The following is a 69,409-nucleotide window of genomic DNA, read 5'->3' on the forward strand; positions in this document are numbered from 1 at the left end:
CCCGCTGTGACTTGTGATAGTGAAGTGTTGTTGTTTACCGTTAAGGCCACCGAATTCAACCGGTTTCATATCTAACGAGCCAACCAGACTAAAGTGGACTTGTCTTTGACTTAAATGTCTTTAACTGTTTCCTGCTGGGAACTTCTCTGTGTCTCAGAAGTCACGCAAAGTTATTTCCTTCCATCTTTACACCTTCTTTGTGTTTGGTTGTGCTAAGCATGCAAACCCATTTCGGTCATCGGCACTTAAAAACCAGCAGATCTCCCCTTTCAGCCAAAACCAGTTCTGCAACCATAACTTCACTGCCCGTGCACAGACAACATCTGAACTTTGCCTCCGAGCGTCTCTCCGCCAATTTTATGGGGAAACCTCAACTGAAATTCTTGCTTAATCCAGCTGCTAAACAAACCAACAAACAGTCCGGGGCCAAATGAAACCCTCACTCCAGGGACACCTCCGAATGTAACACGGGTTCTTCTTTTCTTTATTGTGTGTCTTGGAAATTTGAGTTTCAGGGAAGGAGCGAAAAGGGAGCAACCATTGTTTAGCCAACAGCTACTGTATTATCCCCTCATACGTGGAATAGTTTCAGGCATTCTCCAACACGCACTCAAACAGCCCTGCTATGCATGTGAATGGCTCCAGGGGATGAAAATGCAAATACGTCAGACTTTAAATCAACCGCAGATGAGTTGATAACCAGCAGCAGAGGCTCTTTGTCACCTCCTGGTTTACATCCTTGTTGCATAAGTTAAATCATTCTCGCACTAAACCAAGCTCCAGCGTGTTAGAGAGTTATCTCAGATGCAGAGCAAACAAGAGAGTCATCTGAATTTAGTTGGGTGAGGTTGTAAAAAACATCTCAACATCTTGTTCTCTTGTGCAGGCAGAGTTATAACATAGTTGGATACTTAATTAATCCGCTTGGGTAAATTCCAGTTATCCAGGAGCTCACCCACAAACCAACCATACTCCAACAATAAACATTATTACGCTAAAAACCTTGAACTTGCCTCAGTTTTACTTTTAGAAACCAACAACATAGAATACTATCATGCAGAGTACTTGTGTAAATACTTTCTGATTCTGAAACGGTCTGTAGTTGGTCAGGTCCATGTATTTGGAGGTACTTCAGTATTCAGGTATAGTTTCTGATGTTGGGATCCTCCCTCTTCAGCCTGAACATCTCGTCTGCACAGATTCTCTCCTCCACCGGTCTCACGTTGCCTCCGTCTCATGTGCACATGTTTGAAGCTGAGCTGTGTGTAATCACCACCTTGGTTTTGATTTATTTATTTCTGTCTGACAGTTGAAGGTCATGTGAGGCTTTAGGTATTGCTGCAGTATTCAGGTGTAGCGTGTGATGTCTTGGTGACGAGGTGACACGTTCATGCTCCAGTCCCGACCTGTCAGCTGGTCTGAACATGTGTGGCTCGTCAAATCCGGACTCATGTGAAGGATTTGTTTGAAATGCATCTGATGTTTTAACACAACACTGTAACTTTGTCTGCGTGTAATAATACCTCATAAGTTAAAAAAGCTAATTTACCTTTTTTTTAAATGTTTTTCAGGAGACGAATATTTAAGTTGACCTGAGTGCAAAGATGTCGAAGGCTCCAGACGCTCGCGCTCAGTCCCGCTCCAGATCCAAGTCCAGATCCAGATCCTACTCCAGGTCTCGCTCCAGGAGCCACTCCCGCTCAAGATCCAGGAAACGTCGCTACAGGTAAATCCAGTGATCAGTTTTTACAGCAGAGCAATTCGGTTTAGTGGAATTTTCTTTGAATACGTTCAGCAGGTCCTGACAGATCTTTAATTATATGGTTTATGATTATAGAGCAGCTACTCTAACTCTGCAGAGCAGCTAGAACCCATTGAACCGTTTAATAAATATTAAGCAAATATTTAGTTTGGCGTTTTTCTTTGTTCGATACACGAGAGCTGGTACCCGTGTGAGTCATATTACATTAAACAAATGAATGTTAGCACGAGTCTTGCATTTGTTTGCCATTGACCACAAGTCAATTCATTTAGAGTCTTTATTCTAGAGCCTGACTCAAAGGGATTTCTGCTGTTGGTATAAGGGGTGAAACCAACAATCATTCAGATCAAATGTTTTCCTGACATTGTTTTTTCTCTTGTGACTTTCCCCTTCTCTCTCTCTCTCTCTCGTGTAGCTCCAGGTCTCGGTCCCGCTCTCGTTCTCACACTCCCTCCTACAGAAACTATCCTAGCAGGGACTATCAGAACAACAGAGGCGGCTTCAGAGGCTACAACCGCGGCTACAGGCGGCCGTTCCACTACAGACCCAGAAACCGCGGCTACTACAATCGTGGTCACTACCAGAACCGAGGAGGCGGTGGCTACAACCATAAATCCAACTGGCAGGGTGGTGGTGGTGGTGGTGGAGGCGGCGGCGGAGGCTGGCACGAGCGCCACCACGACCAGGACCACCACTCGCACAGTCCCAGGAGGGGGCGCTCCCGCTCCCGCACACCCAAGAAGCGCTCTGGCAGCCGGAGCCGCTCTCACTACTCCGAGCGCTCGTCGTCGGGGAAATCTCAGCGCTCCAGGCACTCTAGTGAATCCTCTCGGTCCAGGTCCTCCAGCCCGCGCCATCGCAGCGGCAAGAGCAAGCGTGGCCCCAAGGAAGCCAAAGACAAGCCCGCAGAAAGTCCTCCAGAGAAACCAGGTCACGCCGCGGATGGCAGCGCTATCGAGAAGGCATCCGGGGGGAAATGGATCGACTATGACACCAGCCCCAAACGTGCTAACCTGAAGAAGGAGGACGCTCTCAGTGGCTCTGAGACGAAGGGACCCAGCAGCAGTGGTCCTCTGTGGAAAACCATCGGGGGCGAGACCCCTCCCCCCAAGAGCCCCAGCAAGTCCGAACAAACCGCCTCCTTCGGCGGCTTCGGGTTCTTCTCGAATGAAGAAGTCAAATCTGGAGATAAGACTGTGATCTCTGCTGCCTTCAAAAAGTACGTCTAGTATTTGTTTCTTTACGGGGTTTTTTCTCTCAATCTTATCACATTGTTTTATTTTTTAATCTTCCTCAAAAACTATGAATGTTGTTTTTCTTTCAAACACGTTTAGCCTTTGACAAAGATCCTTGGACGATTACAGGTTAAAATGGAATGAAACGTAGGACTCTGGATTTTAAGTCCATTCAAAATGTAGCCGGCTATTTTCTGTGCACTCAGAGGAAGTTATATGAAAATTCCACGTTCTTAAGACGATGACGGTTAAAGTGAGTATAAATATTGCAATGTGAGTCCTGGTCAGTACTGTTTACATGAGGTTTGGGCATTTTTCATACAGGATAAAGACCAGGGTTAGATGAGAACATTGATTCCTCTCTTATCTGTTTAACAATAAGTTCCTGAGTAGTTAGCTTAGCATAAAAACAGGCCACAGGGATTCTGATACACTGGCTCTGTCCAAAGGTAACACATCGCCCCTACCACAAGGAGGCGCTATCTGCTCAGTTTTATTTTCTCCTGAACAGATGCATCTCTGCCAGTGATGCAGTGATTCTTGGTTAATGACTGAAGATGAAGTGTTGACTGGTGTGAGGCCAATGTTCTTGTGATAGATACCAAGAAAACAATGAGTCAATGAAATTTTCTTCTCTCTTTCAGGTTCTTGAATGAGAATAAAAACAAACAGGCCGCTGAAAAGGAGAACGGTCGTGAGAAGGAGCAGAGCAGTGAAGACAGAGACCTGGAGAAAGGAAACAAGCCCGGAGACCTCTTCAGCATGTCCTCCTCTTTCGCCAAGGAGGAAAAGACACGTCCCTTCTTTGATGCTGGAGAAGAGGAGTTCCTCAAGTCTCACGGCCTGAAGGACCACGACATTGACGAGGACGGCGACAACAAACCATCCCTGACGGCTCGCGACATTTTCGGGAAGTGGGGGGACGAGCCGGTCTACACGACGTCCTACCCGTCCGTCAAGGAGAAAACCCGCAGGGACGAAGAAGAGCTTGAGCCCGTCGATCACATGGAGGAGGATATGTACCGGAGCCGCAAGCACAGCTCGAAGAAGGAGGAGAAGTCCAAGAAGAAGGAGAAGAAGGAGAAGCCCCGGAGGAGTCCGTCCCCTGCCACGTCGATGTCTCGAGAGAAAGAGCGCCCCCTCTTTCCTGGAGCGTTCCCTCCTCGTGAGGACTCTCCTGTACGTCTGTCATGTTCCAGGGAGGAGTTTGAGCTCAAATTCGGTTCTTCAGATGAGCTGCCCAGGTACGTGTGGTAACTCACACCTGTAAAGAACTGTCCCTGTATTGACCCAAATATATGACAGCTCATTTTTTTTTATATATAAGCCATAGAACATGTGATATGTCAAGTATGAAAAAGTAAGACAATGCAGATAGAAGCAAGAGGCTGGATACAGTGAAGGAACCTTTGGCCCCGTCAGTTCATGTTAACTCAGTTCAGTCAGAAGATCTAATGAGGTGCTCACGTTGTCCTCTTCTCCACGTATCTCATAAAACCTCCTCGTCCTGCATGAGGGTCAACTCTGTCCATGTTTGTCACATTAAACCTTGGCTCATGTTTCTCTCAACAGTGTTCCTCACTCCTTCTGTTCTCTCAGCTCCTCCTCGTCTAAAGATCGTCTCGTGCCCCGGGATCTGCTGAATGTCTCCAAGAAGGATCCGGAGTTTCGTTCCACCTTCCAGCACATTCAGGCCGCCCAGCTCCGCCGCAGCCCCTCAGAGCTGTTTGCTCAGCACATAGTCTCAATCGTGCACTATATCAAAGGTACAGTATACGTGCCGGTTTGGGTAAAAAGACCAGACAGCAGGTGTTTGGGCCGTTGTCGATATTGTTTCCTCCTTCATGTTCGTGGTACTCGTCTCTCCTGTGTTTTGTGGAATGATGGATTTCTCTGTTGTGAACTTGCAGCTCAACACTTCCACTCGTCAGACATGACTTTGAGTGAGCGGTTTGCCATGTACCAAAGAAAAGCTGCAGAGGTAGAAATGATGAAGCCAAGAAAGAGCCCAGAAATCCACAGGTATCGAAACAACATTCAGCAGATTTATTAAAACAAAGCATTTCCATTGTGCAGTATTCTGTGTCTGATGATCTCTGACTGACATGAAGCGGTTTCCCCCCTCCCCCCTCCCTCCCTCCATCAGGAGAATCGATGTTTCCCCCAGTGCCTTTAAGAGGCACTCTCACCTGTTTGAGGATATGGAGGAGGCGAGCTACAAGGTGACGCGCCCTTTTGAAATGTGACGTATTTGGAACAAGCAAACTTGAGACGACAGTGTTCAGCTTTGTGCTTTTCTTTCAAAGGATGCATATTTCTAAATCAAAAGAGCCCAATTGTGTTTTGTAAGTGCCGAGCAAGCCCCCCCAGCCTATGAGATATGGTTATTGATTGGGTATATACGAACCCAAGAAAAGGCTAAAAGGAAGTGAATTAACATCCTGAGTCCGAGCCTCTCAAGGGACGATTATCTGTGCCTTTACCTTGTAAGTATTTTTCCTGAAAAGAAAAACCTCAAGCCACAAAACTACTGTGAATTTTAATTTATTTGAATATGCTACGTGCATGCAGCTGGTAACCACAAATACTTATTTAGATATATCTGTTTCGTACATTACTGCATTTGTGAATATAGTATTTTAAACCTAGTAATTTAATGTAATGTGTCATTTATATCACGAATATTCACATTTTGGTTTCACCACTAGAGGGAACACTACATTTAAACTTGTGTGCTGTAGATTTTTAGGTTTGTCAAGTTAAGTGAATCTGAGAATATGTTCGTTTGATTGCTCAATACATAAATTTCCCATTTGAAACGGCCGGTTCAGTGGTAAATTAACAAATGTCTTTCTGCAGGATCCGACTAAAAAGTTCAAAGGTGATGTGATGGACCTGCGGCTGGATATTGAAAGACGCAAGAAGTTTGCGGTGAAAGGAGCCAGGAGCCCCGGAGACTCCCGAGGGCCCAGCAGAGAAAAGTCCTCTGAGAAATCTGGGAAACACCACAAAAAGTCCAAGTATGTTCCATCGATGGTGTCGGTTTCTTGGACGTTAGAAGGAGCGCTACTGCAGCTACAGGGATTATAACTGGAGAATATTAATAATGTATTTATTTCACAGGAAGGGAAAGAAGAAGCGTGATCGCTCCCCGTCCTCCTCTTCCTCCTCGTCCTCTCCGTCCCCTTACCCTTCACATTTCAGAGGTAAACCCTACATGGGCGAGGGGATGGAGCAGTCGGAGGAGGGCTACCCTCACCCACGTTATCCCCCAAGAGACTGCGGGGGACCTGGGGAAAGAGGCCCCCGGGAATACGAGGGCCACCCCCCCGAGAGAGGCCGAGGTCGTGGATTTGTAAGTTTGAAATAGTTTTTCTCTGAGTTGCTGACAATCTTGCAATTCTCTGTCCTAACCTCATCACTTTAGACTTCTCTGCTCTGTTCCTTCCTCCTAATGCTAAGGAACATAATGTGGATGATGATGATGATGATGATGATGATGACTCTATCATAAATATTCCATGCATTACCTGATTTTAATGGAGGTAACGTAGTGAAATCAGTGGAGCTTCAGCCCATCACTAAACCAATGCCTGATTTCCATCGGTGTGGACTGTGTGTCTGTCCCTCTCGTCCTCTCTGGTTTCTCTGTTTCTTAATCCGACTTAAACCAGTTTGATCAGAAATTCTCATTTTACTGTAGAACGTGTGTTTGTCTCTTGTCTGCAAATTCAACCCCCCCCCCCCCCTGTTGTTTTTGATTCCAGTTCCCCAGAGTGAGAGGACGAGGTTGGAACAGGGGAAACTATCCCGGCAACAACGGCAATGTAAATCCTGCTAATATGAATCCTGCAGTGCGCCCCCCCGAGGAGGAGTGGGACCCTGAGTATACGCCCAAGAGCAGGAAGTATTACCTGGTGAGCACCTGCAGCAAACGAGACATGAAGACGCCACCTACAGGTTTAGAAAATAACCACTGGTATTTCTCTCTTTATTTTAATTTACCCATTAAATGAGAATAAAGATAATTAATACTTCTACATGTTAATTTACAAACTGGGATGTAAACATTAAAATGATAATTTATTCCCCCTCTGTGTCCAGAATAAAGATAATTAATACTTCTACATGTTAATTTAAAAAACTGGGATGTAAACATTAAAATGATCATTTATTCCCCCTCTGTGTCCTTGTCCTGTTAACGTGGCCTCGTCTTCCTTCCAGCACGATGACAGAGACGGAGAGAAAACCTGGATCGATAACCGCGGGAGGGGGCGGGGCTCCTTCCCGGCTCGCCGCGGCCGCTTCGTCTACCGGAAGGGAGGCAGCAGCCCGAAGTGGACGCACGACATGTTCCAGGGAGGAGAGGAGCGGGACATGGGAGACGACTGCGTAGAAGTGGACCACAAAGACCTGAAGGGCGGTGGCGGGGGTGGTGGCGGTGGTGGGGGCGAGGGCCCCCCCGGCCTGAAGCAGTGACCTGCTCCGCTCCCTCCTCCCACTTTTATCACCGTGTCAGAGTCGTGGTGACGGGGTTGTTCTTTCTTTGTTTCTCCCCTCCAAGTCATCTCATGGTTTAACGGTTAAAATGTGTTTTTTAGTTTGAGTGAAACCTTGTTACTGACTTGAAACGGAAAGCAGTGCTCTGTTTGCGCGGCTGTTTCCAGACATGAACCAGACCCAATGTTTTCCGGACATCTTCCAGGAGAGTTTGCCTTTTGTGAGATCGTCTGGTGAAGTGAGAAGGAAATGTTCAGAGCAACCGACTCGGACATTTGTGGTCTCTCCGTGAACTCCGAGGAAAATGTCCGGACTTCATTGTGCGTCTGAAAACAGCTTCTGTAAAGATGAGTGTGTGTTTCTTCTTCTTTTTCTTTTTTTTTTTTACGTGACAGTGAGTTTAATCGGTTTCCTTTTGCTGCTGTGTCTTTGTAACAGAGCGATTTACCGAGGCCACCGAGTTTAAATAAGAAAGGAGTTTTGTGCCTTAGAATAAAAAAATACTGTGCTCATGTGATCTGTTTAAAAGGTACAGGAAGGCATTCTGGTTGTTTTTGTTTTTCTTCCTTTGGGGCCCGTGATAAATCTTTGCCGTGGCTTCATGATGTGTTTTGATTCGTTCCCGCTCCATGGGACCAATCAGTGGCGGGAACCTGACCCGTGATTCATCATCGACACACGATCACACAACGTGACCGTTTCTCTGTTAAACCCCCGGACCGTTGATGTTAGTCACTGTTCTCTGAGCTGTTTCACTTCACCTTGATTCCCCTCATTAGGAGGTGAAGACATTTTATATGTGTTATACATTATATTCTCATCGATTTGTGATTTCAGTAAAAAAACAAAACAACTAATACATTTAAAAGAATTGGCACAAAAAAGAAAATCTCCTGATTTGCTGTAGACACGTTAGGTTTTCCTGCCTCTGTGATATCAATGTAGGTGAGTGGCTACGTTTGTTTAGACTTTTAATAAAAAAGAAATAGTACGTGTATAGAATTATACGACATAAGTTATTCTTATCGTAACGTCTGAGGGAGGAAAAACCACATTCTTTAAAATACCAACTGCATCGAGTCGCTCGTAACAAAGACCTGCAGTGGAAACTTTGTGCTGAACCTGAATACGTGAAGAGAAACCTGAAAATCTGTGACACGACATTTTTTCAAGTAGCAAAAATACAAACCTGTTCATTTGAAGCATCGACAGGAGCTAGAAGTACTTTTTGTGGATCCCACTTCGTCGTCTCACTTTTGACTGTACATAGTGCATGTACTAAACACAACTGTAGGACTGTTCCATTTGTTTTTTTTTTGTTTAATCAAAAGTTCAAGACTTTTTTTACTGTTCTCAAGAGCTTTGAATTACTTGTCTAATAAATTCTTTGATTCAGGGCAAATCAGAAGTGTGGTTCTTGAGATTCCATAAAATAAAACCACTTAAAAAAACATGACGTTTAATTTCTTACAACCTTGGTGCAAATCTGTTCTGTAATTTCTGTGTATTCCTGCTGCAAAAACAAAGCTAATAGTATAATAGCTAATAATTTTTTTTAAGTTTCACTCAAACTTGATCTGCACAAGTTGAGGTTAAGAAAAAAAAAAAATGTTCTGCCATTATATCACTTATCCTTTAGGGTCACAGGGAACTGGATCTGATTATATTTTATTTTTGTCTTCTGTCTGATCACTGTAGCTTCATATTTACCTACAAATATTCTCTTCTAATGCTCTAAACCAAAATTGACCATAGGGATTCGTCAACCTGTAGAATTGTCTGTAGCACCCTCACAATTTATGTTTCTTAAAATCAATGTGTCTTCTGAGCTGTAGGAGAAGAATAAGTCAGGGTTAAAAGACATGAGGATCATTCAGACACAAACCAGGACGTGAGTGTCTCACTTGGTCTGAGTTCACTCTTTCTCTCTGTGATGTGCAGCTGTAGCATAATCAGCCTTTTCATGCACGGACGAGGAAAAACTCAGTCTCCTGGGACGTCGCTGGGTTTTTACGCTGCATTGGTAAAATCTACAGTGGAGCTGAGGTGAAAGACTCTTTCATGGCCACAGACGTGTCTTTACCAGGGAGAGTGTGGAGGTGGAGCTAGAGAGAGGCACAGGTTCATGTAGATCAGGGGTCTTCAACGTTTTTCAGGCCAAGGACCCCCAAACTGGTGGAGAGATGGAGCAGGGACCCCCTACTATATATATTGTATAAAATTGTTTTTTATATTAAACTTGGCCTAGTGCCATATATAAAAATAGCTACCCTGTCATTGAGCATTCAATACTAAGCCAGTCAAATATTACACGGGTGCATATGTTCATGTTTTTAATTTAAACATGTGCACGATACAGGGTGGCCATGCCACTGCCATTTATAAACATCCATCTTGCATACAACACTGAGCTATTAAAGTAATTCACAGATTCATGTTTTTATTTTAAACATACATGCAGAAGAGACAGTGAATCCTCAAACCATCTGTGGATGCCACACATACTCCCACATCAGTGAGATGTCGTACCCTGATGGGTAGCACACAACTTATCTAACCTTGGACTGATGGAGGTTGTCAGGCAGAGGGTCAAATCAGCCTCTCAATATGTCGGATGCATGTTAATGTGTATTTAAACACATTTAAATTTGGGAAAAAAGTTGGTTAGAAAATAAATAAAAAATTATAAAAAATATAAAAAATTGAATAATCAACCAAACATTTCACGACCCCCCCCGCGGACCCCCTGTTGAAGACCTCTGCTTTATACTATTTAATGTAAAGACAACTTACAGATGTTTGGTATCAGAATACCTTTGTAAGTTGTTCACCTCTAAACTGAACAGATCTAGTTACATTTACCTTAGAAGACACTATTTAAATCATCGGGAAGCAGAAGTCAGTCCAAACAGAGATTTTATTGAAGCTTTCAAAGAAATGTCATATTTAAGTGCATTTAATTATTCTACATTAAAAGCTGTTTCAAAAAGGCACAAGGATGAGTATCTCTGATTTGATAGTAAAGTTGTTGCTTGGTATTTATAATTAAAGCTTCTTCATCCCCTGTTTGTCAGTATTTTATTTAATTCTTAACTTTTTTACTGTATTTTTTTCTTTCACTCTTCTCTTCATGATGACATCTAACCCATCACATTCCTCTAATTACTTCTTAAGCTACAAACTAATAATCATTAATACTTAAACAAATCTCCCTCACTGTGTGAAACCGTCGTGCTCCTCCTCCTCACTCCTTCCAGCTGAGACCCACTCACCCACCAGCAGCCCTCCGTTAGAGGCCCCGTTGATGGCGATGCGACTGGCGCTGGTGAACTTCTCCTGGATCAGATACTCTGCTGCCCACTGGAAGTCGTCGAAGCAGTTCTGTTTGTTCACTAAACTTCCAGCTACAAACACACAGGAAAACACAACCTGGAGTTAAATGATCACATTTAAGGATTTCTACAGATGAGATAAGATAAAACTTTAAAGATAACCTGTAAAAAAAAACCTGAAATGCTCGACTTGAGGCCAGGGAACAGATTTGATGAGTTATTGATAAACAGCTAAATCCCACCAACGTTTTTTCAAATTCTTTTATTATATTTTAAATCATTTTGTTTTTACTCCTCTCTTCTGTAAGATTTGTGCTGTAATGTTGTCAAGTTGCTTTTAATTGTTTCCTAATGTTTGACTTCAATTTTTTAATTGTAAAGAACCTTGAAACTGTGTTTTAATGTGTTTGTTATTCTTATAATAAACAGAATCTTATTATAATTCGTATTCTTATTATAAAAAGTACCAGACACTTTAGAGGAAATGTGTGGAGGTGACTCGGAGACTAATATCTTTTATAATCAAATAATTTTTTCGGGTTTCAGCTTCTTTTGTGTTTGGATTTGATGCTTTTCTTTGTCGTGTATGAAAATAAACTGTTGTACAAACAAAAAACAGACATTTGAAGATGTTATCTTGACCTCTGGGTCTTTTTATTTACTATTTCACTGTAAAGTTATTATTTATTTCTTGCATTTTGTAGACAAGATGATTCAGGAAATGTACAGATTAATTAACTGCATCCCTGGTGTCCTGTATCTGGATTCAGATCATCTGATGGATCAAACATACTTGTTATTATAATATTACATATGCTTTATTTAAGTGTTGTTATTTGTGTTACTTTTTCATGCACCACATGTATGTCAGTCCAGGTCACATGACAACCACCAGTTTTTCACAGTTATGAAATAGTTCAAAGCCAATTTACTCTTCAAAGCTTTTTAGGCAAACATTGAAGCTTTGAAACTTTGAACCTGTGAAGCTGAGTGGAGTTGAGGAACAGATCAAAGCCAAATATCTCCTATATAAGGAGCCACATCTCTGAGTGGAGCCACCGTCAGGACAAGTGCGATTCAACGAGAGACACACGAGATACATCTCACCTGTGACTTCCAATCACCGCCACTGACGACACCGACAGAAGAAAGCAGATACGCAAGAAATCGCTCTTCAAACCCTTCGTACAACTTGGACCCACTGCAGCACCTGCTAAGCAACATGCAGAGGATCATCATCTCAACAGACATGGCCGAGGAACAAGAGTGCACCAGCAGCAGTACTCTGCAGGACCCCAGCCCAACCCTCCTGGTTCAGACGCTGGAGGCCCTGCAGGAGCTGGATGTTATAAGCCTCACCCTGATTGAGATGATGGAGGAAAGCTTCACCCCGACAGAGAACCTGATGGATAAGAACCCCCGTCAGAGGGAGCTTCTGAAGGAATACTCTGCCCTGAAGGACCCAGAGGCTCAAGACATCTTCCTCCTGAGGGAGCTGATTGCCCAGTTCACTACCATGAAGGAGCTGGTGGATGAACACCCCCATCTGGATAGCTCCGCCCTGAGGGAGCTGAAAGCTGCCATCCCTCAGCTGAAGGAGCAGATGAATGAAAATCCCCTTCTGAGGACACAAGTGGAAGAAAACTTTGCCCTGATGGAGCTGGATGGTGAACACTCCACCCCGAAGGAGCAGACCGCCACCAGCAGCCTCACCTGCGAAACAGAGGGAAAGATGGTGGAGCATATGGAGTCTCCTGCCTCACCTGGGACGCTGGAGGCCCTGCAGGAGCTGGATGATATCAGCCTCACTCTGGTTGAGCTGATGGAGGAAAGCTTCACCCCGACGGAGCTGATAGATAAGAACCCCCGCCAGAGGGAGCTTCTGAACGAATACTCTGCCCTGAAGGACCCAGAGGCTGAATACTTCTTCCTCCTGAAGGAGCTGATTGCTAAGGTCACTGCCATGAAGGAGCTGGTGGATGAACACCCCCATCTGGATAGCTCCGCCCTGAGGGAGCTGAAAGCTGCCATCCCTCAGCTGAAGGAGCAGATGAATGAAAATCCCCTTCTGAGGACACAAGTGGAAGAAAACTTTGCCCTGATGGAGCTGGATGGTGAACACTCCACCCTGAAGGAGCAGACCGCCACCAGCAGCCTCACCTGCGAAACAGAGGGAAAGATGGTGGAGCTGATGGAGTCTCCTGCCTCACCTGGGACGCTGGAGGCCCTGGAGGAGCTGGATGATATCAGCCTCACCCGGAATGAGCTGATAGAGGAAAGCTTCACCCCAACGGAGCTGATTGATGAGAACCCCCGTCAGAGGGAGCTTCAAGTAAGTTCCATCAGCTCATGATTTGAATCTTATGGATCGTAGGTTTGTTTGAGGTATAGACTTTGAAAAAGAAAAAGAGTTAAACTCATATTGTCTCTGTCTTTTCAGGAAGTCCCCTCAGAGAATGACAAGCAGAGCATGAAGAAGGAGAAGAAAAAGCAGGAGATGAAGGTGAAAAGGGAGATGGAGGAGAAGAAGAAGCAGGAGAAGAAGGAGAAACAGGAAAGCAAGAAGATGGAGGAGATGGAGAAGAAAGAAGTGAAGAAGATAGAGAAGGAAAAGAAGGAGATCGAAAAGAAGGAGAAACAGGAAACAAAGAAGAGGGAGGAGATGGAGAGGAAAGAAAGGAAGAAGATAGAGAAGGAAAAGAACGAGATCGAAAAGAAGGAGAAACAGGAAACAAAGAAGAGGGAGGAGATGGAGAGGAAAGAAAGGAAGAAGATAGAGAAGGAAAAGAACGAGATCGAAAAGAAGGAGAAACAGGAAACAAAGAAGAGGGAGGAGATGGAGAGGAAAGAAAGGAAGAAGATAGAGAAGGAAAAGAACGAGATCGAAAAGAGGGAGAAACAGGAAACAAAGAAGAGGGAGAAGATGGAGAGGAAAGAAAGGAAGAAGATAGAGAAGGAAAATAATGAGGAAGAAGGAACAACGACGGGGAAATGGTGGAGCTGTTGCTGCTGCTTCTGACCTGTCAATCATCACATCCCTTACCCCCCCATCCCCCCCTCCACATCGCCCTTCCCTCCCTCCCCCCCACCCCCACACCGCCCTTCCCTCCCTCCCTTTCCCTCTACTCCAGACTGACTTTTCTTACAAATATATTATTGAATAAATAATAAAGATTTTTCATTGAGATGAAGGGTTTTCTCTTTTATTACAGAAGACGGTTGGTCCAACTGATGAAAACATTTATATGTAAAAAATACTCAATAGCTGTATATTATTTATACACATGTTTATTATTTGAACTGAGAGACACTCTTTCTCCACAGCTGCACTTTTCCCAGATTTAATTCTATTATCTTTAGAGAAACTGACGGATCATATATTTACTGAACTCAGGTATATTTACTTTGTTTTCCTGCTCCTGGATCTGCCTTAAAATACACATTTCAATTCACAGTAATTTGATAATTTGTGTATCCGTGGACTGTTTAAACAACAGCTTTACTTCCTGTCGGGTATTTTCAGGGTTTGTTAATCAGTTGTGCAGAATTTCCCGTCAGACTAATCTGACCTTTGACCTTTATCCTTCTGCTGAAGCAGTGATGAAGCTGTGTGTTATTTAGTGCAGCAGCAAATAGTAATCTAGTTTGTATAAATGTGGTTTCACACACAGACAGCTGGACCTTGGTGGTGGTGTGCGCACTAAGGTTTGTTAACTGTTCACAATTTTCTTCTATGGCCTCTGTAAAGATTCATAAGCATCTTGATATCTTTTGTGTTTGCTTTAGCAAGACAACAGACAACCGGCCACACAGAATAAATCCTACTTTATATTAACTTAAACAAACCTCATTAATGATGCTTATTCAATCAATCATCAATAATCAATAATCGATATCATATCTAAGTCTGCAACACGAAGATATTCCCAGAGGACAAAACACTCCCAGGACAATGGGTCACTTTGTATCATCAGCAAAAACCACAGACGTCACTCTGGGACAGGACGACTCCACATTTGTAGAGACTCGCAAAACTGCATTGAGGTTCTCTGGCTTGTTGGTGGGTCCATGTGTGTGGATGGAGTTCCACTGTGACCTCACTCCTGGCTGACTTTAGTCACCTCCGCCCCGGCCTGGCTCCTCTCTCAAGACTCCATAAGTGCATGCACATGCAATCTCTGTAGCTCTACGTATCCCCTCTACGTATATCCTCCATCTATCCTCTGTCTACCCTATATGTCTATCGTTGTCCTCGATGTCTCTAGTGTCTCCAAACGTGTGCACTTCTCTCCCCCGTCTCTGTCGACCTCTGATTTGAACCTTCACAAGGACTCATGTCCATTCCTGTCGAATCCGGTTCATTACTCGTTACGGTTCTTTCCTCTGCTGCCTAATTAAGATTTATCCAGACTGTCAATCAGGTTCGATTCCTCCTCTTAACAACAATCTGTCTTTTACTGTTAAATCCAAAGTCCCTGTCAGAGTGACACTGGACCCAGTGTTCGACCTCCAGGTGAAGACGCTGGAGAGAAACAGGGATTTTTACAGACGCATACTGCCACCTGGTGGTAAATGTGAAAACTACATTTATTCTAATACTTTATACCAGGGGTCTTCAACGTTTTTCAGGCCAAGGACCCCCAAACCGGTGGAGAGATGGAGCAGGGACCCCCTACTATATATATTGTATAAAATTGTTTTTTATATTAAACTGGGCCTAATGCCATATATAAAAATAGCTACCCTGTCATTGCGCATTCAATACTAAGCCAGTCAAATATTACACAGGTGCATATATTCATGTTTTTAATTTAAACATGTGCACGATACAGGGTGGCCATGCCACTGCCATTTATAAACATCCATCTTGCATACAACACTGAGCTATTAAAGTAATTCACAGATTCATGTTTTTATTTTAAACATACATGCAGAAGAGACAGTGAATCCTCAAGCAATCTGTGGATGCCACACATACTCCCACATCAGTGAGATGTCTGACCCTGATGGGTAGCACACAACTTATCTAACCTTGGACTGATGGAGGTTGTCAGGCAGAGGGTCAAATCAGCCTCTCAATATGCCGGATGCATGTTAATGTGTATTTAAACACATTTAAATTTGTGGGAAAAAGCTGGTTAGAAAGTAAATCAAAAATTATAAAAAATATTAAAAATTGTCTAATCAACCAAACATTTCACGACCCCCCTGCAGTACCTCCACGGACTCCCTAGGGGTCGCGGACCCCCTGTTGAAGACCTCTGATGTAGATGATGGAAAAAGACTAAAGGCTTTCTGTGAGGATCCTTGAATGTCAGGCCACCGTGAAACTGCCTCTGACTCCAGAGCTGCAAATCAAATCTTTCCTTTTTTGAAACAGATAATTGCCCATTACTGAAAATGGTTTGTAGGTTAAAGGATCCTTAAAAGAGTTGATGAAATTTCTAAATTTAATAATGACAGTGATGAACATGTGTCCTGTTATCAGTTCAAAAAGTGGTTAAATTATTTTATTATTCACATTATATAGATAAAATACAGATGAAGACAAATACATAAAAAAATTGTATTTATGTCGCAAGAAATATAAAACAAACAAATTTACAATAACAATCACAAGAGGAGAAAATACACTGAGTCTGGTGGTTAAGACTGAGTCAGTCTTAAGATTTATTAATCTTGAATGTTTGAATGAACCTGAACTTAAAACATTAGTTTCCTCGCACTCTGATTGATAGAAGACTTTTTAAACTCCTCCTCCTCTTCTTCCCACGTCCCCACAAAGTAACTATTATAAGTTTTCAGTGACACTGTGGATTGGTCCTTTGTCTGTTTGTGAGTCCTGAACTTCACAGATGTGTGGTCAGAGTTTATTTTGATGGTTTTCACATATTTGAGATATGTTTATTTTTGTTGACTTCCTGTTGATTGTTTTGGTCACTGCTCGTCTCTGAAGTGAATAATCTGTTGCTTTTTACTGTGACTCTTCCTTTTCTCTGGATGGAATGACCCATTACCACTTGACCCTACAATTCCCACAATGCAACTCAACACATTCCTTTGTAAGACCCCTCCTTCTGAATGGTAAAAGATGAGGTAACAAGTCCCCCTGACCTTTGACCTTCGCAGTCTGTCAGGTGTCTTTTTCTCGACACAGTCAAAGTGTGTTAGTGGTAATGGACTCGTCCCAGCGTCCCCGTCCCGGTGACCAGGATGTCCGGCTGACCGTTCCTCCAGATCTCCCTGACGATCCGCTCCCTCTCCTCCAGGCGCCGGGCCTTCTCCAGCTCCTCGGCCGAGGCGAACACGTTCACGCTCCTCAGGGTTCCGGTGGACTGGCTGCTGCGGTCACTCATGGGCCCCACTGTCCCTCTGGGGATCTCTGCCTCCTCGCCTGCGATGCTCTCGTCCTCGTCCTCCTCGTCCTCCTCGTCCTCCTCCCCGCTGGACTCCTTCAGCTGTCTCCTCTCGGGCGAAGGAGGGGATTTGCGTCTGCGGCGAGTCCTGCAGGTGATGCCGGCCACCAGGAGGCAGAGCGCCATGAGCAGGCCGAAACAGACGCCCATCATGAAGTAGAGGGCGAAGCTCTCGGGGTTGGCTGCGTGGGCGAGGGAGCACAACGCAATCAGCAAGAAGACGACGTAAACAGATCTGGAAACATTTACTCCAAGTGCAGATTTTAAATTTCAGCTGGGGACCGTCCCCCCCTTGGCCCCACCCCTGGATCTGCCTCTGTTTTACCTTTGATGTGAGCGTAGGTGGCCATGCTGTTACTGAGCAGCTCCATGTCCCTCTGCACAGGCTCCATCCCGGGTCACTGTGGGTTCAGCTCTCCACCATCTCCAGCTCTTCTCCCACTGAACTCCTGCAGCAGCAGCTCCTGCCACGGAACAAACACAAGTTCAAATCTCCTTTTCTTTAACAAGGAGCAAATAGGAGTCACGTGTGCAGCCACAGTGGAAGACATGAGCTCAACCAAGAACCTGGGAAAACGTTTGTCCGAGGCTCCGCCCTCCATTCCTGTGATTTAAAGCCGTGTCAGAGGTCAGACGAGGGGGACATTGTGTTTTACAGTCGGGCCTGTGGTGAGGACAGCCGTGCGAGGCCCTCTCCGTCTGAGAGGGATGTTTATATGTTTATGACATCAGGGCCTGAGGAGGCTCTTTCTTCCGGTCTCAAGGAACTGGGACCTTTTTTCTTTTTTCTTTCCCAGAGAAAATTACAAGAAAAAGTTGCTTTAAGTTTCATGTCCACAGGGAAAGACTCCAAACATTATAAATAAAGGGCCAGTTCTCAAAAAAAGTATATTATCGTTTCGGTTTAATTTCCAATTGTTTATATTGTTTACTATTTAAATCAATGAACGGATGTTTGTGTCCACAGATGTTTTTAAGAGATCGAAGCTGACAATTATTATAAAAAGAAAGGATGTCTCTTTAGAAAGTCATACAGAGATCGTGTATAAATAAGACAAATGCAGATTTTAAAAATGTGTGATAATAAAGAGGCAGAGCAGCAGCTGGTAAAAATTTGAAGTAGTTGTTGGACGGTGGTGAAACGGCTTAAACAGATTAAATAACTATTAAATCTAAGGAAAACATTTTAATGTCTGTAACAGTTTAATTGGCTGAGACGTAGTTTGACAAACGTGAAGATAAGAGAATCCTCTGGGAAAGTTCTTACAGCAGCAGAGGCCAAAGTAAAGATAAGAAACATTGGTAAATAAATAAATAAATATGGAAATATGCAATATAAACACAAGGAAATATAAAGAATAGCAATAATATAAACAATGTATACAAAGAGTGCACATAGAAGATATTGGTTGGACTGTTGTTAGCATTGTTAGCATGCTAATGTTTGCTCATTTACACTAATGCTTTTATTGTTTTACGTCACTTCTGCACATTCAAAACATGGATCGGAAAAAACAGTTATCATGAAGATTTGGATGTTGGATATTTACAAGAGGGAAACGGGTGATTACGGTAAATCTGATACGACCTGAATGTGGCGTAAACACAAATCCCAGTAGATGCTGGTGGGAATGTTCTGAACTTAAGGTCATTTAATGAAGCGCTGGGCAGCCGGGTGGAGCCTCTGGGCCCCCAAGCTGAGAGGGAGGAGGTCCCCCGGTAGCAGTTGATTGGATTCGGTTTGACATAGGGTCGCCCCCTGTTGGTCATTCAAGAGAATACCGGCTTGAGGCACTTACGCATTGGCTTGACTCTCTAGACCGGGAGTCTACTTCAGCCTTTATAAACAGATAATGCACGGGAACCAATTAAAAGTCTTAAGCATGCATCCTCTGGGAATAATGAATGTCAAACGTGCACCCAATACATTAGTTGCTGGGAATTCTTAATTAGGACCAACTCAATCCACACGGGCCTCATTGGAACGGCAGTATTTCAAATGAAGTGAAACTTTAGTGGTTGGATTGGACGGATGTGCTGGTGGTGGTGGTGGTGTTGGGGGGGGGGGGGGGGATTGGTCTGAGTCCCTGTCACAGATGGTCCCACGGTTACAGTAAAGCTTGATGTAAACATGATGACTGATATCCCCCCCCCCCCCCTCCCCTCACATTCCCTGTCATTACAACAACAGTGTGCGTGGGAGCCGAATGTTTTTCTTTCTGTTGCTTTCTCCCCGGGGAGAACGAGACCCTGGCCAGCTCCACTCGCCGCCACTGGGGGGGGGGTGAGGTCTCTCTCTCTCTCTCTCTCTCTCTCTCTCTCTCTCTCTCTCTCTCCTCTCTCCCACCCTGATCTTTATCCTGGTGACTCCTGGCAGACCCTGAACACTTAAAAAAAAAAAAAAAGGCTAATTACGCTGGTGGTCCCTTTGGTGTCTGACTCCAGATCCACTGAATCATGGGAAGAAGCATGACTCCATCTGCGCCCTCAATTTGCTGCCCCCAGACCTTAACTACATAAGTGAGCAATTTAGTTTTCAGTGTAAAGCCAAACAATGTTTGTTTCTAATTAAAGACTGCGTTTTTTTTACACCCAGTGGTTCAGACGGTTTATCAAACTGGGACCAGTTATCACACTGCAGATATCAACCTGTAATCAAGTCGGGGGTTTTTTTGTCTGTAATTTATAGGAATAGTTTGACGTTCCGGGAAAAATGTTTATTCTCCACCTTCGCTCCTCGGATCAGTGATTTACAGGTGATATCTTATTTGTTTGAAATCAAAGTATAAAAAACAACAAGTTGCCGTTAAATGATGGTTTTGTGCCAAAAATATCTCATGAAGCAGTTTGTCTGTCCTGATCGTTTAACAGGAAATGGCTGATGGGGATTTTAGATCCTGCATTTCCCCAAAAGCCACACTGGTTCTTGATCGGTTGTTTGGTGGATGGTTGGTTTGGTTGGTTGCTGGGTTGGTTTGGATGGTTTGATTGGTTGGTTTGGATGGTTTGATTGGTTTGGTTGGTTGGTTTGGATGGTTTGATTGGTTTGATTGGTTTGATTGGTTGCTGGGTTGGTTTGGTTGGTTTGATTGGTTGCTGGGTTGGTTTGGATGGTTTGATTGGTTTGATTGGTTTGATTGGTAGCTGGGTTGGTTTGGTTGGTTTGATTGGTTGCTGGGTTGGTTTGGATGGTTTGATTGGTTGCTGGGTTGGTTTGGATGGTTTGATTGGTTTGGATGGTTTGATTGGTTGCTGGGTTGGTTTGGATGGTTTGATTGGTTTGATTGGTTTGATTGGTTGCTGGGTTGGTTTGGTTGGTTTGATTGGTTTGTTTGGTTGGTTTGGATGGTTTGGATGGTTGCTGGGTTGGTTTGGATGGTTTGGATGGTTTGATTGGTTGCTGGGTTGGTGGGTTGATCAGGGTTAGGGTTGCAATCAGGTATATTAAATCCAAATAAAAATCCAGATGTCACAGATGTAATTCCTGAGGGTGATCCTGGTGGAGGTGTCTGCCCCTTTGAGGCTCATTCTACTTCTTTACGATGCAACTCACAGGTATTTTACCGAATTGAAGTTTACGGCACACACTCTGTTTTCCTACTCAGAGAACAACTTTGCTCCAACTCCACAGATTTATTAACGACAGACACATTGTGCAGTGAAGTTCATCCGAGCCGGACGCACAACACAAGTATCCGAGGCAGACAAATGTCAGTTTTTATGCAGCCGCAGACTCGGGGCAGACAGATTTAACACCTCTCATTTCCAGACAAGTCCAATAACTTCTCGACTTAACTACACACATGCAAAGCCCCAGCGGCTGAAGCTGTTTATGTGACCCCGTAAAACACATTCCCTGTTCCAGCCTCCCACGTTTCCTGCTCAGATAATCCTATTTAAGTCAGAAGATGAAACCTGAGCCCCGCTGGAAAATAAAGACATTATTTTACAGTAGTGAGCGGTGCAGGTCTCTCACAGAGGAAGATGCTGTCACTGGCACTTGCCTCTGCAGGGTGGGGGCTCGAGAAAGTCTTCAAACACACCAGAGACTCTCAGGTTTCCTTATTTATAGTCAAAGAGTTGATGATTTTTCTTTTTTCGTTGCATGTTGTAGCTACTGTGGTTTTTAAAGAACACGCTGCAAGTCCCAATAAACCAGTTTACAGCTTCAAGGTGTGAAAAGGTCTGAGAGACAAGTCTCTTTACAGAAAGTACATTTTAATATTCAACAAAAGCTTGATTTAGATTTTAAATTAAACATATTTTAAGATGACATCATCTGAAATCAGAGCATCACTCACCTCCGCGTTGCTGATGGAGCTGCTCGGCTTGACCAGCACAAAGTTTCCAGTGAAGAACCAAGACTTTATGGAGCTGGCCTCAGGTCTGTCAGCCGCCCTTTCTATAAGATTCCATGTCTCAGAGGAGAGAAGCAGTGAGAGGCTGTTGGTCACTGAGAGTTAGAGACAGAATAATGCTGCTGGAGCAGAGAGGGAGGGAGAGAGAGAGAGAGAGAGAGAGAGAGAGAGCAGCTCCACACTGGGATCCCTCTCATCCCTCCGAGGGAGGAGGACCAGCCTGAAACACTCTCACACTAATGTTGAGCAGGAAGCGTTTCCTTTTCCTGTGGAGATAAAATTAAACGGACTCCAGAATAAAAGCCACAACCACACTGGACTCTCCACTTTTATAGAAATCCTGTTAAAGTGGACTTGCTGGAGATTTGAGCCTCAGGACTGAGGGGGGGGGGTCACCACACTAAGGTCTGTTCACTGTTAATCCAAGAGGGTGGAGCAGGAAATAGCTCTTCGGCTGCCATTGGCACGGGGCAGTGGTGCGGGGGGGGGGGCTCGTGGGTTAATTGGACTCTTTGTATTTTAATCTCAGTGTCAAGGGAGAGAAAAGAGCAACAGTTTGACTTCCTGTTTACAGACCAGCAGGTGCTGTTGTTCAGGGGAAAGTAATTAAGTACATTTACTAAAGTACTTCCAGGTATACTTCTAGTAAAATCAGCTCTAAAGCGAGTGTGGCTGGGAGTTTCAAAGTACAGTTACTCACTAAAACTGAGTTACTTGCACACTACTACTGAAACTTTATTATAACACAGACATTAATAATCTAATGGTATAATAAAACACTCTAATTTCTTCATTACGTACTTTAAACTTTTTTTTTCAGTACATTCTGCTCATGATTCGTACTTTTACTTAAATAACATCTTCAGTTTAGTTGTAATGGTGTTGTCACAGCTTTTATTTGTTTACCTCACATCAGTATTTACTTCCTTTTTCTCATAAAATGTTTACATCAAAAACGTAAGGCTCATAAAATACAATGTCCTAAAATCAAACTAGTGGTCTTAAACAGTTATTTGTCTGTTAGTTATCTAGCAGGATTAAGTCAAATTCACAGGAGAGATTACCTAGAAACTAGTGGAGGGATGCAGAAAACAAGATATTACTTTATTATAATTTATTTCTACTTTTTAATAGATCAGTTACTTTATTCTGCTGCTACTTCCGTTCTTTTTCCTCCAAGGCGGGACTTTCTTTAAATTGCTAGTTGCAGTAAACGATGTGACTGCCTCTCCGACCACTGGTGGAGTCTGTGACACCAAACCAGTCTGTGCTGTGTATTGTCAGAGAGTTGTTTATGCGGTCGAGTGTCTGTAAAGTGCTATTCTGAGTTCATCTCGTGTTGATGTGGCGCTCGCTGGTGTTTTTAGCAAACCAGTAAGCAGTCATTATGTGGGCTGTTGTCATTGAGACGCTCTCAACGCTGGTTAGGGTAAAAAAAATATATGTCCCAAAAAACACACTGAGGCCAAAACAATGATCCAAGTGCCAAAGGGAAATTCCTGTGTCCGTGCTCCTCTCAATTTAACACAGTCCTTCACTCAGTTGAAATGATACAGCCGCTGAGTGGACGCCCATCACTGGAGGGTTTATCCGCCCCAGCTGCCTCCGCCCGTGTTATGTCAGGCCTGTCCTCTTCCTGACACAGCGTAGGAATAACATGCCCCCTTTCTGCAAATTCCTCAAATTCCCAATCGTACTTGTGCATTGGGAGAACACTGGGGCGGCAGTTTCCAAGCGAAACACTCTCTTCCTTTCACCGGCTCTACTGGTTCCCATTGGCCCCAACCTGTCCGGCCACAGGTCACAGGAGAGAGTGACAGCTCAGTGCAGCAGACATGTTTGTGTGTGGCGGGGGGGGGGGGGCTGTGGTAAACATGACAGCTTGTGTTTTTCCCTCCACAGCAACGGTAGTGTTATATGATTATTGATAGTGACGAGTGTTTTCCTGCATGTGGGCAGTTGTTAAGTTTTATTTTCGCAGACAAACAGACAGAGGAGCATTGTGCTGCAGGGAAGGATGACTCAACAGCAAACACACACTGAGCCACACCCGCACTCACTGGTTATTGTTATATGTTCCATTTGAATTTGATACAGCAGCTATATGCAGGAATGTGAGTGTGATGGTTGTTTGTCCCCATGTCGGGCCTGGGATATGTGACCTGTCCACATTCTAACATGTCTCTCTGCTGTAAAGATAATTGATAGAAGTTGTATTGTATTGAGCTACATTTTTCTGGTAGAAAAAAACTAACATTTTTCAATTTTAATAATGATTTCACCCAATTTCGACTTGATTGATCGATTGATGAGCATCTTTATTTACAATGTCAAAACAACTGTCTGTAGGTAAATGACCAATGAGACATAATCACCAAAATAAAAAAACAAAGTTCAACTCAAACTGTACATTGTCATATGATCAGGTTTTAAATTTAAGAATTTTAAATATAACATAACTAAGTTTAACACCTGTTTCAGCGACATCCTTTAAAGTATGAGAGGATATCGCTTGAAATTGTTAAGTATAATGTCACTTTTGTGTCCCTCCTGGCTGTATATAGCCTAAAGAGGATTCCTAATGAGAAATAAAACTTAACTTAACCTGACCTGCACCTGGAAAAGCAGCATGACATTAATATACACTTTGGGAGCAGTTGTACCATAATGAGGTTTGTTCTCTTTGTCAGATTGTTTCATTTTAAGGCTTTAAGGATCTGAGGAGGTGAACAAATCCCCAATTTCACAACAAAACATTAAATAAAAGTTAGAAAAACCGATTGATGTGTGGACTCAAATCTGGAAAACACAAAGAACCACCTGTAACCTCCACGTATCTCTCTTCTCTTAACCCTGCAGAGGTTTCGTCTATTTCTTTTTCTTGGCAAACTCCTTCTTGCCTCCTCCTTCACCTCCGAAGTTGCGCACCCTGTGGATCTTGGTCAGCTGACTCTGTATCGTCTTCATGATGTCCACGTGGTCTGGGATGTGCACGTAGCGGACGTTCCTGCCCGTGACGAACAGGTCCTGCAGCTGTGTGAGTTGACCGCGCCGGTCCCGGTACAACACCTCCTCCAGTCGCACGTTCATGTAGGCGTCCACGTTGACCAGGCGTCCCCGCGCTGTGCTCTCGTTCCTCATGTCCACGGTGGTCACCTCGCCCTGGAGGCCCTGCAGCAGGACCACCATGCTGTTCTCTGCGATGGAACGCTCACGGATTGAGTTGACGACCTCGGTTTGGCCTACGCGAGAGGGCGAGGATTCAGCTTCCTCCGGCTCCGGCTCCATGAGGTGAAGATGAAGAAGATGAAGAAGATGAAGAAGATGATGAAGATGATGATGTCTGGGCGTCAGGGAAACCTGCAGGACAACAGGAAGTCAGCTTAGACCATGTGATTCACCTCCAGAGGAAACCAGGAATACTATTAACAATTAAAACACATTTTAACACATTTCACACAATGTAAATATCAACACGGATGATTTCAATAGTTACTAGCTAGTTACACAAATAACATTCCCTAAAATTAAAGAAATACAAAGTTAACAACACAATTCAGCACTGGTTTGGATTATTAATATTCTTATTAAATAGATGACACATCTGTGCTATACGTCTAAATCCATTTCTAATGGAAGCTGTTATTAAATAATGATAATAATACAATAAAGCACTGGTTTGGAGTCAGTGGATCACATGACATAAAAAATATGATTTATTTACATTATGATTATTCTTAAAATGGAGGATCCCAGTTGTTATGGTGTTTTTGGTAGTTTTACTCTTTTATAGGGTTGTGAATATGTGGGCTTAATAAATAAATGTTAATTGATTGATTGAGTGATTGATTGTTTGATTGATTGAGGACACATCTGTCCTACATGTCTGAGGTGTAAACAACATCTGATGGAAGCTGTTAAAGACAAAAGTCCTGTGGTCCAGGGGGAATGTGTCTGATGAGCCCCCCCCCTACTTAAACTGACGGAATCAAACCTGTGCACGTCTGCCTGTGTCTGCTGGAGTTAGCTTCTCTGTTAGCTTCTCTGTTAGCTTCTCTGTTAGCTTCTCTGTTAGCTGCTAGCAGCGGCTACATGGAGCCAGAGCGTCCGGAAGCTAAATATCGAACTGTCCCGCTCACGTGTCTCTGTGAATCGCTCACCTGCGTCACTTAACGCGCTGATTCGTGCGTAAACTCCAGCGTCAGGAGACAAAACTGCGCAAAGTTTTGAACACGTTGTTATTTCCGCGTTAGCACCGCCGTCACCGAGGAAACGGCAGCGTGATGACGTCTTTGCCCATACGCACACACACACAAAACAACAGCGCCCTCTGCAGGCTGCTCCAGAAGACAACCAGATACACATACCGAGTATTATATGTTTACTATTTCCTTCAATTAAATGATAATAACAACAACAACAATCATTTAAATAAATGTAATCTTTTATTTAAAACATTTCTTATTAAATCAATCTGTTCAGTACCACTGTATATGAGTCTGCCACATATTTATACTTTGAGATAACTCTGTTGACACTATTGTGTGTGTGTATTTTGTGGAAAAACGACGACAAACAATCATAAAAATATAAATATATGCTTTATGGGAAACGTACAATTACAATAAATAATCAAAGATATTAATATGTCTAACAATAAATGTATTAAAGTGTGTGTGAAACCACAGTGTGTCGACTAATGTAACAAATACATATTATACAGATTAAACACAAGCTCACGGTTCTTGGTGATATTGATATAAACACAAAATGCAATTGTAGCCGAGATGCATCGAGTTGGCATCAGTCGTTTAGGCCTTAAAGTCAAAATAATGAATCTCATTCAAACGTCATCAGTGACACCAGTGACACCAGTGATGGAGATCAGCCAGTGACGGTTCATCTCAGAGGTCGTCCATCATGGCCAGCAGGTCGTCTCCTTTGCTGCAGCCGAGGGTCTCAGGTTGTTCTGGTTCCGTGAACTGTCCGGCGATGAGAGCCAGCTCAGAGGCAGCCTGTTCATCCTGAACCACAACAAACAGATATATCAGATCAGTCATCACACATTGATAAGACTGTTTCATATATGTTTTATTAGGCTTTTAAAAACAGTAGATAACTAAGATGATTGCAGTGTTATATCACCTTCATCGCTTGAATATTGATGACTCCAAACATGGACTCCTCCGCTTCACTGATATCCCCCCTGTTAACCCAGAATAAAAACCATATATGTAGGAAATTAAAATCAACTGCATGGAGAACGAGCAAAGACGAAGACTCACGCCTCCTCCTCCTCTTCGTCGGTGGTGAACAGGTTGATCCTGAAGCCGGTCTCCGCTCTGGGCTTGTTCTCAGCCTTCACGCTGCCCATCAGACGAGCCAGCAGGTTCAGCTCCTCCTTGGCCAGCAGGTTGGGAGTGTTGTTCGTCTGCAGCGCGATGTGCAGCACGGTTAGAAGAGAACAGAAAGAAAACACTCAACCTGAAAGTGTGCTGGAGATGATGCAACAAACAAAAGCCAAATAAACACAAGAGGAAATTAATAAATGTCTGCACATCACTACCTGGACAGAGGGAGCCTTGGATGTGTGTGTCTCCTCTGGATGGTTCACCGTGTAGCTGTGAATCCATTAAACACGTGATGTGGTTTAGTTCATACGTGTGCTGTTACACGTGTTGTTAAAGGATGCACACGCTACATACATGTTCAGGCCCAGGCTGATGACTCTGTCCCCGTGCAGCTCGAAACATCCCTCTCTGACGGCGCTGGTGTAACTTCCTCCAGTGGGGAACTCGCCTCGTCGACCTTCTCGTCCCTTGGAGTCGAACGTCCTGCAGAAGCAAGAGGATGATGACCCTCTGGAATATGGAGATATGTCTTATGATCGCTAAGAGAATCAATACAAGAGCTTTTATGATTAAGACACGTCAACTGTGCTCTTTGAGTTGTGCTGGATGCTCCAATTATTGATTCATCCTTTGAAACTTGGGCAAAAAAACGTTGTGGTATATCCAACACATACATTTTCACATGCATAAGAGTCTGAAATTGATTATTAGTTTTTGTCTGCCCACCTAATTAACCCTGGGACATCTACCCCATGAGGCACTGGACCTGAGGTCGACAGGGCAAAGCGTCCGTTGGGATTCTGGGCTTTCATCTTGAGGAAAAGTGACACCTGAGAAGAAAAGATTTTTTAAAAAGTGCAGATTGGGGAAAAAGGAAATTGTTATATTTATATTTCACTGGAAATGGGCTGATGAGGTGACGACAGAGGACTCACGCGAACATGCATGTCTTGAAAGAATATGAGCAGAGTTTGTCTGAGAAGCTGGAATTCACCTTCTGATAATGAAGAGTAAACCTGCACCGAGCAGAAGGAGAACAGGTTACACAGGGAGCATTCACAACGGCAGACACTTAACATGTCCCTGTACGTTAAGCACAGTTGTTAATTATATCATGACTGACGGCTGAATTCCGCTAAGGTGCATAGGTTCAGAATTCTGCAATTTGTCATTCTGGCTGTCTGTCACACATGTCAGGTTGTACTTACACTTTAGACTTTGTCAGTGACACCTGCTGCTTTCTTACAATAACATCTGCTGTGAACAGAAAGGCCCGTCGGCATCTGGAATCCAGACACTATGTCAAGCTATTTGTACAGACTCTGTAAACTACAAGAACACTGGAGGGAAACGAAAGACAGTGGCACCTCAATTATCTTCCTATGCGACTCGTCCACTTGGTTTACGACCACAGGAGTGTCTTTCACCATCTCCCTGATGGTGTCTATGTGGTTGTAGGAGATCAGCAGCAAGTCTTTGGGCCGTGGACAGAGGAACACTTGGTATTTGAATGCCATAACCATCAGCTCGTAAAGCTGCAGGAGGGAATGAAAAAGGACAAAGACGTTTATGCACCGATGAAAATGCATCACTGCAGTATCTAGAATCAGGGTTGTGTAGAGTTCAGAGCAGCATTCAAGTCAGAATTAAGTCATAAAAGTGAGGATTGAGTCTGGACCTGTCGAATTTAAAGCAAAATCTTATACACAAAACGTACACATATTGTTGAAAATTTAATTATTGCACTGCTAAACCACACGATTTTCTGAGAATTTAAAGACTTGTGATGATTTTGCCTCAGAAAGTCCTAGAACAGCCCTGATCTGGTTTCCAGTACGTACCCTGTCCATGCTGGCGGGGTTTAACCTCATGATGGAGGCGTGTGCTAAGCGGGTCAGCACAGTTTTCAGTGTCCTATGAGAATACAGCTGCTGAGGTTTGAGAAGCTCATCGATAAATGCTTTACTAAAAAGGGTTCCCACGATGTCATTCAGAACTTCCAACAGGAGAAGGAACAGAGAAGCAAAGTGGTTATTCTGGGTCATTATAACTATTGGAGCTTTTATTTTATTGTAAATTTTAAATATTGCTGTAGACGTAAGAAAAAGTAGGAAAATGGCTGCCTGTCAAAATAGATCATAAAGTCTTTATAACTTTTTAGGTTGATTAAATCCTAATTAATTGTAGATACTGCTCTGTGACTTTAGACAATCTTCTATTCTTATACTATATTGATTTAGCTAGGTTTGCTGTTCCTCACCGATTTATTGAATCTATGAATGAAGTTACTAATATATGTGAAATGCATAAGCACCACGGTAGCAACACAGCTTGTATTTAACTGTGTAGTTCCAGGTGCTAACAAAATGCCAGTTGCTGCTGAAGATGGAGCTTTGTTGATCCGGCCTTGTCAAATATCCTTTCCTTAAACTTAGACTTACTTTACCTTCACTCCTTTAAGTTGCTGAGGTTTGGGCAAATTACAACATTAGAAAATCTGTCTTCTTTCCTCTAAAATACCAATTTTTTATTTCCCTTGTCCCCTTGTCGTCTTGTTTTCTTACACTAGTACCGTGTATGCACACATCATAATTATACTGTGATATAAAGGTTGTACCGAGACTATTTCTACACTTCATGACCAACAACTAAAAGTAGAAACCCCAGCAGCACACCGAGCTGAATGAACAACAATATACTGATGTGCGGTGTCTATACCTCTTTTTCTGTCATTTTCTGACCACACTCCTGCAAGAGAAGAAACAAGAGACATTTTGTGCAATGGAAATATGAGATGCACATGCTGGGTTTATGAGCTAACATCTGACTGCTACAGCTTGTCAGGGGGAGGGATGAGTGGGAGTGAAACACGTACACCTCTACCAAGCCTGTCAGGCCTCTATCTACCTCTACCTTTCTCTGAATTGTCATCAGACGTGTTGGGCGCTCGCAGGCGTTGGTCCAGTATGTAAATCATCTCCCCACCGAGATTAATGAAAACCAGGGGGAGAGTTCTCACTGACATCTTGCAAAGACAAAGACGGGATTAGCTCCGGGGCAAAACAAAAAAAGCCCGGTGCAGACGTGGGTGTCAGAAGCAGTTGAGCCTCTTGCAGATCAAAAGCACTCTCGCTATTTATCATTATCTGGTTGTTCCTGTTGTGAAATACCACTTGTAACAAAGCTGCACATGTAAACGTCTTATCTGATCGTGGATCTGCAGATAACCTTTCGCCCTAAGAGGCAACAGGTGGTCAGGAAGAGGATCAGCAGAGGCCAGGCACGAGCTTATTGGAGGATAAGGATGGCGTCACAGCACGGATCAACCAACCACAGAGAGGAAAGCTGCACAGGAGTATTTTACATGTGGAAAAAGACAAATATGTGGATGCCTGATGGAATTGTCTGCAAACCTAACCCATACACCTATTTATGATTATTAAACATATCACAACAGTCTCTGCATGACTCTAACATGACTGCAGGTATCAGCCAGAAGAGGACGAGCGAAGTTAGGTACTGATTTTGGGAGTTGAGGCCTGACTCTTTGTAATTCATCCCAAAGGGGTTTGATGTGATGGGATCGGGGCCTGGTCAGGATAGAACACAGTAATAATAAAACCAGAAAGGACAGAAAAGGTTAAGTTTTGAAAACAAGTGAAATGACTCCACATCCAACAAGCTTATGTATTTATTAAACTTTTGGTCATATGCAGTTGTAGTATCCCTACCTGCACATGTGTCACTCCCTCTCACTCTCATTCAAAACATTAGATTAGAGAGAAGAATCATGCAAATGAAAGTCTATCTTTACAGCAGCTGACTACGAGGGAGACAAGTGTCTGTTCGTCTCAGTCATGTTCACGGTTAAAAGTTCCATAGGTGAGACAAAAATGTAAACGCGTCTCGGAGAGACAGCTGAACAAATCATTACTGGGACAAACAGGTTGGACATCAAACGGATTATGGAGAACCATGAGTACTTCTGGCTTTTCTTGATGTAAGTTGAACATGACATGGATGATTATGACTCAAAAAACCCTAGAAGAATGTGCTTTATCAAATCAATTCTTGTGTTATTGAAACAAAAGAAAGAAGTTTCTTTTTCATTGTTTCTTTTTTTATAGGCGTGTTAATAACGAATAAATGAAACTCTGTTAAAATCCCGAAACACTCCAATGACTGTGTCTTCTTCCCCCACCAGAATAAACTGCTGTTCGGGCTCAGGAACAGGTTTCAACGATGACCCAGCCATCGATCCAAGACTTTATAACCTGGACTGGATGAAGTCTGTGCCTGATGAGACCCTCATATCTGCTCTCTCCATACCTGGAACCCATGAGAGCTTATCCTTACACGGAGGACCTCTTGCTAAATGTCAAGTTTGGACCTTGGACCAGCAACTCAATTTGGGAGTGCGGTATTTTGATTTGCATGTTGGACTCTGGTTGTCGAACCAAAAATATCTTTATATCCGTGATAGTCATTGGATGTTTTGGCAACATGCTCATTTAGACGAAGTACTTAGGATTATTTTCAACTTCTTAAACACCCACACCAGTGAGAGTGTGCTTGTTAAAGTAACATTACATGGGCTTTACCAGGGGAGAGCCACAAAATTGATGACGGAATTGATCGACAAGAACCGAAATAAGATTTGGAATAAGTCATCGATCCCAAACATGCAACAGGTGAGGGGGAATATTGTTCTTCTCCAGAGTGACACATTCAATCCTGGCATAGAAAACCAGGAGTCAATGTTCTTCGAAAATAAGAAGCTGATCAATGTGGAGGACAAAATAAGGAATATCAAGTCCCACCTCTGTGATCATCATGTTGTGTTGACTGACACTGCAGCATCAGCTCTCAGCAGGCCTAAAACGTTGGCTCAAACACTTAACAAGCAGCTTGTCAACTTTGTGGTGCAACATAAAAAAAGCTCCTCAAACCAAGGTTGCTTGGGGGTCCTGAGCATGAACTTCCCGAGTGCTGATCTTATTAAAAACATTATTCAACTCAAACCCTGCAATTGTGTGAAAGGTGCAAAAATAGGAGATGGTGGAAGGAAGATACAAGTGACAACTGAGCAAAACCCAGCTGAAGAAGCTCCTGCACATGACACAACAACACCTGTGTTGGAGTTGGAACCAACAGCTGAAGAAGCCCCTGCACTGGACATAACGACACCTGTGTTGGAGTTGGAACCAACAGCTGAAGAAGCCCCTGCACATGACACAACAACACCTGTGTTGGAGTTGGAACCAACAGCTGAAGAAGCCCCTGCACTGGACATAACGACACCTGTGTTGGAGTTGGAACCAACAGCTGAAGAAGCCCCTGCACTGGACATAACGACACCTGTGTTGGAGTTGGAACCAACAGCTAAAGAAGCCCCTGCACTGGACACAACAACACCTGTGTTGGAACCAACAGCTGAAGAAGCCCCTGCACTGGACACAACAACACCTGTGTTGGAACCAACACCTGAAGAAGCCCCTGCACTTGACACAACAACACCTGTGTTGGAGTTGGAACCAACAGCTGAAGAAGCCCCTGCACTGGACACAACAACACCTGTGTTGGAGCTGGAACCAACAGCTGAAGAAGCCCCTGCACTGGACATAACGACACCTGTGTTGGAGTTCGAACCAACAGCTGAAGAAGCCCCTGCACATGACACAACAACACCTGTGTTGGAGTTGGAACCAACAGCTGAAGAAGCCCCTGCACTGGACATAACGACACCTGTGTTGGAGTTGGAACCAACAGCTGAAGAAGCCCCTGCACTGGACATAACGACACCTGTGTTGGAGTTGGAACCAACAGCTAAAGAAGCCCCTGCACTGGACACAACAACACCTGTGTTGGAACCAACAGCTGAAGAAGCCCCTGCACTGGACACAACAACACCTGTGTTGGAACCAACACCTGAAGAAGCCCCTGCACTTGACACAACAACACCTGTGTTGGAGTTGGAACCAACAGCTGAAGAAGCCCCTGCACTGGACACAACAACACCTGTGTTGGAGCTGGAACCAACAGCTGAAGAAGCCCCTGCACTGGACACAACAACACCTGTGTTGGAGTTGGAACCAACAGCTGAAGAAGCCCCTGCACTGGACACAACAACACCTGTGTTGGAGTTGGAACCAACAGCTGAAGAAGCCCCTGCACTGGACACAACAACACCTGTGTTGGAGTTGGAGCCAACAGCTGAAGAAGCCCCTGCACTGGACACAACAACACCTGTGTTGGAGTTGGAACCAACAGCTGAAGAAGCCCCTGCACTGGACACAACAACACCTGTGTTGGAACCAACAGCTGAAGAAGCTCCTGCACATGACACAACAACACCTGTGTTGGAGCTGGAACCAACAGCTGAAGAAGCCCCTGCACTGGACATAACAACACCTGTGTTGGAGTTCGAACCAACAGCTGAAGAAGTCCCTGCACTGGACACAACAACACCTGTGTTGGAGCTGGAACCAACAGCTGAAGAAGCCCCTGCACTGGACACAACAACACCTGTGTTGGAACCAACAGCTGAAGAAGCCCCTGCACTGGACACAACAACACCTGTGTTTGAGTTGGAACCAACAGCTGAAGAAGCCCCTGCACTGGACACAACAACACCTGTGTTGGAGTTCGAACCAACAGCTGAAGAAGCCCCTGCACTGGACACAACAACACCTGTGTTGGAGTTCGAACCAACAGCTGAAGAAGCCCCTGCACTGGACACAACAACACCTGTGTTGGAGCTGGAACCAACATGTGAAGAAGCCCCTGCACTGGACACAACAACACCTGTGTTGGAACCAACAGCTGAAGAAGCTCCTGCACATGACACAACAACACCTATGTTGGAGCTGGAACCAACAGCTGAAGAAGCCCCTGCACTGGACATAACAACACCTGGGTTGGAGCTGGAACCAACAGCTGAAGAAGCCCCTGCACTGGACACAACAACACCTGTGTTGGAGCTGGAACCAACAGCTGAAGAAGCCCCTGCACTGGACACAACAACACCTGGGTTGGAGCTGGAACCAACAGCTGAAGAAGCTCCTGCCCTGGACACAACAACACCTGTGTTGGAACCAACAGCTGAAGAAGTCCCTGCACTGGACACAACAACACCTGGGTTGGAGTTGGAACCAACAGCTGAAGAAGCCCCTGCACTGGACACAACAACACCTGTGTTGGAGCTGGAACCAACAGCTGAAGAAGCCCCTGCACTGGACACAACAACACCTGGGTTGGAGCTGGAACCAACAGCTGAAGAAGCCCCTGCACTGGACACAACAACACCTGTGTTGGAGCTGGAACCAACAGCTGAAGAAGCCCCTGCACTGGACACAACAACACCTGTGTTGGAACCAACAGCTGAAGAAGCCCCTGCACTGGACACAACAACGCCTGTGTTGGAACCAACAGCTGAAGAAGCCCCTGCACTGGACACAACAACACCTGGGTTGGAGTTGGAACCAACAGCTGAAGAAGCCCCTGCACTGGACACAACAACACCTGTGTTGGAGCTGGAACCAACAGCTGAAGAAGCCCCTGTACTTGACACAACAACACCTGTGTTGGAACCAACAGCTGAAGAAGCCCCTGCACTGGACACAACAACGCCTGTGTTGGAACCAACACCTGAAGAAGCCCCTGCACTTGACACAACAACACCTGTGTTGGAGCTGGAACCAACAGCTGAAGAAGCCCCTGCACTGGACACAACAACGCCTGTGTTGGAACCAACAGCTGAAGAAGCCCCTGCACTGGACACAACAACGCCTGTGTTGGAACCAACACCTGAAGAAGCCCCTGCACTTGACACAACAACACCTGTGTTGGAGCTGGAACCAACAGCTGAAGAAGCCCCTGCACTGGACACAACAACAGCTGTGTTGGAGTTGGAACCAACACCTGAAGAAGCCCCTGCACTTGACACAACAACACCTGTGTTGGAGCTGGAACCAACAGCTGAAGAAGCCCCTGCACTGGACACAACAACACCTGTGTTGGAGTTGGAACCAACAGCTGAAGAAGCCCCTGCACTGGACACAACAACACCTGTGTCCGAGGTGGAACCAACTGCTGAAGAAGCCCCTTTACTGGACACAACAACACCTGTGTTGGAGTTGGAACCAACAGCTGAAGAAGCCCCTGCACTAGACACAACAACACCTGTGTTGGAGTTGGAACCAACAGCTGAAGAAGCCCCTGCACTGGACACAACAACGCCTGTGTTGGAACCAACAGCTGAAGAAGCCCCTGCACTGGACACAACAACACCTGTGTTGGAGCTGGAACCAACAGCTGAAGAAGCCCCTGCACTGGACACAACAACACCTGTGTTGGAGTTGGAACCAACAGCTGAAGAAGCCCCTGCCCTGGACACAACAACACCTGTGTTGGAACCAACAGCTGAAGAAGTCCCTGCACTGGACACAACAACACCTGTGTTGGAGCTGGAACCAACAGCTGAAGAAGCCCCTGCACTGGACACAACAACACCTGTGTTGGAGATGGAACCAACAGCTGAAGAAGCCCCTGCCCTGGACACAACAACACCTGTGTTGGAACCAACAGCTGAAGAAGTCCCTGCACTGGACACAACAACACCTGTGTTGGAGTTGGAACCAACAGCTGAAGAAGCCCCTGCACTGGACACAACAACACCTGTGTTGGAACCAACAGCTGAAGAAGCCCCTGCACTGGACACAACAACACCTGTGTTGGAACCAACAGCTGAAGAAGCCCCTGCACTGGACATAACAACACCTGTGTTGGAGCTGGAACCAACAGCTGAAGAAGCCCCTGCCCTGGACACAACAACACCTGTGTTGGAACCAACAGCTGAAGAAGCCCCTGCACTGGACATAACAACACCTGTGTTGGAGCTGGAACCAACAGCTGAAGAAGCCCCTGCCCTGGACACAACAACACCTGTGTTGGAACCAACAGCTGAAGAAGCCCCTGCACTGGACACAACAACACCTGTGTTGGAGTTGGAACCAACAGCTGAAGAAGCCCCTGCACTGGACACAACAACACCTGTGTTGGAACCAACAGCTGAAGAAGCCCCTGCACTGGACATAACAACACCTGTGTTGGAGTTGGAGACACCAGGCGGAGTAGAGCCTGCACCAGACATGACAACGCTTAGGTCAGATTTGGAGAAGGAAGCTGAAGTAACACCTGAACCAGACTCAACCACTCTTGGGTCAGATCCAGAAAAACCTGCCGAGGCAGCGACTGGGTTGTATTCTGTACTTCCACACCCCGACCCTGAACCTGATCCAGAATCAACAACATCTCAGCACGTTTCAGAGCCATCACCTGAGTCCCACACAACCATTAAAGGGAAACACTTACATGATTCAGCAGAGCATGATCCACATGTGCCAGAGTCCCATCCAGCTGTTCTTCCTAATCTCCCTTTACCTGAGCAGCGTAAACCAAAACCACCGTGGAGACAGCGTAATTGTCATAGAGGTTAAGAAAGGAATCCGGTGGAACGGTGAAGAAGAACTAATTATAACTAAAGCATAATTTAAATTTATTTTGCCATCTAATTTTCTTATTCTCTTTTCATATTCACGTGATACTATTGATGTCGATAATTTGCCAAAATCAAAACAATACAGACACAAATCTCAGGATTTAAAGTGATTTTCCCTAATTTCATTTAATCTGAATTTCTTCTTCAATACTTTACTGCATAAGTGGTTGTTTATCATTAATAAAAACGAATTAAAAAGCCTTTATTATTTTGTGAATATTTTGTTTGCACGTCACAGTGTATTTTTAATGCTATGATTGTGTGCGTCAGGATGAAACTTAGTACAAGTACAAACACAACAGAAATGTGGAGTTTTTGCCCTGGGGCCCCCTGTGGCTCCATACGGCCCTGCAGCTTCAGCTTCAGATACATTAATAATCATTCTTTTCTTTTTTTTAAAGCTGGGAGGTGTTACTTCTCATCTTTACCGTAATATAACAAAGACTTATAATAACTTATTGTTAAACCTATTTTAGAGGAGTTTTAATTTGTTGAATACATCAACTATTTACCTGTGAAGTTATATTAGTCTGTTCTATGAAAATACCAGGTTTGAATATATTGAATAATCAACTTTGATAAGGTTGTATTCGTGAGTGGAAGCCAAGTCCAAAAATGTTGCGTATTTCTCTGCGCGATTCCGCTCATGTGTCCGTGCGTAATGGACACACACAGCGGTGCCACGGACGCACGCGCATGGTGCCAGATTGCGTCGCCTCTCGCCGAACACTCGTCTTCGACCGGAGTCCCAGCATGTGACTCGCCCACACCTCCTGGTTGGTTCGCCCGCTGCTCGTCTGCTGATGTCAACAACAGGGAAAAACCCCGACTTCCTTGTACCGGCTGTGAGAGAGAGAGAGGGAGAGAGAGAGAGAGAGAGAGAGAGAGGGAGGGAGGCTTCTCGTCAGTGATCTGCAGAGTCAGTGTTCACATGCAAACCGGAGCGAACACACACTTTTCAAATCCCCTGTGGGTTTCTGTTAGAAAGACGCGACTGACGCACAGGTACGTTTGTCTCTTTGGCTTTTTGTGAAGTTTCAGGTGAGGCGGAAACAGCAGGAGCGACTTTTTACACACTTAACACTTGTGCCCTGTGTTTCCATTGACATGGAGCTGAAGGAGGAACCGAGGAGTTTTACAGTTTGGTTGTTTAACACCAGTCAGATACTGGCTCCTCCCCGTGGAAATTTAATTTAAATGTATTAATGCATGTCATCTTCAGTGTATCACAAGGTTCTGTGGATTAAGTTTAATGAGAAATGTTTGGATTGGAGACAGTGATCACTGAAGTTCTCCATCAGTTACAGGCAAAGGCAGGGGGGGGGGGGGGGGGGATGGTGGCTGCTTTTCTCAGTCTTATTAGACTGTAAAATAGTTTTTCTCCGTCTTATTGATCTGAAACTTGATCAGGAAAACGATCTGTACGTTTATTGATGATGAGAACATCCAAAAAAAGCGGCAAAGTAGGTGTAAGAATAAAGGAACTATAGGGCAGCAACCGCTCATCACTGTATTTTATTATCACTTAGTTTTATGATCAGTTTCGTTTGTCTTTCTATAAAATGTGTGATAATAGAACTGTGTCAATGTTAACCTAAGTTTCCCAGAGTCCAATGTGCTGTCTTCATATTGCTTCAACCATCTGTTCACCCAAAGATATTAAATTTACTGTCTTATTCATCTAAGAAAACTAGAATCTAAGTGAATTTGTAGTATTTCTGATAAATGCCCGACTCAAACAATCAAGAAACTATAAACATTTACTCAAGTTTTAAACTCAAATACAATCATAAGCTGCTTTATATAAATATTCGATTTTTTGGTCTCCTACTCGGTAACAATACACAGATAAATGTATATTTTTGCTGCATGTGTTTAACAGCATTTAGAAGAACTTATAGAAGAAATATGAAATGACTCTAACGTAAAATACTAAGAATTGTTATACAACACATGAAACAACCCAAAAGTAAGATGAGACTTTTAAATATATTTGGCTCATAAATCTGGAGGGAGGTTTAAAGCCACTCTTACTCATGCAAATAATCCACGACAGGTTTAAGTCGACTAATTGATTCATTTCTAATAATTGCAGCTGTAACAACTGGTGATCAAACGTCTCTCTCTTTCTCATTTTCAGACCTGACCCTGGAACAGCTATAATTTTTAGGGCATGAATGATTTGCTCCGAGGAAGGAGGGATGAACACTAAAGTCGCTGTTTATCCATCTGTGCACCCGTGGAGTGAAGACTCTGCCGCTCCTGCATGGATCTTCCCTTCACTCCTCCCCGTGCAAAGCTCCTCCCGTCCGTCCAGTGAGAAAATGTACTCCACCGAACCCGACCCGTCCCTGGACCCCGAGCAGCTGGAGGCCCAGATGGACTTCTTCCTCAAGCTGGGATACTCCACGGCCCAGGTTCGGTCCGTTCAGCAGAAGTTCGGCCCCAACATAGACACAGATAAGGTTCTGGGCGAGCTGATGAAGATGGGTGTCAGTCAGGAGGCCAAGCAGGTGCCGCTGACCATGATGTCAGTGGTGCTTCCAAGGGGGGACCCCCAGGCCGGGGGCCCCACGCTGCAGCTGCCTGTCACTGTGTCGACTCCTCCGACCCGGGAGGAGAGCAGCGAGGATGAAGACGCCCTGAGACCCATCGTGATCGACGGCAGCAACGTGGCCATGAGGTGAGAAAAGAAAATGGTTTCATATGTTTTTTCAGGGTAAATTGACCCCAAATTCATAGATTTTTACTTGTTTTTTCTTCCTTCTATTATAAAATCATTATATTACTCTGCTTTATCTCAACTAATAATATTTTTATTTATTTTGAGCAGTTGGCATATGTCACCTTGAGCTGTATTTTTTATTTTATTGTCTGACCCTTTTTTCATATGATTTTAAATGAGAAGATACTTATAGTTATAATTGAGAATGACAATAAATGCTTTCCTGATATGATTGGAAGCTGAATATCTGTGTGATTGGGGGGAATTTGTAGACATCATCACTTCTAGGAAGTAATTGAAAGATTAATCTATCATGGAAATACTCCCTCCCCTTTGTCAGAACTTTCTATAACTCTATAACTATGCTGTGTATTTATCTCTTCTTATACTTGTTGTTTTTTCATGAACCTCAGACCTTGAGATTTGTAGATTTTCGTATATTTCAGATAAATTCTAACTGTTTGATCTGATGTTATTTTAGTCCCAGTGTGTAGATGCTCACATGCTATTTTCTTAAAGTGTAACTGCCCCCCCCCCCCGCATTAGCATCATCAGCACAATTAAAACTCAATTTAGTTAATTTAACCTAATTAACGCTTCAATTTTACTCAAACGTGTAATTAAGCCTCTCCTGTTCTTAGCGGTCACAACATCAACATCTCATCTCATCTCAGCGCTTAGAGCTAAATGCAAATGTCAGCATTGCTAACATGCAAATGTTTCACTCGTGCGTCACATGTTGTGTTGTAAAGTGCAAGTTCTAACAGAGCTAATGCTTACAAACTAATGTGGTACTTTTTAAGTGTATCAAATCTTGGGTTGTGTACGTCGTAGCCTATTAAAACAAATTACGTGCTAATGTCTGCTAACATGCTAATTTGAGCTTTTACTGTATCTTTCAGAGAACTAGTTGGTAATTGTCATTTAAATGTTAAGGTAAAAGAACATTACCACAGCAGAAGTTTTCTACAAAGCATCACAGCAGCGGTAGAGAATGATTCATGTCACATTTGGCAAACACGTGGCTGTGGTTTAACAAAACTAAGACTTTAAGACGAGTCATTATGAAGGATTATCAAATTATTTGCAATTCATCCTTTGGTTGTACGTGTCTGTCCAGCGTACCACATTCCTCACCCTCCACCAAATACAGTGCAAAATCAATTCAGCAATATTTGCATAATCCTGCCAACAAAGAAGCCAACACACATGGACGGGTGGAGGCAGAAGGACCAATTAAAATAAATTGACGGCTTCTCAAACTAAATGACAAATTATTGCGGTGAACAGGTTAGAGGTTCCCACAGCACTTTTGTTCGTCTGTCGCTCTGTGTTCACGATTACACATAATTGATCAACACCAATGACTGTCATTTAACTCGGAGCACAATACACTTCTGTACACACAATTACAACTTCACCCCGCCGCCGGGTGTTGTGTGGTCGGGCAGAAAGGGCAGCCTGTTCCCGATGGTTCCTCCTGTGTTGGAGGTTGCCATAGAGAAGCCGGAAGTGCTGTTATCTGCACCTCCAGCACCGATACATCACCAGTCTTTACCGGAACTCTGTCTGTCTGTGTGCGTCTGTGTGTGTGTGTGTGTGTGTGCGCTCGACATTTCCCCTCGTTCTTCCTATTGCCACCGGTAAACGCACAAGTGTACACACACAGTTGGAGGCCAAATGGTTCAGGAAATGGACATGAGAATGAGAAAAACAAGGCCCAGTGTTTAAACTTGTGTGTGTGTGTGTTAGTGTGTGTGTGTGTGTGTGTGCAGAGTATGCACACCTCTCTGCCCTTCTGCCTCTCCCAGCCAGGCACGCCCGTTCAGGCATGTGTTAAACTAGCTGCTCTAGTATGCAAATTAACACATTGTGTTTCCTAGAGGAGCTGCAATGCTTGCAAAGAAAAAGAAAAAACCCTTTTCAACCGGTACACCAGTTCCCCCTGTCGAGCTCCTATAGGCTGACGTCTTCCCCTTGTCCTCCGACTTTAAAATTGCCACAAGCAAAAAGTCCCCGAGGCAATTTTTTACACAATTGTACAAATTAAATAATTGTTTTCCGTTTTTGCCTGAAATTCTCTTATAAGCTTCTCAGATTTTGAATATATTTCCCTTTCAAACTTTGTGATAGACTTTCTTTTTCTCATTCTGATATGTTATCTATTAAATATTTAATTGATCAATTTAAAAATAATGATCTATAATGATTGTAATTAGTGTAACTAATACATCCTCAGTTGTCATTGACCTGGGACTCAGTTAGTGAAAACAGATGTCAAACATCTTTATGAGCCTGAGGCAAGTCCTGTTCCTAGATCAGTTAGAAAATACTTCATCAAGACTTCAGGGTCTTTAGTTACTGTGACACAATCATGAAGCTGGACCTGTTTAAGACACGTGGGCCACGTCCTGTTGTGAGCCTGTGTGATCGGGTGCACTGATAAGAGCTGGGATCCTCAAAGACTGAGATTATAAAGCCTCGGTCTTTGTGTGAACTGTTCCGGCGACACTTTCCTTCCCGAAGGCTTTTGTTTTACAGCTGTTAAAGTGCAAATGTTTCCTTTTATCTCACTGGTTTCTCCTGGTTTCTATTCACATACGAAGCCATGGGAACAAGGAAGTCTTCTCGTGTCTGGGAATCCAGTTGGCTGTGAACTTCTTCCTGGACCGAGGACACACCAACGTCACCGTGTTCGTTCCCTTGTGGAGGAAGGAGCAGCCGAGGCCAGATGTTCCCATCGCAGGTAACATGATCCGCCGTGTGTGAGCCGTCTACCTCCGTCTTTACCTGGAGCCGCCAATCACTGTCCTGCACACAGATTAAATCATTTGTTGTATCAGATGTACTTTTAGAATTGTTCCAAAGATTGTTAAATTTGTATTTCCCCCCCCTGTCATATGTCCTTGTGAACTAAATCTGTTTGGATTTTGAAGTATTTGAACATCAAAACTTCTGTTTTAGGAGTTTTCAAAATACATTTTCTGAGTTTTTACATGTTTTATACAAATAAAACCAGGTTGCTTGCAGGAATCCCACTGTAATGCTCTCACATAGACTGAATTGATGTTGGAAATACCCACGCAGCCTTCCTCTACGGGCTTTTTGGTTTGGATTATAAAAGCCTGATTTTAAAAGACACAATTTCCTCCGATGCAGCTGCTGAATCTCACACTCAGCTGCATTTCTCTGAACGGGGGAGACCCAGCGTAGGTTAATCTTGATCTGTGGCCTATATAGCTTCAACTCGAAAGATGAAAACGGTGTGGGGGGGGGTTTTCTGACTGTTTGTGAAACTGAAAGATAACCATCAGTTATTTTAACCTCCTGATGTGGGCAACATTTGGAAGTTGGCTGCTGACTCAGTTAGAAGAGTGTTTGCTTTATGTAGATGAGCCGTTTCTGATATAGAGCGGCAGGATGTAGGTTCTGGGCCCTTTCAGTTAATATGTGCTCAGGGTAAATCTATCTGCTCTGTGAAACCCTGACAAATTGTAATTGAGACTTATTGATTAGATTAGGTTTGCTAAGCAGTTCACGGTTTCACGTCCACACACTGATCAACTGTTGTTTTATAGCTGGAGATACAGAAACAGACAGAGCAGGTCACAGAGGTCACGTTCTCTGCCTGCTCGCCTTTTCACGACTCTGAATCCAACGTGAGTCCTCCTCCATCCTCCCCTCATGCATCCTTACGTCTGGTTTTACAGATCAGCACATCCTGCTCGACCTGGAGAGGAGGAAGATCCTGGTGTTCACGCCGTCGCGGCGCGTCGCGGGCAAGCGAGTGGTCTGTAATGACGACTGCTTCATCGTGAAGCTGGGCTACGAGTCCGACGGCATCATCGTGTCCAACGACATGTACCGGGACCTTCAGGGGGACAAACCCGAGTGGAAGCGCTTCATCGAGGACAGGCTGCTCATGTACTCCTTCGTTAATAACAAGTACGTCTTCCCTGAGGGAGAGGGGGGGGGGGAGAGACGCTGTGAAGTTCTACTTGGAGACTAATGTTTACATTTCCCTGTGATGCAGGTTCATGCCTCCTGATGATCCTCTAGGCCGCTATGGACCAACTCTGGAGAACTTCCTGAGAAAGTTTCCTAAGACGCAGAAAAAACTCCCGTGTCCTTACGGTGAGAGCACGTCTCTGATGTGAAACAGATGCTGACTTGTGTTTATTGTTTTCAGCTGCACCCAGACCTGTTTCTATAGCCTGTACATGATCATCTGTGCCTAACTTTTGGTTTCTCTTTCAGGAAAGAAATGCACTTATGGAATCAAATGTAAATTCCACCATCCTGAGCGAGCCAAACAGTCCAATCGCCTGGTGGCCGATGAGATTCGGGAAAACGCCAAGCTCCCTTCAGCTGCTCAGAAGCAGTCCTCCGCTGGTTCCAGTCCGGTCCCTGGACAGAGCCTGTTGCTGGTGGAGGACATGGCCAGGAAAATGAGTCTGGGACACGAGAGCCTCTCCGTGAAGAAAGATCACAAAAACGAACACGTAGCTCCGGTGAAGACGAGTCACCGCTCCGGCAAGAAGGCGACGTGCAGGAAGGAAAAGAGCAGCTTCCACTCGTCCTCTGACCACGGATCAGTGCGTGAGTCTCCGGAGCCGCTGGACTCTGGTTTAGGCTCCATCGACAGTCAGCCCGTGGAGGCTCCCTGGATTAATGATTACCAGTACGGGGCGGCGTACAGGAGCATGCAGCATGTCCACAGTGTCCGACAGCAGTGCTGCCCTCCAGCACCGTGCAGCTGCTGCTCACACGGTCCTCCCTCTCGGGGGAGCGCACCAGCTTTCCAGCACCACGGCCACCATCATAGCCTCGGGCCCGTCAGCAGCCACGGCTCGGATACAACCCCGTACGGCCAACATCATTACCAGGGCTACAGTGCCTACCCGGTCAGCGCGCCTGCTGCGTACAGTCAGCCTGTGGATTACCAGCACAGCAGAGTCCACCACCGACAGCAGCAGCAGACGTACTGGTCCGATCCATTTGGGGGTCATACTCCGGCGGCCCACCGCCTGCAGGGGGAGCACTCCCAGTGGGAGCCCCCTCAGGCAACCCAACCCAGCAGAGAGAAGCGAGAGGTCGTTCGCAAGAAGCTCCTGGCCATCTTCAGCGCCCACCTGGTGGACACGGCCATGGAGATGTTCCCTCAGTCCATGGATCCACAGATGCTTGTCGCCGAGATCCTCCGGCTGCAGAGTCAGAACCGGCCCCTGAGATGAGCCCGTCCCGCCTGAACACACGTCTTTCAGTGCAAAGACTTAAACAGCTGCAGAAATTGTGATAAACATGAGTTTCTGTATTTTTGTATTGTGGTATCCACCTTGCTATAAATAGTTTTTTTTGCAGTATGCAGTTGATACAAATTGTATCTTTAATTAAAATGTACAAAGAAAAGTGGATTTTATGGCAACTTGTTGGGGTTAACAGGGAGTAACACCCTGATGCTCACACTCAATGTCCACTTTATTAGGTACACCTCTACAGTAGAATCCATCCAGTCCACCTCCTGCTCTATCTAGGACCTCAATGATAAAATTACAGTCGAACTTGCTTAGAACCATTGTATTGGTCTATCACAGTGTACCTATTAAACTGGCGAGTGTATGGAGTGGCCTGGATGAGATGAATGTAAAGATGTGTTTGTGTCATATTGGCACCGTTCAACATTTACGCTCTCACAGCCGGTTGGGCAACAACTCAACTTTACCAACCCCTCAGTTAATGTGTTATGGTAAAATAATAATAATGTCCTGTAACTGTGATGCACAGTTATTATTATTAAATCTCACCGATGATGAGATTTAAATCTGCAGTTTTAATGCTTTCTATTCTCTGCTCAGTGTGTGTCTGCCACAGTCTGAACTTGTTGTAGATACTCGAGTGTCGACACGGTGCAGATTTTATAGTTTTCTGTGATATAGGTCATGAGAGAGTACATGCTTCATAACAGTCTGTCAGTTGCTTGTCAGTTATACACGGACGTACAGTACCTGTGGGTTATTTATAGTCACAATAATAAGCCACAAATTGACCTAATGGTTATTGAAAATGACAAACATAGATCGCTTTAATTTCAATGACTGATGAATTTAACGGTTATGAAATAAAGATAATAATAAATAATTACATGTCTCAATGTGCCCATCCTTCATTTCTGTGTGTGTGTGTGTGTTTGTGTGTGTGTGTGTACGTGACGTCTTGTTCCAACAGGTGCATATTTCCCATCACACCTGGTCAAATCTTTTGCACGTAGTCACACGTGTTCATTCCAGAGGTGTGCTCAGTGTGGCAGCTCAATTAAACCGTCAATTAATCATTTCCTTGTCTACTTATATGTTTCATAACACGTTTAAAACATGGGTCACAATTTCCTCATGCCTAAATTTGACATTTTCAATTTGTTTGTCCGTCTGTTCAAAAATCCAAAACAGCAACTCTGCACACGAGGAGCAGGAAATATGGAAACCTTTGAATTCATTCCTTGAAAAATGACGTAAATGAATAATTCTAATAGTCACACAATCAGATTATATGACTAATTAATGCACCTCTAGATTGAGCATTAATGCCGTGACATTTGAGAATTGGTCGATAGTTAAACATAATTATTATTTAGTGCTGTCTATGGGTTACAGGATGTCCTAGGTTTGTCTGGTTGTGTGAATAATCTCATTAACTGTGTTTTTTGTGTTTATGTGTGTTCATATGGTATACAATCTTGTATTATACTGCAATATAAACATTCTCCACTACAAGTCAAAGTCCTGCACTGGAAATACACAGTGGATCATGTGGAGACTGTTAAACATTGAAATCACTTATGGCTCTTACATGTAGCTGTAATTGTAATTGTATTGATTCTTGCTGCTCTGGGTTTGTACCCTCATGGTTGAATACACTTATTGAAAGTCACTTTGGATAAAAGCATAAGCTAAAAGAAATGTAATGTAAAGTAAAACATCTCTTCTATGCAGACTGGTGGAGCAGAGGCAACAGGTCACTGGTGTTGCAGGTTAAAAACAAACCTTGTGAGCCGCCATGAACTGTCACAACTTGTTCTCCGGCACTGAAACACGAGTCAGATGTACTGAAGCTCAACTGTATTTTAGAACCGTGCCAGCACATCTACACAGGGACAGAGGAGAAGCCGAGGCAGTGCCGGCTGTGCTGATTAAATTAGGTCAAATGAGAGGTTGTGATAACATTAGATAATGATCGGTTCTGTCTGTATCAGGTTTCAACATGTGCCGAGGGGATGAGGAGTCCTGGAAAGCTGAGGCAAGCCTCTCCAATTTGATTTAATGGTTTTAATTTCTCTACGATTGCTTCATGTGTGTTTTTTTCCACTGAGCACATGAAACAAACAAAGGAACAAGCTGCTGGAAACCTGTGACATTTGCTGCAAAGACTCATTACTCATCCCCAGGAACCGTTTTCTTTCCGTGCACTTTCCCTCCGTATAGTGCAATCTGATATTGACCTAGAGAGAAGCACTCAGTATGAAACCACTTTTAAATCCACTCGATCCAGATTTTTATCAAACGTACACACTCGTGAATACAAGGCCTATAAACATGCCTGATATTTTTTTTTATAAAGATCCAAGAATAACTCTCGGATAAATCAATGAAAAATGCTGAGAAATGTCTCAGGATGTAAAAGAAAGTAAACACAATAAAATCCTGGATTTGCAGGTTGATCCCCTCCTCGAGGTTTCATGGTTTTGCATAAACCTGCTAATAGACAAACAAACACAGACAGAAACTCAACATTCTTGGCAAAGGTTACAAAAACAAGATACTTATATATATGATACAATATGCAAATTGGATATGTGCAAATGACAGGTACACACGTGTTTGGCCTCCGTGTGTGTGAGTCAAGATGTGGAAAAATAAAAATAGTTTTCCTATTTCAGCACAATTAGACTTTTTATCAATGGGACAAATTGGCACTTAAAAAATAAAAATGAAAACAAGGAAGTATTAATACAATTTAAAGTAAAACAGGACCATCAACATGCACTTTAAACACACTTAAAATGTATAATCGATTTTAGCATAATATCAAATATAATTGTGGACAAAATAGCTTTTGATTTTATGGAGGTAAAGTTCTATGGACTACGAACATTTATAAAAATATGAATTTGTGCTAAGTACAGTTTTTTTGTATTTGTACTTGATTTCTAACCACTAGATTTCTGAGCCAAATATTGTACTTTTTACTCTTGATAGTTCAGTTTATTGATATATTTTAATATGTAACGTCTTAAGCTTTTTAACAGACCTGCTGATTCAGTTTGTCACTCCAAGCAACCTATTTCACATTTGAACAAAACCCTCAATACGTTGTAATTCTGCAAAACATCTGACTAAATTAAAGTTTGAATCTAATAATCCAAACCTTACGTTTAATCATTGTAAAGGTGACAAACGCCTCTATAACAGAGACGTTTCCCGAGGAGTGAACTCACACACGCACACACACACACACACACACACACACACGCACACAGATAGATAGACTCGCTCGTCACCTCACACATGTTTAAAATGCCATCGTGAAGCATGACTCATTCTGTCTTATATGCAAATAACCGAGGCTGTAGTGTGCACGAGGACACACTAAGCACAGGAGTGTTCACAAGTCGAGACTTGGCAGCTTGTTCCTACAGATTCACTTAGAGCCAGAGAGAGTGGAACAGGTGGACAGTGTGTTTACAGTATCTCCTCCCTTCGTCTAGTAATAAAGCATTTCTTTGTTATAATGAATAGGAAGTATGCAGCAGCAAAGGTCACATCAATGACCTACTTTATATAAACACGTCATTCAGGATAAGATATTCATCAACATCAACCACTTCTCATTCAGTGTTTTAATGCAGCAGTGAAGCAAAGCACGAGGTGGAAGTTTCCTGTGCAACTTTCTCATGTAAAAAGATTATTTATTTGTGGTTCATTTAAGGGCAGGAAAATGTGTAGTTGCTCATCTGCATGTAAAGTAACACAACTTTCTAAGGTAAATATAAATGAAGGTTACACATGTTTTGTGATGGCGCTTCCTGCTGGACTGATGCAAAATAGCTTTTGCCTTTAATGCAAAGTTGCAGCAAAGAAACTAAATGTAAAAAGGAGTCAAGTCAGTGTTTATTTATTTAAATTATTCCAGAATCAAAAATCACAAATTTGCCTCAAGAAGTGTTAAAGAAAAAAGTGAAATTGACCTTTTGCTCCTTCAGTAGCGATAAGTTTGGTATCCACTTTAATTAAGATCACTTTATTTGATCTATTCTGTTTAATCTAATAGACAAAAGTATTTGCTTCTTTTTCGATTTATGTATTTGTACTAGACTTTATCTAATACTTCTTCAAATACAGTATCTTGTCACTTCAATTGGATTACCGGATCATTTAGGTTAATTTATTATTATCGATGTATGGGCTCAGTGCTGCTTTATAATAATTAGTAATAATAATATAATAACAATCTGGTTTGAATATTACAATTAAAAAATTTACTTTTGTGCACTTTGTATGTAAACATGATATAGTTAGGGCCCGAGCACCTCCGGTGGGAGGCCCTATTGAAATTGAAAGGATTATTCTGAGCATTTTTCAACATGCTCAAAAAGTTGTAAAACTTTGCAGTAAATTAGAAAGTGGTGAAAATTCATGTATTCTGGAGAAATGGAAATGGGCATGGCAAAATGGCTCAACAGGGCCACCTACGGAAAAGCCCCTCATTTAGCATTCACTGATCCTCACGAAAATGAGGATAGTTGTGTATCATGACTAGATGCACAAAAAAACCTCAAGGACCATTATGAAATACGCAACAGGAAGCCCGCCATTTGGGATTTAGTGGCCATTTTGGTCATATTCCATATTTTTACTTTGATGTACTTGTCGTAGAGCTTTCATCAGATCAACTTAAAATGTAGACGAGTGTCATCACAACAAAATGGAGATCCAAAGTTATTGAAAGATCGATTTTTTTGTCATACCGTGTGACCGTGGCGTGACGTCAAAGTTTGATGAAAAGCCATCAAAACACGAGCTTATGTATCTCAGACATATTTGGTCCAATCGGCTCCAAACTACACATGTAAGACAAGAGTCGCGACTTGAAGACATCTAAACAGAAATCGTGACTTCAAATTCGAGCGCCCCCTTCTGCAAAAACTAAAACCTGAGAGCCCGTCCTATGTGGACTTGTGGTGCAGATGCTAATGTTGATAGTTGGGAGTAAAAAATCCAATATACTCATACATTGGCAAATATATATATATATGAACATTAAAATAATTCAGACATAGCTCAACATAATTAAGACTTTGTATGTAATAGTTTTGCATATTTAAGACTTTTCCAACCAGCAGTAATTGTGGATTCACAGTTTTATTTCATTGTCTTAAACAATGTGATTCAAAATATTTATTTTACATTTTCACTGATTTCACAGAAAGTAATTCATGGATCTTGATGAGAATAATAATACATTTAGGGGAGTGCTGAAATCCACCATTATTAATCTAGATTTTTGCATTTTGTGATGAAATATGACTATTGAAAGGAAACATGTAAAAATAAAGAAATCAAGGAATAAATGGAATGTTCCGGAAGAAGAGAATTGGCGGCCATTTATGCATGTGCTCCCCCATTCTCTCTGTTTCCCTTTCACAATAAAGCCTATGTCCTATAAATAAAAACAACATAAAGGTTATAATGACCCAAAAATACATGCAAAGGAAAATGAGTCTTTAAGATCACAAACATGTTTAATGTTAAAGATTAAAGACACGTTCAATGTTCTATATATCGAAGGCTCATGTTCCTTTATCTTAAAGGTTCCATTGATAGGTCCTTTATAGCAAAATAAGATGAAGGGAATAAACTTTAACTTACTCAGAAATCTCTCCATAATAATTCTAACTTTCTATTTAAAACTAATAGAATAAACTAGTGATGGAAGGTTTTTTTCAACAAAACGTGGGGACTGTTCAAGGCCCTGCAACAATTCTGCAAAACTCTATTTGTATGTCCCAACAAATAAGGCACCTCATAGACCTGCTGGCCAAGAAGGACACCGAGTTCCAGGAGGAGAAGACTAAAAAGAACCTTCTCCAAGAAGAGCTGGATAAGCTAAAATCTTCTCATCAGGAGGTCTACCAAAGTCATACAACCGACCAGGAGGAGTTCAACCGTGAGCTCCAGGAGGAGAAGAAGATGAAGAACTCTCTCCAAGAAGAGCTTGAGAATCTCAAAGCTTCTTGTCAAGAGGTCTGCCAAATTCATGCAGCCAATCAGGAGAAGTTCGACACCGAGCTCCAGGAGGAGAAGAGGATGAAGAACAATCTCGAAGAGGAGGTGGAAAAGCTCAAAGCGTCTCATCACAAGGTCTGCCAAAGTCATACAACCACCCAGGAGAGGTTAGACACCGAGCTCCAGGACGAGAAGAACAAGAAGAAGAATCTCCAAGAACAGCTGGAGAAGCTCAAAGCTTCTTATCACGAGGTCTGGCAAAGTCATGCAACCAACCAGGAGAAGTTGAAAACCGAGCTCCAGGAGGAGAAGAAGAAGAAGAGCGATCTCCAAGAAGAGCTGGAGAAGCTCCAAGCTTCTCATCACGAGGTCCGGCAAAGTTTTGCAAACAACCAGGAGACATTAAACACTGAGCTCCAGGAGGAGAAAAAGAAGAAGAACGATCTCCAAGAAGAGATGGAGAAGCTCAAAACTTCTCACCACGAGGTCTGGCAAAGTCATGCGAACAATCAGGAGAAGTTCAACAACGAGCTCCAGGAGGAAAAGAGGATGAAGAACGATCTCGAAGAGGAGGTGGAAAAGCTCAAAGCTTCTTATCACGAGGTCTGGCAAAGTCATGCAACCAACCAGGAGAAGTTGAAAACCGAGCTCCAGGAGGAGAAAAAGAAGAAGAACGATCTCCAAGAAGAGATGGAGAAGCTCAAAGCTTCTTATCACGAGGTCTGGCAAAGTCATGCAACCAACCAGGAGAAGTTGAAAACCGAGCTCCAGGAGGAGAAAAAGAAGAAGAACGATCTCCAAGAAGAGATGGAGAAGCTCAAAACTTCTCACCACGAGGTCTGCCAAAGTCATGCGACCAATCAGGAGAAGTTCAACAACGAGCTCCAGGAGGAAAAGAGGATGAAGAACGATCTCGAAGAGGAGGTGGAAAAGCTCAAAGCTTCTCATCACAAAGTCTGCCAAAGTCATACAATCACCAAGGAGAAGTTAGACACCGAGCTCCAGGACGAGAAGAACAAGAAGAAGAATCTCCAAGAACAGCTGGAGAAGCTCAAAGCTTCTTATCACAAGGTCTGGCAAAGTCATGAAACCAACCAGGAGAAGTTGAAAACCGAGCTGCAGGAGGAGAAGAAGAAGAAGAATGTTCTCCTAAAAAATCTGGAGAAGTTCAGGGCTACTTCTGATGAGGTCTTCCAAAGATATAAACCTTATGCTTCCACAACTGAGCTCACACCCAAGGAGACAGGGCGGCCTGAGAAGACAGAGAAACCTAAGAAGGCTTCATTGTGTAAGAGAGTCCGTCACCTTTTGGGGTTGTGCATACAGCAGAAGAGGTCAGAGGCGCCAACATCCCCCAGCAACTGAGCTGACTTTACCTTCTTCACCTGCTGTGAGGACTGTCAAGGTTAATGGAGGGATTTACAATTTCATTTCAAAACATCCTAAAAAAAAAAAAAATGTCCTCACAATGAAAGTATTTCACCAAATAAAACGATAAAAAAATAAATGTCTTGCACAAGTTGATGTACTTAAGATAAGGTAAGATAAGATGAACCTTAATTTATCCTCCATGGAGGAAATTCACAAATGACACAGCAGCACAAGAAAGTGTATCAGATACATCCTCCTGCAGAACCGGAGAACGGTTCCTCATGTACACATGCAAGAGTCATGGAACCACAGTTTAGGCCGGTGCATGCACCACCAGTTTGGTTCTCGTGGTTTTCCAGGTATGCTTATGTCAGACTCTATATATATCACATTTATTCTCTTCTATAAAATGTTTGTGGATACAGATTTTTGTATCAATTTAAATATTTATTAAGAGCCATATCCCTACATAAAATACATTAATCAGCTGTATGCCTGCACACATGCAAATACAAATATACAGACACTGGTATCGATAGCGATTTTTTTAATTCATACAGATTTGGGGTTTTTCAAGGAAATATAAACTTGAAGAATTTTTGTTGACCTTTGTTTAGGCACAGCCATGAAAATCTGAGTGGAGATATAGAGTGCTCCTTAAAGCTGTTCACTATGCCACCAGTATAGTGGCATTTAGACATGCTCAAAAAGTAAAAAAACTTTTCAGGAAATTCAAGGTCTATGGATAGTACCACAGGAACCCGGCAATTTTCCATATAGTGGCCATTTTGACCATATTCACCATTTTTACTTTAACATACTTGTCCCAGGGCTTTCATCTGATCAACTTCAAATTGAGATGAGTGTCATCACAACAAGGTGGAGATAAAAACTGATTTAAAGATCCTTTGTCGTCGCTCCGTGGTGTTGAGTCAAAGTTTGATTACACGCCATCAAAACGCGAGGTTCTGTATCTTGGACCTAGATGGTCCAATCAAGTCCAAACTAGACATGTAACACAAGAGTCCCAGCTTGATGACATTTACACACAAATTATGACTTGAAATCACAGCGCACCCTGGTGGCTACAGGAAGGCACATGTTTTATACTTTGATGAACTGCTCCTGGCTGCTTTACAATATACAGCTCAAAAGAGCTGAGGCTCTTTGGATCAAGGTCAGAATTGTAACATTTCCTCAAACCGTGTAAACATTGATGTTTTCATTACTTCACTCTGCATTGTCCTTTCACTACCAAACTCTGTCTCTTGATTAGAGTCCAAGCCTGAACAGCTCTTTGTGTCAATATTCCCTCATTAGTCATAGCGCCACCTACTGATTCGCCATGAAACAGAAAGTACTTTGTTAATCCACTCTGCATTATCCAACTGGCTGGAAGTGAAGCGTCTATCCTTACCACAGTGCACAACACGCATGCAACGCGGAGACATGCGCTTGTTCATCGATCGCTCTCCACCGACCGCAACAGGCTTCAACGTGAGGGTGCTCGGGCCCGTCAGTGCTACAACGTAGCCCTAGTATTAGTATTGTTGTTATTATAATAAGTAGCAGAGGAGGAGCATAAACTGCGCCGGACTACATCACCCAGAAGTCAACTGGGCCTTGCGCAGCCGCAGTCTGACTTCATGACGCCTGTTTAGCTGCGTGTGGCTAATGCTAGCTAACAAACAGGCTGCAGTGATGTAGTTCACAGAAGAGCCACTTGCACCTGAGGACACCTGCTAACGTTAGCTAACACATGCTAACACGAGCTAACAGTCTTATCCGGGTTTGAGGTCGCTTCCCCGGGGGCTCAGTTCGCCCAGCCCGCTCGCTCGCTCGCTGGCTACACGCTAGCTACACGCTAGCTAACCCGCTGGTGTGTGAGGTTAGCAATGCGCTGCGGTTTGTTTCGGTAGCTAGCCTATTAGCTTAGCTGCCAGGCGGTGGCGGTGTTGTTGTTGTTGTTGTTGTTTTTTGTTGGAGCTGAAATAAACACACACACACCACCGTCCCCGGTGTTTGATGTCAGGAGTCCGGCTAAGATGTGGCAAAGTGTCGGGCTCACGCTGCTGGTCATAGTGGCCACACTGGTCTGTGGGCTGCTCTTCATGTTTATCGGTGAGTTTAAACATGAACAACACACACACACACGACATTTAACACATGTAGTGTGGTTGATTCAACACGTGTGATCTGTGTGACTTTAAACTGAGACAGCTGCTGTGAATATAATGAAATATAAAGAGTTTTCCAAAAACCTAAAATGTGGAACTGCTCCTTTTCCTGTGGCCTCATGACAGTTCAGTGTATTGAGTGTCTTCCAGGTTTCTATTTATATCCTGTGCCCAGCAGGAGTCAGGAGGTTGCTCCTTCACCAGCTCGTTCACTCTTCTTCTTCTTCCTCTTCCTCACAAACTCTTCTTCAGACCACGAAGAAGACATGAACAAGTTTCTGAGTCCAGTTTCAGACTGGGAGATTATATAATTTGTGGTGTTTTATTAGTCCTGTTTCTTCTTGCAGCTGAAGATGTTATCTTTATGACCTGGTTTTAACGTCCGTCCACTAGTGTTGACACTGTTTTACAAAGATGGACGACAAGACCACTCCTCAAAAAGTGAAGCCAAAACATCTGGAGCACTCCCAGGTGGCTGTAATAGACCCTCCCCAGAGTAGATCTGGAAGAACTAAACCAGATTACATCAATAAATGTTTCTCAAAGTTGAGTTTTAATCAGATTCTATAAAGATGGGGTGAAACATCATGATTGACAGTTGAGACCTCCATCCTTACTCCGGAGATGTTGCCATTTTTATCCAGGATGTTTTGTTTTTTATTTCTGAATGTGGAGACACGTAATCTATGACACATCTTTTTAACTCAGGCTGGACAACAACCACCTCATTTGGTGTCGGTGAACACAAATGAGGTCAGAGTATGTTTTCTTGGAAATTTTAAAAACATGTTTTCAGTGTAAAACAAAGGGAGCTCTGTAGTTTCATTTTCTCCCTCCGGTCTGGGTTTGATTCAGGTCGAGTCAGAACACGGAGGGATGGAAAAACACACGATGCTGTGGGTAATAACACTTTCGGCGTTTCTCTCCTCTAAAATCTCCTCTTCTCTCCCCCCCTCAGGTTGGTATGTAGTCTGGCAGCTCTTCTTATCCAAGTTCAAGTTCCTGCGTGAGCTTGTCGGGGACGCCAGCACCCCGCAGGCCGAAACTCAACCGTCCGAAGCCAAGAGCGAGCGCACAGCGAGCGCCCCGGCTCGAAACCGGCCCAGGACCTCACGCCAAAGAGTCGCCTCTCCAGAAAGCACTTCGTAGATTGACCCCCCCCGACGGCCACTGTGTGTCTGCACCGGAACCCGCTCTCACCCTGATGCTACAGACGCCACCGTGGGATCATCAAGAGCTCCTCCCCGCCAACCCTGCACTCTACACTACTCCCCCCCCCCCCTCCCCCCCCCACCTCCTCACCAGGACACTTTAAAACCAACCAGGAATAATTTCTGGTTCCAAAGGGAAAAGCCATTAATGTACATTGCTGTCCATTTCTTTATGTCCTCTGTTGGTATGTTTGTGTACTGAGCAGTGACACCGGGGCTCCACTCTGTCCCACAGTCATCCTGCAGTAGGGCCGGTCGACTTTCACCAGCTCCCACGCTGCTTCCTGCCTCTGGGGAGTGTGAAGCTGCTCCAACACACACACACACAACGAGAGATGGATTCATTCTCCTGCGTACATGTTGTAAATCGTGTATTTTTAGCAGATGTTGGCAGAAAAACTGTCAACGCTGAGTTCGTCCGCATCATTTCAACAAGAACAAACTGAATGAAGGTATAAACTGAAATCGTGACATGTACAACTGACAGCTTCACTTTATTTAGAACAGAGAGAGAGCAATGACAGGAATGTTCACACGCTGTTGTTTCTCTGTTTCTGGCACAGCGATGAACTCTGCGTGTTATGGTGGAAACTGTCTCGTGCAGTAGATGAGGCCCAAAGCCGACAAATGACCTGGTTTCGTTTCAGTAAAATGTGAAATGTGACCCGTCCCTTGCAACTTCTCCTTCGCCCCCTTTTTACACGTTTATACTAGAAGAGTCAGGAGAACAGTTCAAGGAAGTGACAGTCAGTGTTTTAGAAGCTGCTACGGGCATAGTTAGCCGACATCTCGGAGAAGAGAGTCTGAACCCTCCTCCTCCCGCTCCCTGTGCCTCTGTCTGTACCAGTGCCTGTCTCGATGGCATCCACTGTTTGTCACCCGGCCTCCAGCTGTCACTTAGTGCTCATTACATGGCGAGTCGAAGCTGACCAGCTCCATATTCCCTCCAGGTACAACGTTACTCTTGCACCTTCTTATCGGCAATGATTATGATTTGTTTTCTTCAGAGGAGCTGTAGCTTCAAATAAACAACGCCATGAATAAACTGAGTTCTGTCCTGTTTTCTTTAATACAAGAGTTCTGCAGGAATAGAGACAAATCTGTCCTCATTCTGTGTATACACATGTAAGTTAATTAAAAATATCATTATTACAACTAGAGTGATGATTCAATTGACGTTCTCCTGAGATTTAGACTTCTTCATGAACATAGACAATATAGTTTGTAGCTGATACCGACTGATGACGTGGAACAACAACCCTTTATAGTTTAAACCTAGTTGGCTTTAAACGTCTCAGCTCCTTCACGTCCTTCTACTGTTTGACCACAGGGGGGCAGCCTCGCACTAATAGAAAACAACATTCAAACGCACCTGAGCCTGAAGGTGAGTATTTTTGAGAACGAGTAGGGGAAGTAACTTATTACCTTTGCTCAAGTTAATGCTCTGTACTTAAATGCAGGTACTGGAGGTACTTGTACTCTTTATAATAATCAATATTTACTTATCTTCAAACGGTTTATATTGAGCTTTTTACCCCACTGTCTATTGCCTAAAGACTTCTCATTTTGTTCCACAGATCTGATTCCAATTAACCATTAAAGACAATAAAAAGTACATTAAATTAGTTTTTGTTGCCCACATGTTTGATCAAAGTAAAGTTAATAACATGTTTTTATTTTACCCTGGCACCAACAGGGCAGCTGTTTTAATTTTAAGGGGAATTTAGAGACAAAAACAGACTCTAAAACTTACCAAAGTAAAAAACTAAACAATAAAACAAGTATGCACCGACTCCAGTGAAATCTCTCTCTGCTGTCTGATTTCTAATAGCTGCCATAAATTACTGTTCCAGACCTCGGAGCAGAGAATTAATCTTCTGTGTGTATAATCTATACCCAGTGTGCCGAGCTTTAAAAGACCATTTTATTCTCTGACAAGGCTTAATGCATTTCACCCCCGAGGGTCATTAGCTTATTCCTAAACTGCTCGTACCTAACGCAACGATTGTGGCTGCAAACATGCTGCAGAACAGTACAGTTACCCCCCCCCCCCCCCCCCCGTTATAATAAAGACTATGTTTTCTTGAGTTGCAGATTATTCTAAAACGCTTAGTATTCGTGGGGGTAAAGTAAGAAGTTGACTCTTTTTAAAGTTCAACTGATTTGAATTTCACTGCAGCTTGTGGTTTTTAGACCTTTTTCTGTGTCAGTCAGCTCTTTTGAAACTCAAATGGGAATTTCTCTCACGACTACAACACAACTTTTCCTCTCTCTGCAGCAGTTTGCATTTTGAGAAGCAAAAGAACACGGCGAGAATCCAGTGTTTGAAACTTGAGAATATTTTGACGGGGATGATTATATACTTTTTCTGGTCTCATAAAGTCTTAAATGCAGGACCTTTACTTGTAAGAATGTATTTCTAAACATGGAGAAATTATAGAAAATTGACAGTTGGGTACTGACAGGTAAAAAGGCTGTCACTCCCATTACCCATATACACTGAGACCTTTCTCTTTGTGGCCATTTTGTTGATCTTTTGAGTTTCCTTGTAGTAATTTTGTGTCTCTGTAGATATGTTGTGTCTATTTCTTGATGATTTTGATGTATTAGTAGTGATTTTGTGTCTGTTTCTAGTAATTTTGTGTCTCTGTAGTGATTTTGTGTCTCTTTCTAGGGATTTTGTGTCTCTTTTTGGTTGTTTTTGGACCAGTCTGTAAAAACACAGTCACACAATGCATTTATTTTCTATTCGTTTAAATAAACTCTAACCCTCACCTTTTGAATTGAAGTTCATAAAGTCAATGTTCAGGAACTTTCCTGATACTGAATTAATTATGTCTACTATGACAGTTTACATGCTGTGACACAGTTTAACCTGTAGGTGGTGGGCTGGGCTCGAATGACACGTGGTGTATGTCAGGATGGCGCGAAATAACCGGAACACCTGCCGTGTTAAAGACCATAACTTCCTGTTATTGTTCTCAGGTGAGTGAGCAGCTTAGATTCACCAAATAAGCAGTAAAATGGTTTAAAATGCAAATGGGTTCATTAAGTAATAACTTGTGTAAAACGTACAACAGCCAAGTGAACCGGAGAAGGAATAATCACTTGTTTTAGCATGCTAACTGTAGCTAGCCTGTGCTAACACACCGTAGTCAGCTGGCTGATTATCCGGTTTTGCTAGCTGGATAGCTAAGCTAAGCTAAGAAAAGAATAGATAACACTTTATTGATCCCTCATCGAGGAATTCCACTTATCACAGATTCAGATCTCTTTGTACAGAGTCTGTTTCCCAACAGACCCTTTACCTCCTCTCTCCCTCGGCCTGTGTCTGGTGATCAATGTATTTGTCTCCACTGTGGTATTGCTGCTTCCACCCAATCAAATGCAAACAAGAAATAGATCAGGGTTATTCCGAGTGCAGCAATGGAGCCATTTCACTGTGGCACGACTCGAATGTAGAGAATCCACTCGTCCAGAAGCTCCTGCATCCGTCACTCAGTGGAAACAGATGCAGACAATTGAGAAAACCACCCTTACAGTAAACGGCCTATATGAGGCAAACCGTAGCCTCAGGTTTGATTCCCACTGAGGATGCCACCTCTCCCCCCCCCGATCTGGCTGGCTTCAGCTCTGCCTGCAGCTGGGGCCCTTTTCCGAGGCCCCACTGAGCTACCAACTTGTAATTTCAGAGCCTGCAAATACTTTACAGGAAATGATTGTGGTAAGCCAAGGAAATGACATAGACTCTCCAGCGCTCCTCTAACTCTCACTTTATATACGTGTATATAGCGAGGGCCTAGTTGCTGGCTTGTAGGTGTAGTTTGTTGACCTCTGATGACCTCTTACCGTGTGTCCTCACTCGACAGACAGGTGAACAGGTTTTGATTGCAGGTGCTCTCGCTGCAATTTTCCATCTCAGCAGTCCAGTACCTGTTTGCAGTTTCTCCTCCTGACTAGACGGTATCTCATCGGGCAGCTCGGAGACAAACCTCTCCAGGGGATTTGAACAAAATGCTGCTTGTCTGTGCAGCACCTTGCGTAGTTATGGAATTGTGGTCGACCAAAGACAGTCGTTAATGAGATGTTGGGCACGATGCCCCCGATGACGGGATACACACCGAAGCTTCTGCAGCTGTTGTGTCCAGTACTGTGTGTTCTGGCCCTGGTGGATCTATTAAAGCTGCCAGAGTTAAAATAACTCATTGATTCATCAATCACTCCCCTGGTCTCCGGCATTTTACATCAGCCAAAAGCAATTCTTCTCACTGGTTTAGAGCCACAAGATGTCCTGACATTATTACTGCCTCTGCAAAGGCAGAACAAACTGAAAGTAAGTGTTGCAGCAGCTACCCTTAGATAAGGTTAAAACTAAATGTATTGCCTCAAGCCCTTTTGTTGGAACTGAAAAGTATCTCGTTAGTTCAATTATGCCACATTACTTAAGGAGGAAGCATCCAAATCCAATCATGATCGTGAAATACTCAGCTAAATGTCTATTAATGGTCAAAGTTATATTCAAGGTGCCCAGAGGATGCAGTGCTACTAGCATGGAGAAGTTAAACTTATCCAGTTTCATTCTGTACCTCTCCTGGTACCGAATTCTGCATTGTCCCCTGAGGATGAATCCAAATCCCTGGCTTTTCTCTGTGGTGGTTTAAAGTCTTCTCTTATCGAGTGAAACGAGTCAACGTGATCATTCAATCCAACAATAATCAGATTGCTATGAAACTCCTCCTGTGACTTTTCATGTGGCAGCTCCCACCAGTCAAAGTTTATGACCAAGTCCCTGCAGAGCTAATGACATTCTTCAGCTGTGAGGCGACGGCTCTGTTACCTGACGTTCTGTTTGCAAGTGAGCCTGAAAACATTCAATGCCTTTTATTCTCTTAAAGTGCACTGCTGCTGCTGCTGCTCTCTGCCTTTGTCGGCCAGATTAACAGAGACGGACCTTTAAGGTGGATCTGACGTCTCCTGATTTACCGTCTTTCTTTTTTTTTAAAAAGAAGTCTTTCCACTGCAAATTCCTTTCGTACTTATCTCCCCGGAGAGCCCTGGGAGGAATGCAGTGAATAATAAAAACACTTGGATTGCTTGTAAGTGCCAGCCTGTGTGAGCTTGTAGGATGTTTAATGAGATTTTCTGATTGGGAGCTGAAGGGGGGGGAGGAAGTAGTCATGGGCATCTCTTCCTCACGCAGGCCCATCTATCTATTCACAGAGCCGCCTCTCCACAGGGTCACACTATATTTCACTCAGATTACAGTGGGAGAGAGGGAGAGAGGAGAGGATGAGGAGAAAACACAAAGGTTGTTTGTTTCCCGGTTGCAGTCGTTCTGGACATTTGATCAATTCCCTCCACTTGGAACCAGAGAGAATGTGCTGCAGCTGATAGTGTCGCTCGGAAAAAAACACGTTTCTCACGGTCCAGAGAACGTGTATAGCGGCGTCTCGTCCTCTGCTTGCCCCTCATTATTCTCCGTGTGTCATATCTAATGTTCTGCAACAAAGTGAGGAATTATTTGGCACGGCCGACGTATTCCAGCCGCTCTGTCCCGCTTCATGTGAAATCCTTTCAGCCCCGTCCTTCACCCGAGCTCCTTTCACGACTAGAGGGAACAAGTGACTTGATCAGATCTGACTTGAATCAGAAATATCCTGTAGGGGTCCACAGGGGATGTGATCGGGTTTGACAAGACTTTGGGTTAAAACCAAACTGACAGTGACTTTTTATTATCTGTAAAATGTAGCTCTTTACTATTATTACATCTGCAAAAGAGGTTATGTTTTCACCCCGTGTTTTTCGTTTGTTTGGTTTGTCTGTTTGTAAACAAGATTACACAAAATCTACTTAACTTAACTTGGTGGAATGATGAGACACAAGCTAAGAAACAATCCATTAAAGAGGCAGATCCAGGAAATCTTTGTTCACTTTTGTTAATCTTCTCAGGAAATAATATGTCCATCTTGTTTAGGAGAACTGTTTTGTCCCTGGTAGATGTTTGTGCTCTACTCAGTCATTCTAGTTATTATCTTTCTTTTGTCTGATGCATTCAATAATAATACTTGATATAATAAGTGTACTCGTACGTGAGTCATTTGGAATCACATCTCTGCTCCTTCAGTAATCGGCCTGTTCGCCTTTGTTAAACTGTGGGTTTAAGGTTTATGACGTTTTACCAGATGTTTTAAAAGCAGCAGGGAAAATACCTAATTACACAGAACTGACAATTACTGTTTCCTGGGAGAGGCGGCGGATGTTGGATCAAACAGATTGTTAAAAACGGGGTCAAGTGCACATGAGGGCACAAGTGTATAATTTAATTTTGTTGATTGTGACATTGATTTCATTGTTTGTAATCGCACTGACCAGAAAATCCCAGATTAATCAGTGTTTGCTTCGATCAGCTCCAATGTTCTTCTTTAAGTTATTTTTCCATCTTTTACAATTGAAAGTTCTTATGGAACAGTTATGTTGCACGAGCACAAATAACACTGTTGGTTTAAATGTTAATGATGAAGTGGATTTATATGAAAATGTATTTAGATTTTTAACCATAGAATAAATCAACTCTAATAAATTGAATATATCACATAAGATTTAAAAGTAAATATTTGATGAGTTATAGTAAAATGTCTCCCTAAGATAAAACAACAATAATAACCACCTTCTTTATACCTATTAAACAACTCTGCTCTTTTCTCTCTCACTATAACAAATGAGTTATGCCAGAAATGAAAAGACAGTCACATGGTTAAGAACAATCTTTTACTTTGTGGAAATCTCCACACACACACACACAGATCGACATTAAACGTGATTTTACAAGGAGATCTTTACTGTCACACTCAGCAGTAACACACATCCACAACGTTTTACAGGGGAAAACAAAATCAACAACAGGACATCTCATAAGGTGCTTCTTAATACGCAACAGGAATGTTATGAAAAATGTCCACATATCCTACAGAGACACCAACACTGCATCTACATATATAATATAAAACAATCTACACAAAAATAGAGCAAATATGTACAGAACAGACTATTTACAACATCCAAACAAGCTGAAAGATGATGAGCATATATACATATATATGTATGTTAATATATATATATATATATATATGCATGCTGTAAATATATATATTTATGGTAGATTAATGTACAGATGGAGACTGTTTTGAAATGTACAGGAGCAACATGGTCTAAAATCATGAATGAGCCATTTGCAGCAACTGTTCTTTAAACTGCTGCGAGTGATGTGATAGGTCGGTGACTCTGTCCACCATCTCCTGGATGGCCACGGTGTTCGGGTAGTTCAGGGCGGCCGTCTTGGTCGCGGTCACCACCGTCTTTAACAAGTCACACAGCACGTTGCTGGAGTTCATCACCCTGTTTGCCACGTCGGGGGCCGAGGCCTGTCTGGACAGGGTGTCCCCGATGAAGACCAGTTTGTGGGCGCTGAGGATTACGAACTTGCTGTGCGCCACGAAGATGCGGGGGGGCTGCCCGGCGCTGACGCAGCCGAAGAAGGCGTCGACGGCGCTGAGCAGCGTGACGAAGTGCTGCTCGCACTGATCCGAGTAGAAGCCCAGCAGCTGGCCGTCACGGGCGCACATATGGGTGGAGGGGGACAGGGTGGAGGGGGAAGAGTCTGGGGTGGGGGCCACTGGGGCGGAGGTTACAGGCAAGTGCTGGTGAGGCGTCCACTGTGTGATGTCGTTCTCCACGGGTTTGATCGCTTCCTGCTCCAGCTTCTTGAACTGATTGATCTGTGGAGGGTGACAGGATTCAGATTACTTCCTTGCTAGCATGCATCACATCTCCGGTTTATCACAGGAACAGTCAGATGAGGACGAGCTCCCAGAAGCTGCGTCTGAGATTAAAACTCAAGACTTTGCTGTGAGACAGAATCAGTAAATCTCTCTGATCATCAACTCATGATTCTTTCAAAAGCATATTCACTGGTTCCAAAAATAGCTCAAATAGAGAAATCTCTCCCCCTGAACTCGCCCCAGGACTCGTGCTCGAGGCCTCATCAGTGTAACAACGTCTGTGACAGTGAAAACAAACAGAAAGTCTCACTTGTTCTTGTCCCAGCTGCACTTGACTCTGTTTGATGATGTTTTCTTTCTCCAGCAGCTCCTTCTGCTGACGCTCAAAGTCCTCTTTGCCCTGCGGAGGAAAACCAAGGAGTGTGAGCTCACTCATGTTGACCAGGTTTGACTTTTAACTCATGAAACACAAGTAAGAAACACACGTCTGTGCTTTGATATCATTGGGAATATAATCAACGACGCAATGACCTTCAAAACCCTAATGAACTTTAGCTGGTCTGCACAAAATGCTGAACTGAATTATCTACTTATTATTATCTTATTATTATTATCTAATCTACAAAGTTAGGAAAAACATAAAGTACAGAAGCTTATTGCTGCCACGACATAAATAGAAAACTGGATAAATATCTCATTATAACCTAAAAGATTATTGTTTTTTGTTTGTCTTTTCCCGGTGCAGCACTAATATGCTTCTGTGGAAAACAATGTACATATAGTGATCACATAAATATGACAATTTATCCCGATATGAGTATATTCGAAAATGTCTAACTTCCACATTTACCATGTATCAACACAGGGTTTTAACTTGTGTTCATGCAGCATTTACCTGCAGGTGCACGTAGTCGTAGTCCTCCATCCAGCTCTTCACACACTTCTCACTGTTGTTCATGTTGTCCTTGTCCTGGCTGGAGGGGACAGGGAAGGGCTTGGTCTTCTCCCCATAGTTGTCGTTATCGGGGGAGGGAGAGGTGAGCGGGTGGATCGGGTTCTCGTCAGGCGTGCTCCCGTTGGAGAAAGACCCGTCCACGTGCGACGGCCTGAACAGCAGCTCAGCGTTGCTGCCTATCGTGGAGGCCAGCGGCTTGGCGTCCTCGGGCACGCTCCTGGAGACCATGACGAAGCGGTCCAGGTCGTCGCTCTTGTTGTGGTGCTTTCCAGAGGAGGCCAGCATGTTCAGGGCCCAGCTGCAGTTCTCCAGGACTTGGTAGATCTGCAGGAGGATCTGCTGAGAGTCCTCCAGGCGTCCCAGCTGCCGCCTCAGCTTGCTGTGCAGGCTGGAGTCCGACAGAGACGTGGCGTTCGCTGCAGCCCCTCGACCGAACACGATGAAGTCCCCCAGAGACGCCCGGATCCTGTCCAGCACTGTGCGCACGTCGTTAGCATGCCGCTCCATGAAGGGAAACGTCCTCCAGTGAGGGGAAGCTGCCATTGTGTGCAACGCCCAGACTGAAGCCTCCACGGCCTGCTGCAGCCGGTACAACCTCTGGACACCCGTGTCCACATCCAGCATGAGGCGGCCCTCGGAGCCGGAGCCCGTGGAGGACGAGGACGTGGACATGCTGCTGCGTGTGCTGCCGGTGCTGGAGAAGGACAGACGGTTCACTCCGTCCGTCACGTCTCCTACTGCTCGAACCTCCTGAGCGGGCATGTCGTAGATGCCCTTGCTGCCGTCTCTGTCAGAGGGGGGGGTCTTGTGCTGGGACGGCAGCTTGCCTCGGGGGATGTCGTATATGTCCTTAGACCCCGCACCTGAGAGAAGAGCAGGCGGAGGCACGTCGTAGATGCCCTCATTGCCGTTGGCATTCTGGAGTTGGTGGTGGGCAGCAGGCTCCACGTTGGGGGGGAAATCATAATGGGACTGTGGGTTCTGCGCTGGCTTGGTGAGGGCGGGGGGGGGGACGTCGTAGATTCCCTCCTGCTTGTGTTTGAGAGGCTGCGGGAAGTCATAGTTTCCCTCCTGGAGCGCAGGGTTGGTCCTGCAGGGAGGTACCGAGTAGACCTGAGGAGGAGATGAGATTTATTTATTTAGATAATCTTTCCTGATATCTATGAGCGTATGAAGTTTGGTACAGCTTGATGTGAATTTAAGGATACTGTTGGGCTGTTGTTTGGATATGGGATCCCCTACTCAGCCTTTCTAGTTTGTCTGAATGATCTGATACGAATGCATTGACTTGTTCATTCAGCCTCTGTTTTTTTGGGTCGGCAGTCTCTTGTTTTTGCAGGAGCCACTTTTGTCCTTTACGTGACAGAACAGAACAGAACAGTCGACTGTGACCTGGTTACTGTGCAAATACAGTGGATGTGGGTTTTAACTGGATACTGTGTGTACAGCATTACTGCAGTTAGAGCGTGAGGGAGTCAAACAGCTTCTGGCTCCTGCAGACACAACGTTTGAAACCCTTTAGTTTCTGCATTTGAATCCTTTCTCTAACGCAGCAGCACCAGAGTAAAACTAAGATTAATCCTCCCACGAGCTTGACGGAGCAGAGTGTGTGTGTGTATGCGTGCGTGCAAGACACAAAGCATGCTGGGAAGCGCACCGAGGTGAATAAAATGGTGGCCAGTAAGTGATTTCCATCAGCCTTGAAACGCTCTCTTAGCAGCTAGACGGGCTCGCCCAAAACCGTAATTAGGAACGACGCAAATAACAGGTCCCAGCATATTTCAGGTTATTACAAACAAACTGGTGGCGCTCTGCCTGGTCGGCTCTGGAAGTCTGGTGAAATCTTAGAGGGGCTGGAAAGAGAAGAGTTATGGCCTTGACTTTTTTATCCATGCTGGAGATTTCAGACAGAACCATACTAATGGAATTTTGGTTAAACTCAACTGGCAGGCAGAGCTCTCATTCGGTGCAGCCACAAGAATGTCCTTCAATGAGACATTTGATGTATTATTCATTTATGGCAGACAATTAAGAGAAACACTAGGAACTGTATCAATAAACGGTTAAATAACTATTTTCCGGCCACTTCCTTAATTCATCTTAATTTGACTGAAACAAATGACGTGTGCTCTCCTTGTGGTGGGAGATGGACCGGCTGCTGAGAGGTTCTCTTACCCCTTGTGAAGAGGAAGGTATGTCATAGACGCCTTGTGTCCTGTGGTCGAGCAGAGAGGGGGGCACGTCGTAGACCCCCTGGTTTCTGGCAGCGGCGTGCTGACCGGCGAACATCTGACCAGGAGGAACATCGTACACCTGAAACATGAAAGTGAAATGAGATACATAAAACAGCTGCCTAATGCCTGGTGTGTTTAAATAGACAGTACAGGTCCCACTGGTGAACTGTAGGGGCTGTGGAACAGGAGACACCTACCCCCTGTGGTCTCATGGGTGGGACGTCATAGAGGTCCTGCTGATTGTGTTGGCCGGGGCTATAAGTGTAGGACTGTCCCACTCTGGTCGGGGTCACCACCTGTCCAATCACAGCGGGGGGGGGGGGGGGGGGACAAACAATCAGCGCTCAGCTTAAATTACGACACCTGGAAGAACAGCCGAGCTCCAGAAAACTTAAAAGACAGAACATCCTGGTTTGTCTAAGGGTTATAACACTGCATTCTAAATTTAGATATGTAAAATATGAAACCTTAGCATCAAGAGAAGGAAAGTTTTAGTCTTCCAGTTCTTCCTAGCTTGGGCTTCACTAGCAAATCCCTGTTCTCCTGAATCAGCGTGTTTTGTGTGATAGGAACTTTGCACTTGTAAAAAAGGAAATTTGGCTGTTGTCCTTCTTTTTAAAAGCAACACAACTCTCGATATAAAGACCTGAAACCTGAAACGCGGGGATGTGTATTAAAGCTGTGAATATAGAAGCAAAAGACTGTTGTGACGGGCCGACATTCAACAAAGTGCTCCGGCGGACAAAAGACAGATGTCGACTTCAGTTCCACTAATGAAAAAGGGAATTAAAACATAAAATGAATGTGGTCAAACAGTAAAATAAGCTAAAATCAAGCTTTAGCAGCACTTTCTGGAATAGAAGGAATTGAAAACCCTTGCGTTTTTTTTAGCTCGCGCTGACTTCATCTGAATGGAAGCTGGTTTTATGATTAGAACTGTGTTGGAGAAGGAGTTTTATCATAGCACTGGCTGGATCGTGAGGTTTTTCATACTCCTGGTGAAGTAATCATCATCGGTACAGATGACCACCTCTATTAAAACCCCGGCATTTGGTGCTGTAGGATTTAACACACCTTTAAAATATTTAACACTGTGGTACAGACCGGTTTCAACATAATGGTGTGATTATTACTTGGGAAAAACAAACATAATTCACACCACTGGCTTCACCTACACTACGCATGAGATATTAACCCCTGTTAATATTTCATCACATTTTCCCTAATCTGTCGCTCCTCACCTCCTACTCCCAGTGTTTCCACCCCCCCCCCCCTTTCCCTGTCGTCTTGTAACCTCCTAAAAGCAGACCTCCTTGCTGCGTCAGACAGACAGAGGAATGCTGGGAATGTCCTTCCCTCAGCCCCGCACTCCTCCTCTGCCCCCACCGCACCACTATCGCCACTATGGAACGAGCAGGGTTCATTAACGGGGCTCGAAAATAGGAACCATACGCATGGCTTCCTGGCAAAGAGTGTGTGTGTGTGTGTGTGGGGGGGGGGGGGAAGTCTCAAGGGAGGTTTAAGTCTTTAGTCCCAGTCTGCAGGCGTGAGTAGCACAGTTAATATCCTCATAGCATCTCTCGCACTGCGGACACATTTATCGGAGCGTGAGCAGCAGGAGCTGTAACCTCAGCCAACTTGGAATGGGATTAATGTTTCTGAGGAAGAAGCATAGGGGCAGACGAGGAATTGGTTTGTAAAAGAGATTTATGAAAAAGAGAAAAAACAAAACAGAGGAGGAGGAGGAGGGGGAGAGTGAGAGGGAACGGAAAATGAGAGTACGTCGCCTAGTATGGAAAGGAATGCCATTCATCTGAGCTGGAGTCTGACTAACAGTAGTGCATATGGTTCTCATAAGTCTAATCTGAACAAGGCCGTGGTGATTTAAGGTGTTCATTGTTGGCATTCCTGTCTGTGCATACATCATCCCAAACAGGGCCTGTGGGGTCAGAGCTGAAACCTACACCGAGGGCTTTAAACACCACGAGCCAAGCTCCCAAATAAACCAACACAGGAATAAATAGCCTCGCTGCTTTCTCCTCTTCTCACGCAGCCCCTCTCACCTCGGGGTGTAAAACCTTCAAACGTGTTTTCATCCACTTTATAGTGGAAACCATTGTGTTGTCATTTGATACGACACCATGGATTGATTGATGGACTGACTGTATATGAAGATGGACGACACATCCTATCTTCCTCCCACTATCCAGACATAAAGACAAATTATCCCATTTTACCCATTCGGAGTTTGTCTTGGCATCAGCAATTGAATTTTAAAATAGTATCATAGAGATCGAATAACTAATTAAAAACAAATCTACAGGAAAAACCAGCACTTGAACAAGTATTTGTATTTGACTGTATAAATAGTCCTAACCATCTTTTAGGGTTAGGATTTAACTATTAAGATTGGTCCATGTCCAATCCACTAACACAGAGGAGGCAGAATGTATGACCTATACTGCAGCCAGCCACCAGGGGTTGATCAGGACACTTTGGGTTCACTCTTTGGGAGCCGTCATGTCTACTATCTTTTTATACAGTCTATCTTTAACACATTCACATATTGTATTTTACAAAAAAAGAGAATAAATTCATTGTACACTATAATATTAGTAAATAGTTGTTTTAAAGTATAACAATATCAGTCAATTCACTCAGTTTTAGTATTATTGGATTTTTGTGAGTCCTATAATTACTGTCCTACTTTTATCTACATATTTAAAGCCTTTAAAAAAGCCTTAATTAGCTTGTTGTTACCACAGTGTGGGTGTAAACAACAGCTGTAGCTGAATTCTTGACTTTTACACATTTAGTTTTAATTGTTTGCAAATGGGTCCCCCCCCCGAGCTCGTAACCAGACCCAGCAGATATGGAACTCGCCTTTCACTTAGTGACAACAAAGTGATGCTTGGTAAAAGGTCACCTCAGCCCGGCTGCTGTCCCTGAGGGTTGAGCCGGTGCGCTGACGATAAGCCGACGTCTGGACTCCGCTGCCACATGCACACGGCACAGACCATGTGACCTTTTCCACAGGTGCGTGTCATCCTCTCACCGTCAGCGGCTCCTCTCGGCGCTGCCAGATGCACACTGCTCATTTATTTCCCATCTCCGCGCTCTGTTTACCCAGCAGGCTTGTTGCTCGGAGGCCACTCGGCGCTGCTAT

General features: G+C 43.9%; 9 protein-coding genes across 12 annotated transcripts in view; 5 read left to right on the forward strand and 4 right to left on the reverse strand.

The window, feature by feature from the left end:
- Window positions 1-8,899, forward strand: part of thrap3b (thyroid hormone receptor associated protein 3b) — a 13,277-nt gene extending 4,378 nt beyond the window's left edge. The window contains exons 2-11 of one of the 4 annotated variants that reach the window (XM_053447240.1): window positions 1,572-1,726; window positions 2,178-2,981; window positions 3,642-4,241; window positions 4,570-4,763; window positions 4,908-5,019; window positions 5,144-5,219; window positions 5,857-6,017; window positions 6,121-6,352; window positions 6,765-6,976; window positions 7,222-8,899. In XM_053447240.1, the coding sequence (XP_053303215.1) occupies window positions 1,605-1,726; window positions 2,178-2,981; window positions 3,642-4,241; window positions 4,570-4,763; window positions 4,908-5,019; window positions 5,144-5,219; window positions 5,857-6,017; window positions 6,121-6,352; window positions 6,765-6,976; window positions 7,222-7,393 (2,685 nt within the window). In that variant the 5' untranslated portion in view covers window positions 1,572-1,604 and the 3' untranslated portion in view covers window positions 7,394-8,899. The remainder of the gene's footprint in view (window positions 1-1,571; window positions 1,727-2,177; window positions 2,982-3,641; window positions 4,242-4,569; window positions 4,764-4,907; window positions 5,020-5,143; window positions 5,220-5,856; window positions 6,018-6,120; window positions 6,353-6,764; window positions 6,977-7,221) is intronic. The other 3 variants (XM_053447239.1, XM_053447241.1, XM_053447242.1) reach the window with 3 other exon arrangements.
- Window positions 8,900-13,046: 4,147 nt separating this feature from the next.
- Window positions 13,047-13,848, forward strand: LOC128461430 (uncharacterized). The gene is made up of 2 exons (XM_053446355.1): window positions 13,047-13,161; window positions 13,270-13,848. Exon 2 carries the CDS (start codon window positions 13,300-13,302, stop codon window positions 13,846-13,848), a length of 549 nt encoding a protein of 182 aa, XP_053302330.1. The 5' UTR covers window positions 13,047-13,161; window positions 13,270-13,299.
- A 1,773-nt stretch (window positions 13,849-15,621) lies between these two features.
- Window positions 15,622-21,999, reverse strand: eva1bb (eva-1 homolog Bb (C. elegans)). Its single transcript, XM_053447243.1, has 3 exons — window positions 21,547-21,999; window positions 17,571-17,709; window positions 15,622-17,427 (listed from the first exon to the last, which is right to left on the reverse strand). Exons 2-3 carry the CDS (start codon window positions 17,635-17,637, stop codon window positions 16,997-16,999), a joined length of 498 nt encoding a protein of 165 aa, XP_053303218.1. The 5' UTR covers window positions 17,638-17,709; window positions 21,547-21,999; the 3' UTR covers window positions 15,622-16,996.
- Window positions 22,000-23,906: 1,907 nt separating this feature from the next.
- On the reverse strand, window positions 23,907-25,884 carry lsm10 (LSM10, U7 small nuclear RNA associated). The gene is made up of 2 exons (XM_053447245.1): window positions 25,764-25,884; window positions 23,907-24,963 (listed from the first exon to the last, which is right to left on the reverse strand). Exon 2 carries the CDS (start codon window positions 24,889-24,891, stop codon window positions 24,472-24,474), a length of 420 nt encoding a protein of 139 aa, XP_053303220.1. The 5' UTR covers window positions 24,892-24,963; window positions 25,764-25,884; the 3' UTR covers window positions 23,907-24,471.
- Window positions 25,885-26,507: 623 nt separating this feature from the next.
- On the reverse strand, window positions 26,508-30,097 carry oscp1a (organic solute carrier partner 1a). The gene is given in 12 exon segments (XM_053447244.1): window positions 26,508-26,627; window positions 26,749-26,809; window positions 26,889-27,034; window positions 27,170-27,224; window positions 27,309-27,437; window positions 27,681-27,784; window positions 27,890-27,970; window positions 28,322-28,489; window positions 28,796-28,950; window positions 29,673-29,702; window positions 29,868-29,982; window positions 29,984-30,097. Coding segments are annotated over 12 exon segments (1,278 nt in total).
- Window positions 30,098-30,780: 683 nt separating this feature from the next.
- On the forward strand, window positions 30,781-32,306 carry LOC128461431 (1-phosphatidylinositol phosphodiesterase). The gene is made up of 3 exons (XM_053446356.1): window positions 30,781-30,954; window positions 31,159-32,029; window positions 32,280-32,306. The coding sequence occupies exons 1-3, from the start codon at window positions 30,920-30,922 to the stop codon at window positions 32,304-32,306; spliced, it is 933 nt and encodes a 310-aa protein (XP_053302331.1). The 5' UTR covers window positions 30,781-30,919.
- Window positions 32,307-37,241: 4,935 nt separating this feature from the next.
- Window positions 37,242-45,379, forward strand: zc3h12ab (zinc finger CCCH-type containing 12Ab). The gene is made up of 6 exons (XM_053447246.1): window positions 37,242-37,518; window positions 38,654-39,196; window positions 41,845-41,984; window positions 42,949-43,183; window positions 43,272-43,372; window positions 43,496-45,379. Exons 2-6 carry the CDS (start codon window positions 38,691-38,693, stop codon window positions 44,470-44,472), a joined length of 1,959 nt encoding a protein of 652 aa, XP_053303221.1. The 5' UTR covers window positions 37,242-37,518; window positions 38,654-38,690; the 3' UTR covers window positions 44,473-45,379.
- Window positions 45,380-53,276: 7,897 nt separating this feature from the next.
- On the forward strand, window positions 53,277-55,308 carry smim13 (small integral membrane protein 13). The gene is made up of 2 exons (XM_053447248.1): window positions 53,277-54,009; window positions 55,024-55,308. The coding sequence occupies exons 1-2, from the start codon at window positions 53,934-53,936 to the stop codon at window positions 55,212-55,214; spliced, it is 267 nt and encodes an 88-aa protein (XP_053303223.1). The 5' UTR covers window positions 53,277-53,933; the 3' UTR covers window positions 55,215-55,308.
- A 6,717-nt stretch (window positions 55,309-62,025) lies between these two features.
- The window catches only part of nedd9 (neural precursor cell expressed, developmentally down-regulated 9), a 27,619-nt gene continuing 20,235 nt past the window's right edge, over window positions 62,026-69,409 (reverse strand). Inside the window, exons 3-7 of the mRNA XM_053447152.1 lie at window positions 66,441-66,539; window positions 66,185-66,322; window positions 63,950-65,122; window positions 63,365-63,454; window positions 62,026-63,051 (exon numbers count right to left, since the gene is read on the reverse strand). Of these exons, the coding sequence (XP_053303127.1) occupies window positions 62,491-63,051; window positions 63,365-63,454; window positions 63,950-65,122; window positions 66,185-66,322; window positions 66,441-66,539 (2,061 nt within the window). The 3' untranslated portion in view covers window positions 62,026-62,490. The remainder of the gene's footprint in view (window positions 63,052-63,364; window positions 63,455-63,949; window positions 65,123-66,184; window positions 66,323-66,440; window positions 66,540-69,409) is intronic.

The sequence above is a fragment of the Pleuronectes platessa genome, chromosome 18 (genome assembly GCF_947347685.1).
Source record: "Pleuronectes platessa chromosome 18, fPlePla1.1, whole genome shotgun sequence".
NCBI classification, from domain to species: Eukaryota; Metazoa; Chordata; class Actinopteri; order Pleuronectiformes; family Pleuronectidae; genus Pleuronectes; species Pleuronectes platessa.

Excerpts from the sequence above, each read along its gene's own strand:
- smim13 (XM_053447248.1), top strand. The coding sequence starts at position 53,934 with ATGTGGCAAAGTGTCGGGCTCACGCTGCTGGTCATAGTGGCCACACTG. Across the intron at positions 54,010-55,023 it reads GCTGCTCTTCATGTTTATCG|GTTGGTATGTAGTCTGGCAG; the intron begins GTGAGTTTAAAC and ends TCCCCCCCTCAG.
- lsm10 (XM_053447245.1), bottom strand. The coding sequence starts at position 24,891 with ATGGAGCCGGAGCCGGAGGAAGCTGAATCCTCGCCCTCTCGCGTAGGC.
- zc3h12ab (XM_053447246.1), top strand. The coding sequence starts at position 38,691 with ATGATTTGCTCCGAGGAAGGAGGGATGAACACTAAAGTCGCTGTTTAT. Across the intron at positions 41,985-42,948 it reads GCCAGATGTTCCCATCGCAG|ATCAGCACATCCTGCTCGAC; the intron begins GTAACATGATCC and ends CTGGTTTTACAG. Across the intron at positions 43,373-43,495 it reads AAAACTCCCGTGTCCTTACG|GAAAGAAATGCACTTATGGA; the intron begins GTGAGAGCACGT and ends TTTCTCTTTCAG.
- eva1bb (XM_053447243.1), bottom strand. The coding sequence starts at position 17,637 with ATGGAGCCTGTGCAGAGGGACATGGAGCTGCTCAGTAACAGCATGGCC. Across the intron at positions 17,428-17,570 it reads CACCTACGCTCACATCAAAG|CCAACCCCGAGAGCTTCGCC; the intron begins GTAAAACAGAGG and ends TCGCCCACGCAG.
- LOC128461430 (XM_053446355.1), top strand. The coding sequence starts at position 13,300 with ATGAAGAAGGAGAAGAAAAAGCAGGAGATGAAGGTGAAAAGGGAGATG.
- LOC128461431 (XM_053446356.1), top strand. The coding sequence starts at position 30,920 with ATGGAGAACCATGAGTACTTCTGGCTTTTCTTGAT. Across the intron at positions 30,955-31,158 it reads TACTTCTGGCTTTTCTTGAT|AATAAACTGCTGTTCGGGCT; the intron begins GTAAGTTGAACA and ends TTCCCCCACCAG. Across the intron at positions 32,030-32,279 it reads ATGGTGGAAGGAAGATACAA|CTGAAGAAGCCCCTGCACTG; the intron begins GTGACAACTGAG and ends TGGAACCAACAG.